Raw genomic sequence first — 72,089 nt, 5'->3', positions numbered from 1 at the left:
ATCTGACTCAATATCATTGGAACATTTCAGGTTTCATTGAAGTAATATTGGTACTAACACAAAGGCCATGCTCTACTGAGAAAGCCAGCTGGATTTCAGTGGTGCTCTGAGATAGCATTCATTTGTTTCAGCAGTATAGTGTTTGTGGGCAATGAATGACACAGGTAATGACAAATCTTAATGACTAGTGGTAATCTAGGCAAGAAGTCTCTACTTGAAGCTCCTGGGAAGAATTATAGGCCTAAGAAGTTCACCTCTCTTGTTTTTAGTGTTGTTGTTGTTGTTGTTGTTGTTGTTACTGTTGTCGTTTTGAGACAGTCTTGCTATGAATTCAGGCTGGCCTTGAATTCACTATGTAGTCCAGGCTGGCCACTAACTTGAGGTGATCTTCTTCCCATAGCCTTTTGAATGCTAGGATTACAGGCATGCCCATCATGCCTGGCCTCTTATTCTTAGTAATACACTAGAACATCATTACTATTTAATATTTTTTTCTGCCATCCATGCAGACCACAATTGACAGTCCATAACATCCTGGAAAGATTATTTATAAATTTCTAAATGCCCTTAGGTCTTAAAAAGCCCAAGAGCAGAGCCTAAGAAATGTGCATGAGTTTGGTACCCATCAATTGATTGCTTCTTGACCAGATTAGGTGTTCAATTGAATGAAGAAAAAGATCTTATATTTAAAAGTAGGGATCTACATCTAGCAGTGCTACGAATCACTTATTTTTGAAGTACACATAGAACCCGAACAACAAATATACTGTAAAAAGTGACTGAATTTATAAGAAAATAAGGAAAATTCCCAAGAGCTAAAAGAAAAATCTGAGCTGAAATCAGGGCCAAAATAAACTTAGAAGCCTGCACTATCCTTGGTCAATTGCTGACACCTAGAATCTGAAGTTTTGAGGTTTGTAACTACTAAAGAAATGAAAAATTACATCTTGTGGTGCATATGCAAGACAGGGAAATAGAGTCTGAGATGCAAATAAGAAGTCAGTAGCCCTGAAATGAGCTATGACCTCAATGAAATAATGTGTAAGAAAAAAATTTGACAAAGTGGCAAAAGGCAGCTGAGAGAAAATCTGTCTAGCTCGTAATACAAGGTGAAAATCAACAGTGATAAAAATGACAATATTTGTCCCCTGTGGAAATTTTTAACTTTATCTACACTCTTGTGATGTTGGAGTTTAAATTGAGTCAGGAAAATTCCAAACCTAGAAAATGAAGTGGTCCTACATTGGTAGCACTTCCTGATGCCTGCCATAAGCAAACAGAAATGCTGGGAAAAGCACCTCTTCCTGAAGGCCTCAGAATTCTCACATAGTAGATTGAAAGATAGACAAATATCCAGAGAAAAATTCCCACAGCCACACCCACACACACACACGCACACAAACCAGGATGACTAGAGGCCAGCAAATGCAACAAACAATAGATTTAAACCATATGAAATTCATATAATGGAATTTTCCAAAACTGAATCATACCACAGTGATATATGTGCGCCCATGTTCATAGCAGCACAGTTTGTGATAGCTAAAACTTGGAAGCAGTCCAAATGCCCATCAACTGGAGACTGGATAAAGAAAATGTGGTTTTTTTATAAAATGGAGTACTACTCAGCCATAAAAAATGAGAAATTAAAGACATTTATAGCTAAGTGGATGCACATTGAGGCGATACTCTTAAGTGAAATAAATAGGACACACATGTATAAATACCAAATAGTTTCTCTGGTGTGAGAAACTGAAAGTGTAAATAAGGACTAAAATGTATAATAGGTAATGTGAAATAGGAAGAAAAGGGGCAAAGGGGAAGGAAGTGGGAGGGTTAGGGGAAAGGATAGAAGGGAATGGGATTAATATGAGAAAATGGAAAAATAGGAACAAAATCTTTGTAAATAGGGAGGACTGCAGAGGTTGAAGGGAGGGCTGGGCAAGGGTGAAAAATAAAAACCAAGAGAGATTATGTAAAGGTGCAAATTTCCAATGATGAATGTCATTATATTGTATACCTAAAATGTACCAATGATTAGAATGAATAATGGATAATGCAAAATAGGAAGAAAAGTTCCAAAGGGGTAGGGGTAGTGGGAGGGGCAGGGGAAAGGAAAGAAGGAAAAGGAAAAATGCTGAGAAATGGAAAAAATGGAAATAAAGTCTTTGTAAATAGGGAAGGGTGGAGCGGTTGAAGGGAGGGCTAGGAATGGAGAAAAATAAGAACCAAGATGCATTATGTAAAGGTACAATTCCCAATGAGAAATGTAAATGTGTTGTATACCTAAAATGTACCAATAAAAGAATTTAACAAAAAAAAATAAGTATTCAAAGAAGTGAAGGTAAAAAAAAGACCTAGACTGCAAAAATAATGTTATTATTAAGATGTTATCATTAAGAAAAGAATAAATCTTAACCAAGTGAGATTTATCCTAAGAATGCAGTTGATTAAATATTAGGAAATTTATTATTCTCATATACCAGTGGTGGAAAGCCTATAGCACACATGCCACCACAGGCTGTTTGTTATCATTGAAAACTCTAAAAGTTTCACCATCACTGTCATTACACCATATTAATAGTTTGAGGTTGGTATATACTTTTTAAATAGTTTTATTGAGATATAACTAACCTAAAAAACACATATAAAATGAGCAACTTGATGAGTTTCGATCCATGTACAACAGTGAAACCAACATCAAAGTCAAAACAATGTATGCATCCTTCACCTTCAGAAGTTTCCTCCTGCTATTTTATAACATTTTCCTGTGCTTTGTTTCCCAGGGCCCCTCCTCAACCTTTTGAAAACACTGCTATTTTCCATCACTATAAATTAGTTTGAATTTTCTCATATTTTATATGGCTGGAATCATGCAGTCAATATACTTCTTTTGCCCTGCTTCTTCATCCATTCAGCATAATTGTTCCGAGATTCATCCATCTTTTTTCGTATCTCAGCAACTTATTCATTTTTATTGCCAAACATTGTATTGGTTGTTGTACTGTTAAAAGTTAGTAGTGGATCTTCTGTACTGGAGTGGATTCTAGAAATTTGTGCTTAGAGGGCAGTGATAGTGAAAAAATCCTCCATTTGCTTCTTGAGATTTGGCTCCACTGCCTTAGGTTGGTTTGTATTCAAAAGCATAGATGATTAGATCTGGGTCATACCCTTGGAATGAATAGGGCTCCTGTTGGAAATAGGGCTGCAGCTTTAGCTTGTCCTGGTTTGTGTCTGCAGTGAGATGAAGAACCTGGCTGCACCCCTACGTGTTCCCCTTGTTGTACATGTTGATTCGTTCTGACAAACCAAGGTTCAAAATCTTGGTCAGTCAACACTGATTAGGCCAGAATCCATCCTAGTTTTATCACAGGACCCCAGAAGTAAATTAAACCAGCCCTTTGCTAAAGGTTGTAGTGTGTATGTATATGTGAGGGGATGTAGGTTGAAATAGGTTACGATGATTTACCCACACTACCCACTAGAATACTCATCAGCCCCTAGATTTCATTTCAAATATGCACACAGGGAGGAAGCTAGAGAACAGGAGGAAAGAAAAGAGTTCAGGAGGACTCGTGAGTTTCCCCAAAGATAGAGAAAGCTGTAAATCCACAGCAAGTTTATTTCATTTCTTAACTGTCCATCATGCCAGCAACACACAGGCCTGCCAGAGAAACAGGACACCAGGATCAAAGAAATAGCCTGCATGAAGCATAGAATCAAGAAATGGGATGAGAACAGGGCCAAGAAACATCCCAGTGGTCAGCCCCATCTGATATCCCAGAGAGCACTGAGAAGGACCACGACTGAACAGTGGCTGAGGGTTAAGAGGACCAATCCAAGTCAGCACAAGGGGTCATAATGGTGGGAAAGAAAGGAGAAACCATTCAGGAAAGGTGAGAAGGACTGATCATGGAAAAAGTAAATAAATGGTTTTCAGACTGTGAAAGTTATCAGCCAAGGTTATTTGCCATCTTAGCTCTGACAGCACACTCCCTTCCAATCCAGGCTGAAACCAATTTCCAGACAGGCAGTCACAGAGTACACTAGAGCAGCTGCTAGGAGGATATGGCTACAGAAGAGAAATTTACTTCCTTATGGGTATCTTTGATGTTCCCAAAGAAGCAATTAAGTGCTTAAAGAATTCTTCTGAATAGTGGCTTTTCTGGCATCTTAGAAATTATTTGCTTGTACACAAAATTCTTGTTCAGTAACCAACATAATGTATGTTTTTAAAAATGATTGTAATTCCAACATAGTGATGCTCTCCACCCTGATGATGGTCTCTGCTGCAGATAAACAGGAATTAAGCCTAAGTAGCAGCAGCAGTCACAGCAGCAGCAGCAGCAATTGCAGCCAAAAGCAATTTGGCTTGCCACATATTGGAGACTGTTCTGAATGTTTTCCAAATGTTAATTCATTTAATTCTCACAATAATCTTATGAAGCAGGCATCATGATTCTCATGTTATAGAATGACCTGTTTTCTTTTCACTGGCTAACGATGTTTGCAAAGAATTAAGTTTTCTAAGTCATGTTAATTAGTTTTCTAATAGTATTTAGAAAAAATTGAAATCAACTCAACTAATGATGTACAATCATTTATCAGATAATAGTTGTAGTTATTCAATGAACTTCATTAATTATTTTGGGGGGTCATGCACTCTCAAGAGAATCCTAAGCAAAATGCATGTGTAATCTCTCCATTTATTGAAAATAAACCATTTTTGCTTGATAGTGAAAAAAAGCATTTTTAATTATTGTAGACACAAAGTACAAGGTTCTGTGGAATTTACTTTAAAAATATAACACAAAAAAATTAACTCAGTGACTTATGGTTTCTCCATTTGGGTGACAATTTATATTGGTCACTTTGCACAGTTTCTAATTAGCACATTTACCTAGAAAGTGACATTGGGACATGGATAGAATAAACAAATTACAGTTAGGGTTAATTCTTACTCAAGGGAGGTAATTTGGTTTCATTAGCATATTTTCATCTTTAGCAGTTGACTTACTGTGAAAATATCTCATTTTACTTAGGAGAAAATAAGTGCAAAATGTATCACTTCTAGATCAGTGATTATCAAGGTGGCTGGTGACTCCCGGGTTTATGTTAAAAAAATAATATAAAATCTATGGAGGCAATGTTTTATTTTCACAATAAATTAAGTTCACAGATAGGCAAATTTTATGCAGGAGATTGACAAATCTCTTTCTGTTCTGGGTGCATTAATATAAGTAAAAAGTAGGACAAAGGACTTCTTCCAGAAAGACTGGAAGAAGAAAGTATAGGTAGAGAAAGAGCTTAGCTATAAAGAGCATGGAAAAGCCCTCCTGGGTAAAATGTATACTGCTTCTCTGACTTGGGACCCAAGAAGGGAAAAGGTAGAGCATTAATCCTTTGTCTTCCATTGATATTTCAGCAACTGTGTTACATTTTAGATGGTAATGAATTTTCCAAACGTCCTGCCATCCTTTTCTTTCCCGTGAAAGATCAGGGAAAAAGGAATGACAGCACAGGCATGAAAGGCTTAGCATTCCTAAGGTAGATCTGAATTAAATGCTGCAATGGAGTTGCTGGGAACTGAACATATGTGATCAGGGCCACTCACAGTATGAACAACAACTAGGTCTCAAGCTGAATCTTAAATGAGGAAAGTAAGTCAATGCTTTGGCCACCTCATTTTGACATTACACAGAACTGCCAGTGAATAACCTCAGCACTTCTGGATCTCATGTGTTTCCACTCTTAGCTTTTCCTGCTTCCCTGGGAAGCTCATCATTGTCCTGGTTTCTGATAATACCTGTAGACAGTTGGAATTCACTTTTTTTTTTTTTCGTACCAGGGATCAAACTCAGGACCTTGCACTTACCAGGCAGGCATAGCGCCGCTGAGCTACATACCCTGACCTCAGGCATTCACATTTTTAATTTGAGCCCACAGCTTTTTTCTGAGCTGCAAATCCATCATCCCACTGCTTATTCAGTTTCCCTACTTGAATATCTCCAGAGGTGTAGGGATTCAGCTGTGAATAGCATAGGCAATATTTTGCCTTTGTAGAAATCACATTTTGGACCCAAACTCAAGATGTCCCACGCTGAAAATGTACACCCTAAATCTGCTCCATCCACTCAGTTGTTCCAGCTAGAAATCACATGAATTATTGGCTTTATTTCTAAGGCACTTTCTTCATTCTTTGGTGCCAACACAATAATTCAACAAATATGTCGCTTATCCCCTGAACTTCTCTGAAGGGCTCCCAATTGGCTTCGCTCCATGTGCTCCTTCAATTTAAGCCAGAATGATGAATTCATTTCATTTTCCAACAGTGATCTTTTAAAAGTACAATTGTGATTATAACAGTACCCTGCTTTAAAATTCTACAAATACAACTTGAATAAAATTTAGAGCCTACTAGACTGGACATGATCTTCCTTCTGCCTACTCCCAGCTCTTCTCCCTCAGCTCTGAGTTCCATCACAGTGACATAGAGTGGGTTCTTATCTGTACCTAAATCCTTCTCACTCTAAGGACACTTCTTCCACCTGATAGCTCCAAAACATTTTGAGATCTCAGCTCAAATACAACTTTTTCTAGCCTGCAGTTCTTCCTAGATTATATTGAGTTCTTTTTTTGGCATATATTCCTAACATGTGTGTGTTGTGTATTCTTATGATTTCTAATGTGATAAGTATTTGTCTTCTTAATATTTGTCTTCACCATTAGGGCAGAAATTATATCCATCTTTCCCCTACAGTTTCTCCAGTATTATCACAGTGAAAATAGTAGACTTTTAATGAATATGTATTCTATTTGTTAAATATTTTAAAAGGCTATAATTCCTTTAACTCCTTCAGTAGTCATTATTACACTAATAAGAAATTAAAATTCATCATTAAGTGTATAATTATGAAAAAGGATCACTCATGAGCTAATTAGAAAAAATAATTTAAATACATTTTATTGCCCATATGACAATAGTGAATTAATACAAATGTAGCAGAGGAATTTGAATATCAATAATACATAAGAGTGATAGGAACAAAGGCACATCTGGAAAACATAATGATGAAAAGGCCAACGAAGATGAAAAACGATCTTTGTGTGTATAAAAAGTACCAGAGGGCCGGGGATTTAGCTCAGTGGTTCCGGCGCCTGCTTTGCTAGCACAAGGTCCTGAGTTCGATCCCTGGTACAAAAAAAAAAAAAAAAAACCCAAAAAAGTATCAGAAAACCTCACAGCTACTTCAAATAGGATTTCTAGAAGCCTATGCAATACCATATGTCTTTGAAGCTATCAATTAGATATTCAGAGGTGGCTGAATATAATTATGTAGAAAGTAGCATAAAATGCTAAACTGGAATGGGCTGTATATTGGCCAAATTTTTGTTACTGTAATGAAATACCCAAGAGAAGAAAACCATAGCAAGAAGAAACCCAGTGAGCTGATGAGAAGAGGAAGAAAATCCTAAACTGTCTTCATGCAAGAGGTCTCCCTCCCATGATGGTTTTAAGATCTGCTTTAGGGTACATTCATGTTTAATGAACTAAGAAGCTTTAAGGGTGAGAGTGGCCTAGTAAAGGCAGGCTATGAATATCTTTTGTACATATTTTCTATTAATTTCACATTTCAAGAGAATTACTAGTCCAAAATTATTTGCTCTCCAATAATAATTTCATGATGGGAATATCATGCCTTGAGGTTTAAAACCTTCTAATTATTCAAACATCTTGTGAAATTTATTATTTTTCAAACTTAAAAGACAGTTTATTTTGGTATGGGAAGAAAAAATATCTCCATATTTATGAGGTCTTGTTCTTCAATAAAAATAAGCCAAATAAATAGTTTTAATATTTGAGGTTATATGAAATATATTTCCTGTATGTTAATCACAAAAATGTTGAATAAATTATATAGTGTCCTCTGAATGCCAAATAATACATTAATTTAGCACAGATGTACTGTTGGTCAACATCTTAGATTAACATTAACATTGTTCAGGAAATTTTAAGTTAATTTTATTCAGTAAATTGCTTTTCTTTCAAAGAAACATTGGTAATAGTGCACTGTCACATTTTCTCATTAATTAAGCTACAATAAAGGAGACTGGATAGACTTCCACTTTCCTATAGAAGTCTGGGAATAAAAATGGATGTTCCTGGACCAGGGATTTAGCTCAGTGGTTCCGGTGCCTGCCTCGCAAGAGCAAGGTCCTGAGTTCGATCCCCAGTACCAAAAAAAAAGATTGTTCCTTTTCTCTTTTCTCTTGTCTGGTCAGTGTTAATAATGAAAAGAATTAATTTTTTAATTGATGAAGTTTATTGGTACATTTTAGGTATATAATATGATGACATTTATCATTGGGAATTTGTACCTTTACATGATATATCTTGGTTCTTATTTTTTCCCTGTTCCCCTGCCCTCCCTTTCACCCCTCCACCCACCCTTATTTTCCAAGATTTGTTTTCATTTTTTCCTTTTCTCATGTTTCTTTCTTTCCCTTTCCCTACTGCTCCCACTTTCCCTCCTGCTTTAGGCCTTATCTTCCTATTCCACATTATCTATTCTACATTTTGTTCCTTATTTACAATTTCAGTTTCTCACACCAGGAAAAAACTATTCAGTATTTACACGTGTCCTATGTATTTCAATTGAGAGTGTGGCCTCAATGTGCATCCATTTAGCTATAAATGTCTCTCATTTCTCATTCTTTATGGCTGAGTAACACTCCATTTTATTTTATTTTTTTTCCCCCATTAAGTTTATTGGTACATTTTAGGTACAAAATACAGTTACATTCATCATTGGGATCTTGTACCATTACATGAATATCTTGGTTCTTATTTTTTTCCCCTTCCTTTGCCCTCCCTTCACCCCCTCCACCCTTCCCCATTTGCAAAGACCTTGTTTCCATTTTTTTTTCCTCTTCTCATATTTTTTCCTTTCCCTTTTTTCCCTTCCCCTACCCCTCCTAATTCCTCTGCTCTTTCAGACCTTTTCTTCCTGTTACACAGTATCAGTTATACATTTTTTAAATTACAATATTAAGATCTAGGAGACATTACCACAGATTTTACAGAATTTAAAAGGATATAGAAAGCATATTGCAAATACCTTTTTTGAAATAAATTTGACAACTTCTAAGAAGTAAGTTGGAAGACAAATTAATTAAACTAACTCTGGAGGAATTATAAAATTTGAATAGCACCTATTAAAGAAAGTATATTCCTAGCTTGAAAACCTATCTATATGACAACAACAGGCTCATACACATTTTAACTGATAAATTATATCAAACATTTAAAGCAGAAAAAAGAAAGAACACTTCTCCCCTCATTTTAGGAACTCAACATTGTGCTAATCCTAAAACTGGATAAAGATAATAGAAGAAAAAAGTATGAACATAGGTAGGAATTTGTTTAACAAAACAAACTATTAGAAGTCAGATCTGGCAGTATGTAGAAAGTGGTTTTGTTATAGGGATGGAAGTGTTGGTTCAGCATTGGAAGATCCACTCCCAAAACCCATCATTTTAACATAGGAAGGGAAAAAGCTATATGAGCCTGTCACTAGTTGGAGAAAAAGTACTGGACTAAATTCTACATCTGTTCATGGTAAAAGCTATCAGGAGACTAGAAGTAGAACAGAAACTTCTCAACAGATTAAAGAAATGTACTCCATACTTCCAGCGAGAACACCTTATATAAATGGGGAAGATACAAGGCTTTCTCCTTAAAGTGGGGAACAAGGGCAGATATGCTTACTCTTTATCTGTCCGTTAAACTTTGAAACCTAGTCCCCGCCAAAATAGTCTGGCAATAAAATGACACAACTAGGATAGGATTGGCACAGCAGAAGCAAAATCTTTATATGTAGATGAAATGATCATCTACAGAGAAAATACTAAAAAATCTCTAGGAGCCCCTAGAACTTGTACTTGAATTTAGCAGGATTAGAAAACACAAGGTATATATAAAAATTCAGGTCTGTGTATACTTGCTGTAAATGAAGAATTGGATATTGAAATTTAAAAGTTGTGTAGGAGTACAAAGGACCTAGAAAAGTTTAAAAACAAAAACAAAAACAGTGCTGGAAGACATTTAGCATCCAATTTTAAGACTTCTTCTAAAGCTACAGTAATCAAGGCAGTGTTGGTGTAAGGAAAGACATATAGATCATTTAAATAAAACAGAGAATCTAGAAATAGAACCACACATATATGGTCCACTGAGTTTTGAAAGATTATTTAACATTAGCATTTTATAGAATATAAACTCAATTCAAGAGCCAAAGAAGAGATAGTGTTTTCAGGAAACGGCACTAGAACACCTGGTATCCATATATAAAAAATTAGCCTCAACCCTTTATTTCCATATATGAAAATAACTTGAAGGGATCTATGAACCTAAATAAGAAAGCCTAAAAGTATAAAACTTTAAGAAGAAATTATAAGGGAAAATATTTATGAATTCAGGGTAGGCAAGAACTACCTAGGATACAAAAAACATGATGTATAAAAGAAAAAAATTGATAAATGAGATTCCATCAAAATTTAGAACTTTAAATGACATCATTAAAATGAAAAGTAGAGCCGGGGATTTAGCTCAGTGGTTCCGCCGCCTGCCTTGAAATCACAAGGACCTGAGTTAGATCCCCAGTACCAAAAAAAAAAAAAAAAGAAAAGTAGTCTTTAAACAGACCATATTTACAATGCATATAACCTATGACCAGAATATATAAAGAATTCTTAGAGCTCATTAATAGACAACCCAAATCAAAATGTAGACATAAGAAGATGATAAATAGCCAGTATAGCACAAGGAATGGTGTGCAACTCTAGAATCAGAAAAATACTAATAAGTACAATAACAAGAGTGAATTATACACTCATTAGGGAGATGAAGTCAAAAGTTTTAAAAGCTTTGTCATGACTTTTTCTTTTTGTTGGATTCTCCCCCTTTGTGTTTAATTTGTGATGCCCAATGGATTCATTCTGCTGGGTTTCCTGGGGTTGTGATCCTCATTGTCTTTTCCTAGGGTATTGTCTAAAATTTTTTTGGAGTGCCGGTTTGGTATTCATGAAGTTCCTGAGGTGCTCTTTATCATGAAAGTATCTTATTTCTCCATCAAGTTTGAAAGATAGCTTTGCAGGGTACATCAATTTGGGTTGGAGGCTGTTTTCCTTTAAGGTTTGAAATACATCACTCCAAGCTCTTCTTGCCTTGAGGGTTTGCATTGAGAAGTCTGCTGTGATTCTGATGGGCTTTCCTTTGTATGTGATTTGTTTCTTTTCTCTCACTGCTTGTAGAATTTTGTTCTTCTCTTGGATTTCTGGAATCCTAGCTATTATATGCCTATGTATAGATTTTTTTGATCAAGGCTAGCTGGAGTCCTATATGCCTCACTTATCTGTATGTCAAGTTCTTTTCCCCTCCTTGGGAAGTTTTCTGCCATCACTTCTGTGAATATTTTTTGTATGTCATCTGCACTCTCTCTTCTTTCTTCATTGACTCCAATCAGTCTTATGTTATTCTTCTTTGTATTGTCTAACAGCTGCCGGATTGATTTCTCATGTTCCCTTACAATTTTAAAGTAATTTTTCTTTTCCTCCTCACTAATTGCAATCTTATCTTCTATATGTGAAATTCTATCCTCACATTGGTTCATTCTGCTGTGCAGACTTTCGATGGAGTTTTTAATCTCCTGGAAATCTGTTTGTATCTGTTTTATGGATTTCATTTGTTTCCTATGTTGGGATTCCATCATGTTCCTCAGATCCTCTATTTTTTTATCTGTGTCCTCTCTAGATTTATTAATCATGTCTTGTACCATGAGCAAAATCTTTGCTGTTATCTGAGTAATTATTTCTGATTTCATTTTTCCCAGATCCTCTTTTGTTGCCAGTTCAGAGTCCAGATTGTTGAGTATCAGATTGTTCCATCTTGTTTCCTTTTGGGGTTGCTGTAGGTGATCTGGAACTCTGTTTTTGAGGCTTGTTTATGTGTTTTCTCATTTCCACGGTGTCGGGGGGTGCTTCTGGTGTCCACGTGGCTCACCTTCTCTGCCCTAGGAGCTCGGGATGGCAGCGGGGGTGCTTACTTCAGGGTTCTGATTTTGTGCAGTGGAACAATGTTGACATCTGTTAAGTCAATTCATCGAAGAATTTGATTGTGTTCTAGTATTTCATTATTTTTGGTCTAGTTGATCTATGTATTTGCAATAGTGGGGTATTGAGGACTCCTGCTATTATTGTATTAGTGCTTATTTGATTTTTCATGTCCATTAGCATTTGTTTTATATAGTTGAATCCACTAGTATTTGGTGCATATACATTTATGATTGTCATCTCTTCCCCTTTGATAGTTCCATTTACAAGGATGTAGTGTCCTTCGTTGTCTCTCTTAATTAGTGTTGGTTTAAAATCCATTTGATCTGCAAATAGGATAGTTACTTCTGCTTTTTGGGGGGTTCTTGTCACATGAAGAATTGATTTCCGCCCTTTAACTTTCAGTTTATGAGTTTATTTTGAATTAAGTGTGTTTCTTGTATGCAGCCTATTGTTGGATCTTACTTCTTGACTCATTCTGCCAGTCTATTTCTTTTGATTGGTGAATTGAGACCATTAACATTGATGGTTATAACTGATGTATATTGACCTATCCTTGTCATGATGTTTTGTTGTTGGATTCTCCCCCTTTGGGTTTAATTTCTTGCCTTGCCTGGTGGATTCATTCTGCTGGACTTTCTGGGGTTGTGATCCTCAATGTCTTTTCCTAGGATATTGTTTAAAATTTTTTGGAGTGCTGGTTTGGTATTCATAAAGCTCCTGGGGTGTTCTTTGTCATGAAAGTATCTTATTTCTCCATTGATTGTGAAAGTTTTGCAGGGTACATCAATCTTGGTTGAAGCTTGTTTTCCTTCAGGGCTTGAAATATTTCACTCCAGGCTCTTCTTGACTTGAGGGTTTGTGTTGACAAGTCTGATGTGATTCTGCGGGACTTTCATTTGTATGTGATTTGTTTCTTTTCTCTAGCTGCTTGTATTATTTTGTTCCATTGTTGGGTTTCTGGAATCTTAACTATTGTATACCTAGATGTAGATTTTTTTTTTATCATGGATAGTTGGAATCCTATATCCCTCACTTACCTGCATGTCAATTTCTTTTCTTCTGCTTGCAAACTTTTCTGCCATTACTTCTGTGAAAACTTTTTTTTTGTCATTTGCACTGTTTCTTCACTGACTCTGATCAGTCTTATGCTATCCTTTGTAACATCCAGCAGTGCTGGATTGATTTCTCATGGCCTCTTGCTATTTTCAAGAAATCTTTCTTTTCCTGGTCACTAATCACAATCCTGTCTTCTTAATCTGATATTCTGTCCTCACCTTGCCTCATTCTGCTGCATAAACTTTCAGTGGAGTTTTTAAGCTCCAGGATATCTGTTTGCATCTGTTTTATGGATTCTATTTGTTTCCTATGCTGGGATTCCGTCATGTTACTCAGATCCTCCATTTTTTTTAATCTGTGTCTGCTCTAGAGTTATTAATCATGTCTCACTATGGACACCATTTTTGTTGTTATCTGACAAATTAGTTCTGATTTTATTTTTTCCAGTTCCTCTTTCATTGCCAGTTTGGGGAGTCCAGGTGGTTGAGTTTTAGATTGTTCCATCTCATTGCCCCTTGGTGTTGCCTTGGGGATCTGGATGTCTGGTTTTTAGTCTTGTTTCAGTGTCTTCACATTTCAACTACTGCAGTCTGGTGTACTTTTATTGAGGGACACTGATCTCCCAGTGGGCTTTAAATCTCAACAAGTCTCAGAGAGGCCTTCTCTCTACTGCTCACTACTGTGCCAATTCCTGAGCTCAGAATCATGGCCTCCTGAATTTCCACGTTGTGCTGTTGTGCAACCTGGCCTCTGGCTGGAGCCTGTGTGCACGCACTATGGTATCTTGGCATGCTTCTGGCTGGGACCTGTGTGCCTGTGCAGCTATGGTCTGGGCAGGCTTCTGCCTTAGGCCTGCATGCATTTACAGATCTAATTTTTAAAATTTAATTTCCAACAGCTTTTAAAAATAGTTTAGCAGTTCTTAAACCAAACATGCAATTGTCTATAGGCCCAATAAATTCATTCTTGGGCATTTATCTAAGAGAAATGATAACTTTTCCTCACATAATGTATATAAATGTGCAGAATAGCTTTACTCATAATAGTTTAAGACTGGAAGCAACCTAAATATTTTTAATGGGTGCATGTTTATATAAACTGCTGTACATCCTGTATATACCACAGAATACTACTCCATGATAAAACATGCAACAATTTGGATATTGTTGGACTATCAATGCATGGAAAAATTTAGATGAAATTCCAGAGAATTATGCTGAGTTTAAAAAAAACTAATCTTGAAAGATTGGATACTATCTGCATGACTCTATTTTATAACATTCCTGCAAGGAAAAAGTGTAATAATGGAGAACAGTAGGGGGATAGGGAGTGGAAGCATAGTGAAAAGGGAAATGGAGTATTGTTTTAAAAAGGCAACACACAGATCTATGTTGTGATGAGCATGTTGTGCATCACTATTTACCTACTCATGAGATGATAGATATTTGGATTGTTTCCAGTTCGGGGGGGGGCACTGGGGGGGAATTGTGCTACTCTGAATAATACTACTGAAAATACTGATATAAAAACTTTATATGGTTACATGTTCTCATTGCATTAGGCAGATCCCTAGGAGTAAAATTACTAGTTAATAGTAAATTAACTGTGGTAATATAATAATTTATCAATAATAAGCTAAGTTTAACTTTGAAGTAACTGTCAAAATGTTTTCCAAAGTTTTTTTATCATATTATATTCCCATTAACAGCATATGAGGATTCATGATTTTTTCACACATTTCTTAATGTTTGGGACTGTCAGTCATTTCCTTCATCTCCACTCTGATGGATATGGATTAGTATCTCACTGTATTTATTAATTTACTTTTTTTTATAGTGCTGGCAATTGAAGCCTGGGTCTCACACTAGCCAAGTAATCTACAACTGAGCTGCATCCTCATTGCTGACTGTCATTTTAATTTGCATTTCTCTTACCAATTATGTTAAGCATCTTTTCATCTGCTAATTAGCTATTCATATGTTTCTTTCTTCTCTTTTACCTTCTTTCCAAATTTTTAGCTAACACATGAAAACATAAAATTGTACATATTTATGGGATTTCATGTGATGTTTCAATATATGTATTCATTGCAAATTTAAATCAGATTAAACACATCTATTTCCTCAAGCATTTATCATTCTTTATGGTAAAAATTTTCAAAAGCCTTTCGTCTAATTTTTTGAAGTGGACAATACTTTACTGTTATCTCTGAAAATAGTCACCCTACTGTGCAACAGAGGTCCAGAACTCCTTGCTTCTAACTGTAACTTAGTTCTCATTAATCACCCTTTCCACATTTCTCCCTCCCCTAACTCTCCCCAGCCTCTGATAGCTATCATTCTACTCTCAACTTCTATGAAATCAATTTTTTTAGTTTTTACATATGAGAGACTACATGCAGTATTTGTCTTTCTGTGCCTGCATTATTTCACTTAACATAATGATTTCCAGTTCCACCTGTGTTGTCACAAATGATAGGATTTCATTCTTTTTGTGGCTGGATAATGTTTTGTCATTTTTTCACCTGTTCATCAGGTGAGAGACACTTGTTTTCATTTCTTGGCTACTATAAATAGTGCTGCAATAAACATGAGAGTCTCTTCAACATATTTATTTCATTTGTTTTGAATAAATACCTAGGAGTAGGATTGCTGGGTCATATGGTAGTTCTATTGTTAATTTTCTTAAGAACTTGCATACCATTTTCCATGATGGCTGTACTAATTTACATGGCCACTAACAGGGTACAAGTGTTCTCTTTTTTTCACATCTTCCACAGCACTTGCTATCCTTTGTCTTTCATAGTAACAATTCTAACTAAAGTGAGGTGATAAATTATTTCAGTTTTGATTTGTACTTCCTTGATGATTAGTGAAACTAAACATTTTTTCATATGTCTATTATCTATTTGTTTTATCTTCCTTTGAAAGTGTCTATTTAGATCTTTTCCTCATTTTAAAATCAATTATTTAATTTTTTGCTGTTGAGTTTCTGGAGTTTTTGCTCTTGAGGTTTTGGAGTTCCTTATATATCCTGGACATCAACCCCGTATGAGATACATAGTCATATATTCTCTTAGTAAATCATCTGTTCAAATATGTTGGTCATTTTTAAATTGGGTTACTTGAATTTTATTTTTCAAGAGACCTTTATGTATTCTGGATATAAAAATATATCTTTACCAGATGATTGCCAAATGTTTTCTTCTAATCTATTTTCTTAATGATACTTTCTAAAGAATAAAATTTTTACTTTAGGAGACCAATTTATAACTTTTTAAAAGCCCATACTTTCAGTGTCATCTTTTCCAACCCAATGACACAGAGGTTTTCTTTTTGATGGTTCATAATTTTAGCTTTTATCTTTAGGTCTATGATCCATTTTTGAGTTGATTTTAAGTTGTTTCTTTTTTATTTTTGCATATGAATGGCCTATTGTCATAATGTTCTCTGTAGAACTGACTTTTGTTTTTTCATTGAAATATATGGCACCTTTTTCAAAAATCAGTTTTCCATAAATGTACAATGGACTTCTCCAACTTCCTTGAGTCTCCACTACACTTTCAGCTTCACTCTCACAGCTTCATGCGCTGCTCTCAGAAATTCTTCTGAAATCTGGATGCACGCATCCATTATCCCATAATTCTTGCATTCTGCATGCCTGTAAAACCAGTACCATATGGATGATGCTAAAGTCTTCCACCAGCTCAAGTAGTAGCCAGGCCCACTTGGATCAAGGTTGTAGAGTGCTCTGAGTACCTGGATGGCTGAACATTGTGAAAGAAATCCCAAGGGATCAATTCCCTAGGCATCCCTTCTTGAGCAGTGGGCGCAGAAATTCTCTTCACAAATGAAATTTTATACTTTTGCACCCTTGAGTCTGCAAAGTGTGAGGGGTCTTCCAGAATCTTAATATGACCCCAAGGCATTATTCCTATTCCCCTGATACAAAGTACTTGACTCCTTTTTAATGCTAACCTGTTCCCCAAGCATTATGTCCTTTGCCCTAGCTTTATAGGCTCTTCCTTTCTTGCAAAACTATAAACTTTTAAAATGGGTATTTTGCTCCCAATTCTCACTGTAAATTTGGCTGAAAGCCTCCAGCAGTATCTATGCCACAGCCTGAACATTGAGCTGCTTTGAAATTTCCTTTGCCAGATTAACTAGTCTGCTGTCCTTAATCTCAGTCTCCCACGAAGTCTCAGAACATGGGCAAAATGTTAACAAATTTTCTACCTGAATATAACACACATAGTATCAAGTCCAATTACCAATGCAGTTCTTATTCCTAACTGAAACCTTTTGAAGCCTGACCTTTACTGTTTGAATTTCTATCAGCATTCTGATCCTCTGAGCTCTGACCAGAATCTCCCATCATGCTCAGCTTAGAGCATTCAAGGGCTTCTCTAGCCAGTATTTCCAAACCTTTCTAAATTCCTCCTGTGAAGTAGTTCCAAAGGCTTCTGAACCAGATAATCAAATATAGTCACAGCAATGACCACACCTCTCTGTTATCAAAATTGGTCATAGTTATTTTCTCATTGCTGGAACAGAATGTTCAACCCTCACAATATAAAGGAGTACCAGTTTATTGTTTCTCATGTTATTTCATTCATGGCGGAAGGGTCTACAAGAGGAAAGCTTCTCACATTATGGCAGCCAGGAAGCAGAGACAGAAGGGAGAAACTGGAGAAGGAGATATACCCTTCCAGATAACATCCCCAGTGATCATCATCTTCTGACCAGGCCCCACCTCCTAACAGCACATTTAGCTGTGGATAAGTGGGTTAATCCACTGTGTAGGATAGCACCGTCATCATCCAATTACATTCTGCAAGCCCCAGCTCTGAACAAATGAGCTTTTGGGGGGGACATTCTAGATCTAAACAATAATGAAATACATATTTAAAGTAAAATCACTGGCTAGAATTCCCTCATATTAAAAGAGAGGAAAAGTATCTATTCTGAAAACCCTTCAGTAATACTATTGAATAATCTATGGTATATTAATAGAACTCATCATCAATTACCTTTTTTCCTTTAAGTGAGGTTTAAAAGTTAACAGTACCTTTGTCAATTAGCTATGAAAAAAATTAAAATTACCACAAGAATGTGATTTGATACATACTGTTATGTGATATTATTTAACATGAAACAAGATATTTTACTCACAGCAAGTATCTTAGTTATGTTCTTGTCACTGTGACACAATATCCAACATCCATAATTTAAAAGAAGGAAGGTTTATTTTGGCTCAGTCCATGATTGGCTGACTCCAAGGCAGAAACAGCACAGTGGAAGGGCCTGGGCAGAGGAAAGTTGCATATGTCAAAAAGAGAAGAAAGGAGAAGGGAAAAGAATATACCCTTCCATGTCCTGTCCCCAGTGACCAACCTCTAACCACTCACACACACACAGCACATTCAGTTACTGAACTCACTAGTTTATGAATCCACTGATGAGTATGTTGCCCTTATGATCTCAACATCTGAACACACAAGGTTTTTGAGGGACATTCTAGATCTAGATCATAACACCAAGGAAAGCTTGTTTTATGCATTTAAGCAGGTCCTCCTCCATGCATTCGAAAGAATTGGTCTAGAAATTTATAAGTATCTTAAAAACTGTGAGGAGGTGGAGAAAGGTAAGTTATGCTCCACTTTTCAAGAATGGGAGTTTTCAATATAACATACTCATATAGCCAGAGAAGGATGAGAGAATATGAGTTCTTTTAAAACATTTTTAGGTGACTTTGATATCCACCCCCAGGTTTAGAATCAATGAAAGAAAAGTAAACATAGAGATAGTGAACTGAAATATCAGGAAAGAGTCACCCTTAAAGATTGTTTTCCATCTCATTATATTTATGATTATTTTATTGTTTGGTGTTACAAGTGAGCCTAAATAATAACCAAAGCACTAACAATCAACAACAACAGCAAAAAAGCACTGATACTTGGGAATTAAAATGGCCAAAAAGACTGGCCACTCAGTGTGACTGGGAATGGTAAATTGCACAAAAACAGTAGAATGGTGATGCTGGCAACATTTAATTAGCATAAGCCTCATAGAAGTTGAAGCAAGGCCAATGGTCATGGATCACTGAGCACTGATGAGGCTATGCTGGTCAAGAGGGGCCCTAGGCTGGGGAACTTTTCTTGGTAGAGAGCTCTGGGTACAAGCTTTTGTTTCTAATTTTTTCAAAATAAAGCTAAGGAGGGAGAGAGGAAAAGTAAAAAGGATTTATATATATATATGTATATCTATATATATATATCAATTCCTCACAGTGTATGTATTCAATACATGCAGAAAATATATACTAATAAAAATTAATTTTAAAAATGAATAAAATATAGCTAAAAAGATGAAGTCTACAAGGTCACCAGCCCAGGTCTTTTTCTATTCTTCTGGGGTTTGTAATTCTATGTCTACCAATTAATGTCTTCTTGATTTAAAAGCAGCATATGAATCAATTCAATTTCCATATTATTTGAACCTCATTACCCTATACATCTCTTATATTAATTTATCTATTTCAGAAAAAAACTCTCATATAGAAAAGACTATCAAAATAACCTTTTGTTGCTATCTGATGTCTCAAACTTTTAAGGAAAAATGTTTTGCAAGCAAATCTATAAAAGCTACATGGAAAAATATTAAATCCTTGGAATTCAGAATTAGCATTTGTGGTATCCCTGCCTTCATTTTACAGAAGTCTGTGTGTTAGTCAGCTTTCTGTCATCATAACAAATACCTGAGATAATTAACTTTAAAGAGAATAAACTTATTTTGGCTATAGTTTTAGAGATTTGAGTCCATGATCACATAGTCCCATGGCTTTTAGGCCTCTGGTGGGAGGACAGGCTAACACATCACAGCAGGAGTGTGTGATGGAGCTAAAGCTATTCACTTTGTAACTGTGAAGGGAAAAAGAGAAACAGGAGGAAATCAAGGTCTCACAATCCCTCCAAGTACACACTTGCAATGACCGAAAGACCTCCACCTAGGCTCCACCTCATAAAGGTTTTGCCACCTCCCAAGCTGGGGATCACATTTTAATACAAAGGTCTCTGGAGGACATTTAAGATCCAAACTACAGCACTATGTCACATGTTAACATAAATGGAGATAATGAAATACACTCTGTAGCATTGCTGTGAGGATTAAATAAGATAACACAGCACACTGAGCAAGAATTTAAATAACTTAAACGTCAGGGGGTGAAAGTCTCCAGGTGTCTTGTGAATGTTCTTGTTAGAGAGGGAAGAACCCAATGAAAGTTCAATAATCCAAATAATGGTCAGCTCAATTTTAAAGATTCTAAGGCTTCCTGCATGTACTAGAATTCCTCAAAACAGTCTTCTGTGCCTTTAATGAAAGAAAATATTTTACACTCAATTAGAGCACTTACCTGAAGAGATAGAACTTAGCATAACAGTTAGACTCAGGCTTCATTGGTAGACCATTCAAGGTTAATTCCTCCCTTGCCTATTGAATGATATTGGGTGAGTTATTTTTGCTTCACTTCACCTCTCTCTTTTTTTATATCTAAAATGGGGATAACAATAGTACCTCCTTCATAGGTTTGTTAGAAGGATTACACGAGTTTAATATATGTCAGGTGCTTACAACAGAGGCTGCTTTAATACGCATGAACTCTCTTTTGTCAGTGAATTTAAAATTATCTTTCACATTACCCCAGCTTCTGACAATTCATTCATTTATTCATTTGTTGTATTGGGATTTAACCCAGGGCCTTGTGCATGCTAACGAAGCACTCTAGCACTCTAGCATTGAACTATTTCCCCAGCCCTTTTTAGTTTCATTTTGAGATAAGGTCCTACTAAATTGTTCAGGCTGATCATTATTCAAATTATTGGATTTTCACTGGGTTCTTCCCTCTCTAATAAGGTTTGCCAGGCACCTGCCTCCGGCTTCTGAGTAGCTGGGATTACAGCTATCTCCAACACTGGCCAATTTATTTTTAAACTTAGTTCCAGTAAGAACAGAGTTAGTTTTACTAGTTTTGTTCCGCTAATTAAAAGCAGACTTATAAAACTCTGTTTAAAAGTTTTCTCTATACAATACTTGGTTTTTTCTTAATGTCTTTTTATTTAAAATGAGTTATTTCATGCAAGTCTACAAATCTCAATGGATTGTTTAACATGTCTACAGAATTATCATTTCTAGAACTCACTTTGAAAACTAATGTGTATGGCTCACTTTAATCTGCTTTGCTTTGACATGCAGCAACTTCCAAATCTGTGTTTCTATCAATAGTAAATATGCTGTGATGCAGATGGCCCATCTGGGTACTGCTAGGAACCTGATCTGAAAGATACCAGGGAAATATAAAAAAGGAAACAATATTATCTTACTTCCAAAAGTATACTTTATAATATGTTGGGAATTTTTAGGTCATTTCAAATAAAATGGCAATTATGACTGCCACATTTGACATTTAATAATTAGTAATTTGCATCACAAAACAGCACTGGCTCATCAGCTTTCTGTTTGTGAATTATTCTCTGAGATGCTTTTAACAGATGATGTAGTGAACATCATGATGAAACTAGTTCATTTTAGAAAGCCCAATTTAAAATGTATATAAAGAATGCTAAGGGCTTATAAATGATGAACATAGGCATTAAAAATCAATTGCTAATAGAATTTGGGCATGAAGTTAATGAGGTGGTTCATGTTTCTGGTAACTTTTCATCTCTTGCATGGGATTTTCCATTAGAAATGTGGTTTAAGAATCAATATCTCATCCATTTGTCTTTTCTAGTGATTTTTCTTTCTCCAACTTGCTTTCTTATGGACTAGGGACCAGCTATAGTCACATCAGCATTATATCATATAATATTAAAATGCAGTTAAAAAATCATTAGGAGTTGGGCAGTAAAAAAGTAAAGGAAATAAAAGTGAATGTACCTGGAAATAAATGGCCAGAAGGAAAAACAACCAAAGTCACCGTTTTATTACAGTTTAGGCAGCAGAGTTCTCATTTTGTAGTAAGTGATAATGCAATCCTCATTTCTGAAAGAGCATAAAAATAGACTGAGCGCTTTCAGAAAGCAATATGGTTAGAAGATAAGCATGCCATGTGAGGAATCATAGCCAACACCAACTTCCTGGGGATTCATTAAATAAAAATTGATTAACAGGTTTGATATTCTTTAGCATAAATTAGATTTTATTTTGCACAAATCTTAGCTGGAAATGAATCTGCAAATTAAAATGTCTTCTAATGTAATTACATTTGTCTTCCATTATAAATCATCTCAGAAAAGAAAACTCTACTTTTAACAAGAAATGAATGCATGTTTTTAACAGAATTAAATGGAGACCTAAGCACCACCTGAAATGCATATGCAGTTTATACTCCACATGAAAAGAATGGGATACAATAGAACCTCCATTAATGCTTGATTTGAATACAAGTAGCTGTGTACATGATATGAGTTGAGTACATTTGATTTTAAGATCTATTTGTGTAACTTGAAAAATCTCAATAATTTTCCTTTTTTAAATAAGGTGGGTTTCGGGCAAAATATTTGTCCTATTTGTTTGGAATAATCAAGGACTTAGAATATAATCTAACAAGGTGACTAAACTAAATGTTACTAAATGCATAATTGTTACACTGGGATGTGTTGTGATGGGAATGAGTGAGACCTGTCTTGAATCTTGTTTTTGTAACTTACTATCTGAGCACTCCAAGGCAATCCTCACCTGCAAACCAGGGACACAAAATTCCCTTGAATGTTCATCATGAAGATCAAGAGACATGATGGATGTAGTGTCATCTAGGTGCTCTATTGTTCCTTAAAGTACCCAAGAAGTAGCAAAAGTTAAACTTCTATTCCTGGGAACTTATTAAAGAGGACTTGTTAGGACAAAATGAGTCAGACAGAAAAAATCAGTAAGAGTTTTTCTATCACATCCCCTATGCTGTGCTCAGAAGTCTTAAAGTTGTAAATAAATATGGGTTTACATTTACCTTCTTACTCTGCTTTCTATTTATCCTGCCTGTTCACTGTTGTGGTTTTCTTTCTTTTCTTGCTTTCTTGTGGAGTAATTAATTAATTGGTTTTCTGTATTCCATTATTTCTCTTCTGTTAGTCTGAAAGCTATGCAATTTTCTATTCTAGAAACAACAAATTAACTAGTATTTTAAACTGACCACAGGAAAATATAATTAACATGCTACTGTATATGTTATTTTAATTCTGTATGTATTTTAAACTCCAAAACCTTATTTTATTCTTGTGTCCCATTTAGATTAACCTACTTATTTATGGCTTTCTTTGGTATTCTTTTCTGACTGCCTAGCTAATTTTCAAGTTGATATCTGCCCAAAGAATATGTTTATTTCCCTCCTGAAGGACTACTAGTATTAAATTCTCTTAGTTTTTGACTGACAGCATTTTTATTTCTGAAGATTAATTTTGCTAGCCATAGGATTCTTTATGGTCATTATTTTGTAATAGTATGTTAATTATTTAATTCTATTGTATCTTGATTTTTCTGTTGCTGTTGATAAGTCAGAGCTGTCAATATACATTTTGTCTCTTTTAAAATGATTATCCCTTTTTAAAAAAATCTAGTTCCTTTAGATTTTTTTCCTCTGTCTTTTCTGTAATTTCACTGTGATATGTTGAGATGAAAACTTAAATTTTTTATTTTGATCAGATTCATTATTCCTTTTCACATTATGGCTTAGGTTATAAACTCGATACTAATTATAAACATGTTCTGTGCAAAAGGAAAAAAAAAAAACATGGTATAACCATACATTTCCCTACAGACTGTATTCAAACAGAACAACAATTTCTAAACTTATAAAATAAAAGCACATTGATTTCTTTATTTTCTACCTCTCTTGTAAATAACTAAATATAAATATGACATTTACTGTCTTTTTTAGCTTTCCATTCCTGTATGTGTAAGATAAAAAATGAAAGGTCAGTGACTGTCCAAGGATGCAAGGGAATCAATTAAATTATTTAAATGAACCCTTTCTTTCACTATCCAAAGCCTATTGGGCCTCAGAAAGGATTTTTCAATCTATTATAGCAAATATGATTAACCAAAAAGTAGCAAGCACTATCCCAGGGTTAAATAGTTGAATATGCCCATTAGATTCCAAAAGATTTCTGTTTAAGAAACGATGCAGCAATTTAGATAGACCAGATTAAAAAAATTGAGTGAGGGGACATTCATAGGCAGTCACAGATTTTGGGGAAGTTCTACAACTTAAAGCCTTTATTCCAGCCAATGTGAAGCTATTATTGTATTCCTAAGCAAAGTAAGAATGTCTAATTTTTAAGTATCAGAATAAATGAAAGGAAGATGTACCTTTGCATGTCCTGCTCCTAGCAACCCACCACAAAATAGGCCCATCTCCTAACAGCACATTTAACTATGAACTCATCAATGAATCAATTCACTGATGAAGTCCCATGAACCCATGATCCATTCACCTTCCCACACTCCACCTCTGGATACATGAGACTTTGGCAAACCATTTTAGATCTAAGCCAGAGGAATGTAAGCTATATCAGGAGGATTTTAGGTGTTGGGGTTGAGGGAGACAATCAGAAACTCTGGGGGAGAGAAGAAAGCATACAAAACATGAAAAATAGTTACAACCTCTTTGACTATGTTATGAATAATATTCTTAAAATCATAATAGTGTAATTCTATAATTATTTGCTCAAAATCAACCATTAAATTTATCAGAAATAAAAATATAGTTATTAGAGACTGACATGACAAGCTGAAGGCGGTAGGGGAAGGAATAGTTGAGGAAATGGCAGAACACCTTTATCAAAAGAGGCTAGGAGGCAAGAGATAGCATCTATAATTAAAAAAATGAGAATTAGAGTTTTAATTATATTTAAAAGGTAGGAAAAGCAAGAAAGGCACCAAAATTTTGTAAAACCATTTGGAAGAATGAAGAAGTAGAGTTGTGCAATGAAATAAACCCTCATCTCTCATAGTAGGTCATTAAGAATACCTAAAATTGATAAATAAAATGCTGAGATTATAAATTATAAAATAGCACATTAGTTTCAGACACATGGTCAATTACTAGAATAAATATTATCAATTTCCTCTTGACAATAGTACTTGGGTAGAAATGTGGAAATAAGGCATGTCACCCACTCAGATCCCATTGGTAAGTGTGTACAGAACCCAGCAACAAACCCCTATGGACCAGAGTGGCAGGCAGGTGTGCAGGTCCCAGCCAGGACCCCAATCAGTCACCAGCAACTTAGGTACACAGGCCCCAGCCAAAGCCCCACCTGGAAAAGAGCTGAGCAGGTGCACAGACAACACCCAGAGGCCTGCCCAGATGACATTGGTAAGTGTATGCAGACCCCAGCCAGAAGTCTAATCAGGGCTCCCAGCCAAAGGCCATCCCAGACAACAGCTGTGCAGAGAGGGACAGGCCCTAGCCAGAGACAAACCCAGATACCATCCCAAGGGTGCTCAGGCCCCAGCCAGAGCCCTGCCAGGACAACTGGGCAGCACAGGGATTCAGAAGCCATCATTCTGAACCTAGCAATTGGTACAGTGGTGAGAAGCAGAAAATGGCCTCTCTGAGGCTTGCTGGGAATTGAAGCCCACTGGGTGAGCAAAAAGTTGCCTCAACAAATGAGAAGACACTTAAACAAATCTCAAAAACAGATTTCCAAATCACCTAAGGCAACCCTAAGGGCCAATTAGATGGAAAAATCTGATAACCACCCGGACTCCCTGGCCTGACAACAAAAAAGAATCTGGAATAAATGAAATAAGAAATAATTTCTCAGATAATAACAGAGATTGTGTCCATAGTGTAAGACATGATGAATAAATCTAGAGCAGACACAGATAAAAAAATAGAGGAGCTGAGGAACATGATGGAATCTCAGTATAGGAAACAAATGGAATCCATAAAACAGATGCAAACAGATATCCAGGAGATTAAAAACTCCAGTGAAAGTTTACACAGCAGAATGAGCCAAAGTGAAGACAGAATATCAGATATGGAAGACAGGATTGTAATTAGTGGCCAGGAAAAGAAAAAATTTTGTAAAACTAGTAAGGGGCCATGAGAAATCAATACAGCAGCTGCTAGATGATGCAAAGAAGAATAACATAAGACTGATAGGAATCAATGAAGAAAGAGGAGAGAGTGCAAATGACATTAAAAAAAGTGTTTGCAGAAGTAATGGCAAAAAACTTCCCAAGCAGAAGAAAAGAATTTGCCATACAGAAAAGTGAGGCATATAGGACTCCAACTATCCACGATAAAAAAAAAAATTCTACATCTAGGTATACAATAGTTAAGATTCCAGAAACCCAACAAAAAAACAAAATAATATAAGAAGTTAGAGAAAAAAAACCAAATCACATGCAAAGAAAAGCCCATCAGAATCACAGCAGATTTCTCAACACAAACCCTCAAGTCAGAAGAGCCTGGAGTGAAGTATTTCAAGCCCTAAAATTAAAAAACCTCCAACACAGATTGATGTACCCTGCAAAACTCTTTCAAAACTGATGGAGAAATAAGATACTTTCAAGACAAAGAACACCCTAGAAGCTTCATGAATACCAAACCAGCACTCCAAAATATTTTAAACAATATCCTCAGAAAAGACACTGAGGATCATAACCCCAGGAAGCCCAGCAGAATGAATCCATCAGGCAAGACAAGAAATTAAATGCAAAGGGGGAGAATCCAACAAAAACAAAAGGTCATGACAAGGATAGGTCAATATACATCAGTTATAACCATTGATGCTAATGGTCTCAATTCACCAATCAAAAGAAATAGACTGGCTGAATGAGTCAAGAAGTAAGATCCAACAATATGCTGCATACAAGAAACACAATTAATTAAAAAAGAAACTCATAGACTGAAAGTTAAAGGATGGAAATCAATACTCCATGTGACAGGAACCCCCAAAAAAGCAAGAGTATCTATCCTATTTGCAGATCGAATGGATTTTAAACCAACGCTAATTAAGAGAGACAACGAAGGACACTACATCCTTGTAAAGGGAACAATCCAAGAGGAAGAGATGACAATCATACATATAATGTACCAAATACTAGTTCACCCAAATAGTAATGCACATGAAAAATCAAATAAGCAGTAATACAATAGTAGTGAGGGACATCAATAATCCACTATCACAAATAGATAGAGCAACTGAACAAAAAATAAACTGTGAACTACTAGAACTCAATCAAAGTCTTGAACAAACGGACTTCACAAATGTTTACAGAGTGTTTCACTCCACAAAATGAGAATACATAATCTTTTCAGTTGTGGTACATTCCAAAATATACCACATACTTGCTCATAGAACAAGTATGTGCAAAGAAAGTAAGTGCAAAGAAATTGAATTTATCCCTTGTATATTATCATAACATAGTGTGAGGAAACTGGAGATCAAAATAAAATGAAATCATAAAAATTTCATAAAACACATGGAAATTGAACAACACACTCCTGAACAACCAGTGGGACACAGAGGAAATTAAAGAATCAGAAAGTTTCTACAATTAAATGACAATGCCAATAAAACATATTGGAGCCTATGGGACAAAATGAAATCAGTCTTATGAGGGAAATTCATAGCAGTGAATACTCTAATTAGGAAAACAGAGCAAGCTTAAATAGATAACCTGATGCTGAACCTCAGGCTTATAGAAAAAAAAAAAATAGGAAAAGCCCAAAGCTCATACAAGGGAGGAAATTATAAAGATCAGAGCAGAAATCAATGCAATGGAGACTAAGACAATGATAAAAAAAAATCAATAAAGCAAAGAGTTCTTTGAAACAATAAACAAAATTGACAAACTTTTACTCAACCTTATCAAAAAAGGAAAGGAAAGACCCAAATACATGCAATTAGGAATGAAAAGGGTTAAATTACAACAGACCCAGCAAAAATCCAGAGGATCATTAATTCCTACTTTGAGAACATATATGACAATAAGACAGAAAGCACAGAAGAAATAGACAGATTTCTAGATACATATGAATTACCAAAGTTGAATGAAGACCTAAAAATTCTAAACAACCCAATACCAATGAACCAAATTTAAAATGTAATGAAAAACTTATAAACAAAGAAAAGCCAAGGTCCTGTCAGTGGTCTCTTTAGAGGGAGGCTGGAGACCTCGGAGAGCACCAACCTTTAAAGAAAGAAAAGGAGACAGCCTGGGGGACAAACAGCAGTTTATTCTCCTGACACTGTTCGACAATCACAAAGGAAAGAGGTAAGACTTTTATACATATAGGAAAACAGCTTAGTCGTTCTGGCTATTGTCTTTTTGGTTTTAACATCTGATGATAACAAGTGACTCTAAGTGACTTATAAAAGCTACAGGTGAATTTACACGTCCCTTATTTCTGTTCACCGATCCATACATCTAAGAGCACACCGCAGCCCTCTTCTTATCAGACGATATCAAGAAAGCAGGGCGACCTCCACAGAAGCCAAGCCCACCGGCCCACTGCAAACATCACAGATGTACATAGTGAACCGTATCTCTCTCACCACCCATAGAGTCATTGGGTCGCAGTCCTCTGACCCCAGACAATGGTTACTAAGAAAGCTAGGAAAACATGTTTTTCTCCTGTAAAACTTTTACAACATCTCTTAAAGTTTCCTGGAATTCTTTTAACAAACAGACTTATGGAAATTCCCAGAAAGGACTTCTTAATTTTCTCAGTTAACAAACTTCTTGTGATCCTATTCTTACAACTAGATAACTACAATTTCCCACAAGGTCCTAATGGCTTCACTGATGAATTCTACAAGACATTTAGAGAAGAACTATTGCCACTACTGTTTAAAGTCTTCAATGAAATAAAAAAGAAAGCAATACTCCCCAATTCATTCCTGCAAGCAAGCATTGCCTTCATCCCAAAAGCAGAGAAAGAGCCAACCGAGAAAGAGTACTATAGCCCAATCTCACTACTGAACACAGATGCAAAAATCCTCAATAAGATAGTAGCAAACAGAATCCAGAAGATCAAGAAGATCATACGCCCTGACTAAGTGGGATTCATACCATGGATGCAGGGATGGTTCCACACACACAAATCAATAAATGTAATGCACTATATTAATAGAGCCAAGCACAAAAACCATATGATCATCTCAATAGATGCAGAAAAAGTGTTTGACAAAATCCAACATGCATTCATGATAAAAATCCTACAGAAAATTGGAATAGATGGTCTCTATCTAAACTTGATAAAAGCCATCTATGAAAAACCAGCAGCCAATATCATACTAAATGTTCAAAAACTGGAATTATTCACACTATAATCAGGAACAAGGCAAGGATGTACACTATCATCACTCCTGTTCAACATAGTTTTAGAAACATTAGCTACAGCAATTAGACAAGAGAAAAAAATAAAAGGAATATAGGAAACAAAGAAGTTCAGTTGTCATTATTTGTAGATGACATGATACTTTATATAGAAGACCCCAAGAACTCCACCAAAAGTCTTCTAGACTTAATAACCAAATTCAGTCAAGTAGCTGGATACAAGGTCAACACACAAAATTCAATAGCCTTCCTGTACACAAACAACAGACTCACCAAGAAAGGAATTTGAGAAACAACTCCTTTTATAATAGTAGCCAAAAAATGAAATACTTAGTAATCAACCTAACAAAAGAAATCAAAGACCTCCAGTCTGAAAACTACATCACTCTTCAAAAAGAGATTGAAGAGGCTATCAGAAAATGCAAAGACATCCCTTGCTCCTGGGTAGGAAGAACCAATATAGTGAAAATGGCCGTGTTTCCAAAACTGCTATATAGATTCAAGGCAATCCCAATTGAAATTCCAACACCATACTTCATAGATCTTGAAGAAAGAATCCAAAAATTCATTTAGAACTAGAAGAGACCTAGCATAGAAAAGCAATTCTAGGCAACAAAGACAAGGTAAAGGGTATCACAATTCCCAACTGGAAACTATACTACAAAGCTACAGTGATAAATACAGCATGGTACTGGCAAAGAAACAGACCTGAGGATCAATAGAACAGAGTAGAAGATGCAGAAACAACTCCAGACACACTCAGCTACCTCATCTTTGACAAAGGAGCCAAGTACCCTCACTGGAGGAAAGATAGCCTCTTTAATAAATGGTGCTGGAAAAATTGGGTTTCATCTTGCCAAAGATTAAAACTGGGCCTATATCTCTCACCATGCACTAAATTAAATTGAAATGGATCAAATATCTAAATATTAAAACAGAAACACTAAACTGACTGAAAGAGAGATTAGAACTCTTGAAAATATTGGCATAGGAAAAGATTTCGTGAACAAAACCTTAGTTGTACATGAACTAGCACAAACAATCAACAAGTAGTATCTCTTCTTATTAAAATGTTTCTGCATGGCAAGAGAAACCACCAATAGCCTGAAGAGATAACCCACAATGTGGCAAAAAGTTTATTACCAGCTGTTCCTCAGACAAAGGTCTACTATCCAGAATATATAAAAAACTTTTAAAAAATCAGACCTCTCAAATTTAAATACCCAATCCAAAAATAGGCATCTAAAATGAACAGACATTTCTCGGACAAAGAAGTCGAAGTGGCAAATAAACATATTTAAAAATGTTCAACATCACTGGTCATTGGAGAGATAAAATTAAAACAATGCTGAGATTTCACCTCACCCCAGAAAGAATGGCTGCTATCAAGAAATCAACCAATAACAAATGCTGGCAGAGTTGTGGGGGAAAAGGAACCTCTCTCCACTGTTGGTGGAAGTGTAGACTGGCGCAACCACTGTGGTAATCAGTGTGAAGATCCCTCAAAAAGTAGGATTAGAGGTCCTATTTGACCCAGATATTCCTCTGCTTGTTATCTTCCCAAAAGAATTAAAAGAATCATACCACTGTGATATATGTGCACCCATGTTCATAGCAGCACAGTTTGTGATAGCTAAAACTTGGAAGCAGCCCAAATGCCCATCAACTGGAGACTGGATAAAGAAAATGTGGCTTTTCTATAAAATGGAGTACCACTGATCCATAAAGAATGTGAAACTAGAAACATTTATAGCCAAATGGATGCACATTGAGGCCCTCCTCTTAAGTGAAATAAATAGGACACATGTGTGTAAATACTGAATAGTTTCTCTGGTGTGAGAAACTGAAAGTGTAAATAAGGATCCAAATATAAAATAGATAATGTGAAATAGGAAGAAAAGGTCCAAAGCAGAAGGGGAAGTGAGAGGGGTGGGGGAAAGAAGGGAAAGTAATAAATATGAGAAAAGGAAAGAATGAAAACAAAATTTTTTAAAATAGGGTGGGGTGGAGGGGTGGAAGGGAGGGCAGGGGAATGGGAAAAAAAAAAGCACCAAGATGTATTGTGTAAAGGTACAAATTCCCAATAATGAATGTCAACATATTGTATACATAAAATGTAGTGATGAATTAATGGGAAAAAAGACTATTACATGTCATTATTAATTTTTCAGTATGATTTGATTCCCTTGATATACTTTAAATTATTTTAAAGGTATAAATATTTAAACACATCTCTAGTCAAAATTAGAAAAATAAGAAAAAAATCAAAATATATTGTTAGGCTATACTTAGTGTTTTATTAAATTTATTTTAGTACTCTGTAAGGAATTGGGATATTTATGATATTTATTTATTGTCCACAAAAATGTTGTCTCTGTATTTAGTTTTCTAACTGTATATTTCAATCCAGTAATACTTTTCTTTTTATATGCCCTCCAAATTTTTAGTTGATGTTATATTTTCTATTTCTGTTATGGTTGGAGAAGAATCTCTTTCCTATTATAGTTGAAGATCATTATTGCTGGTGAAAGGGATATTCAAGCAGAAAGAAGCTCACCAAAAAAGAAAGAAAAAAGATAATTGTGACAGAGTAAGAAGCCAGACACGTAATATGACTTCTGATTCCCTCACTCCATAGTGGATATAAAAGTTCAGTAGAGATTAAACACAGAGAGGAGGGGTACCTGCCTCTCACCTCAAATCCTAGTGAAAAGGACTTTAATTGGCCCCTCAGATGAAGTAGTACATGATTCTGTAGTTGGCAGGTGCAGTGAACTGGTGTTGTCTCTTGCTTGAGTAATTTGAAGAACCAGAGAAAGACTGGCCAGATACTAAGAAATATGTTGAAGTAGCTGCAGATCTGTATGTATGTCCAGGGTAAGATACCATGGACTACAAGAATGCCATGAACAGAGAGCCAGGATATGGCCATGTAGGTGCTGTTCATGAAGCCCCTGACCAGCCTCCACACCCAGAACAGGAAACAGACCTCAATAGACTTTACCTGAAGAAGAAAGAAGAGAGAAAGAAAGAAGCTGCAATTAGTGCTTTTCCTAGAGAGAGGATGTAAGAGTATCTATAATGATGAAGTTGGAATCCTTGACTTTTACATGGAAGTGTTCATTCTAATTACTGAACTGAGATTGCATCTTCAAAATATACCCAGAAAAATAAACAAACAATGAAGTAGCTTCAATTTTTATCCAACCTACAAGAAACAATTAGACTCAAATTCGCATTCTTTTTGTCTGTCAGGTTACTTACTTATCAGACTAGGCTGGAATGCAAACCATTTATCCATGTTTGAAATTGAGATATGCTGCCCACAAGCATTGCTGCTTCCTTGAGGACAGAGGTCTATATGAGGAAGGGCAATTTACGGGTGAAAAGCACAGGTCCAGTGCCCAATTCATAGGCTTATTATGTTCTTATGACTCTTGTTTTTATTGTTTTTTAGTGAGTTTCCTGAAAAGGAAAGTTTATGTCCTGAAGCTGCAGCGTTCTTTCTTTCTAAGTACAATTTTCAAATTATAACTTTTCGTGTCTCTTTTTTATTTATTTTATTGTGCCTCACAAGGAGCCATGTCTTGGCTCATTGCTCCTTTTGTTAACCCAGCAGAATCAGCAGCTAAGTTCCTAGGACAACATATCCCAATACTAGACTCTTTCCACTGTCTAGAACTAGGGCAAAAGTACAATTATCAAACCCTCTAGTTCCTTGAAGTAGTTTTTCTTCCATCCTGAAACTATGACCTAACCACGTGTCCTGATGTGTTTTAGGCTTCCATGGCTGAGCTTTACCTTACATTTGTTACCAATTCCAGATGAGCCAGGGTTCTCACTCTACGGCTATCCTAAGCTCAAGTGTATCCCCAGCTCCAGTAGTTGCTTCTAAAACTAAGATGAATCTCTGAGTGCCCTAGAATGCCAGATTCTCATCCCTTGACTGCTTCTCAGAAACTACACAGTCTCCAAGATTGATGTTGCAGCTATATCTTCCAGAGTTGAAATGTGAACTTTTCTCTGGGACATACAAAATCTCTCACTCTTTCAAAGTTACCACATCTGCCTCTCACCTAGAACCTGGGACCTTACAAAGTATTTCCATTGATAGGTTGTAGGTATTTTTGACTCAAAATTCTTAAAGTGGCAGAATATAAAGCATTTCCCATCTAAAGTCATCTGACAATAGGTGCAGAAAGTTCTCTCAAGGAATCCTTGAGCCTCCTGGCAACACTGAGTTTTAGGTCTAGGGTTGGGAGCTGGCAGATAACCGCATTGGAAATTTATGATAGGACTAGGAAATGAGTCCCATCTCTGTGAAGTTGGGTCATTTCTGGCCTTTCAGGGGAATCCCCCAGGCTAGTGATTCATTTCTTAAAAGGTTCGGGAGGAGTAGGGGATGGTTCCTCCAGTTTAATTCTGGATCATTTTAAACGCACAATGACCTAGTCTTGGGATCCAGTTATTAGACAGCACAGAATGGGAAGAGTCCTGCATGATAACAAGCACAGTCTAGTCTTTGTGAATTGGTAAGCCTCACTTTAAGGACAGAAGGCCATGGGGGAACTGCTTAGAGCCTCACAGATGGTAGCCAGGCTGCTTCTGTTCTGACTCTGCTGACACATCAAAGAAAAGAAAATCATCAAGTAAGATGGTGAATAGCTTGCAAGGAGCTGCTTATTTCACCACTGTACTTCACATTTCCTATCCTATTTTGTACCTCCATCTGGATAATAGATTATTTTATGTTCTAGCAAAGCTCAGATGGCAAATTCCTGCTTCTGGATTAAAGAGTGATTTAGTGATATTGTATCACTTAGCCTAGCCCTAGCCTAGCCCTCTAGACCAAGTTCCTAACTAGATCGACAGCCTTCCCCTCCACCTGCCATGATCCTTTAATCTCCAACATATTGTCTGGGTGACCAATGATGTGAAAAGCTAGTTCAATCAAGTACAGTGGACCCTTGCCTTACAAACTCAATTTGTTTTCGAGGGCTGGTTGTAACTCAAGTTGGTCAAGTGAAGGCTCAGGCTCCTCTACACAGCCTACAAAGTCTCTTCTGTATAATTTTAGGCCACACTTTCTTCCAGGTGGACCTCAGTGTCCTTAGACATTGGCCCAGGATTTCTCAACCCCACAGAGGAAAGGATGTTGTCACGTTCCTTCCAGAATTAAGGGTTAACTCTGTATCTAGACCATCTGGAAGCACAAGCGGCTGGTATTTGGGTTGTAACTCAAGACACTGGTCATTAAGTTAAAACTAAAATTCTTATCATCACTCAAGTTGTTCATATGTCAGGCTGGTTGTAACTCGAGGGTCCACTGTAGATGTTAATCAATGTCCGTGCTTCTCCACTCTGAGGATCTCTCCTGAATCCAAGCCTGATTTATACATAATATGGGGAAAAACCCTTCTCATGGCAGACATATGTCACCAGCACCTACCAAGGTGACCAAGTACTGCTTCAACAATAATTAATATATTTTAAGATTGGCATGTTTTAAAACTAAGTAGAAATATTTCTTAAAATCACATTTTATGCTATTTGCAAATAGTTTTAAACAACAGGAGATACAGGGTGGCTGAGATGATGAATGCCTAGAGGTTGAAAGCTGCCAGATCACAAGGCAGGTCTGATATGCTAACACAAGTATAAAGAGATCATTTTGGCAAAAATTTGAAACTTATACTGGAGCAAACCAGAACTTTCAAGAGGAGGTAAAAAGAACAGATAAGAAATCATGGGAAAATAGGAAAGAATTTTATAAGGCAAAAGCAGTCAAAATGAAATAAGTGGATGGCTATATAAAATACTGGGAGGAACTGGCAGGACTTAGAGACTAATTGGATGTGGATATGAGGAAGAGTAATCAACTAAGAGTGCTACCATTCACATACACATGAACAGAGGAAATAAAGCAATTTGGAGGGTAAGTTAGGACTCTGATTTGGACTTGAGTTTGAGGAGTCTATGAAATTATATGTTTAGTACATGACTGCATACATGTGCCTGGAGAGCCACAGACATTTAGGCTGAGATAGATATTAAGAATAAGTAGAAGAATATAGCTGACATCCCAAATGTAAATAAGGTTACTGAAAGTAGGAAACAGAATGGGTAGTGAAGTACAGAAAGATGGGTTTGCAAAACATACCAACATAGCAAGATGTGAACAGAAAAGAAGCAAGAATACGAAGAATGCTACACAGAAGCTAAAGATGGAGAAAATAAAGGAGTAGTTAATAAATGCTCTAAAGATCAATTAAAAATGTCTATTTCTTGGACAATATGAAGGTCTTTGTTGAGTCATTAAGAACATTGTAGGGAGAGCTGTGGGTAAAACTCACATTGCCATGGATAGAAGATATATTAGAAGCTGGAAAATGGAAGACTAAGATACTTGATCATATATATATATATTACATATATACATACATGTCATATACATCATATATTATATATTACATATATATATATATATGCCTCTCTGTAAGGATTGAAGCATTTCACTACCTGATAGCATTGAAAATGTTCATTCCATATTGTGAGGGAAGTATCAGTAGAGATATTGGAAGATAAAAATTTGATACAATTACAAGAGTTTGAGCCAGAGCTGATGTTGAGACCTGATTTGGGTCTCAAACTGGTTAGACACACAATTTCTTAGACATAGCTGTGCCATTTTGGAAAACGTACCTAAGTTCATTGCATGTTTCCTCATTTATAAAACAAAAGTAGCTGCTATATAATGTGGTTTGGAAGATTTAATGAAATCATGTATGTGAAAGTGTTTAGCACAGTACCTAGAACACAGTAAACACTCAATAGATTATAGTCATGATCATTTTTATTGTTATTATGGATAAAGTTGTTTTATGTGGAAAGGAAGAAAGGAATCTAAAGATTAGGGCTAGAGCAAAAGAGAAATATCTCTTCCAACTAGGCAGGAGAGAAGGGTATATCAATGCACATGGATATGAATTACAAATGAAAATTCCTACCCCATTTTTTTTAACCAATACTTATTTATCAAGGGTTCACTACAAGGATTCTGAAAAACCTAGAAATATCCATTATAAAACTGCATTAAAATGGCATACATCTGAAATTCAATATATATAAAACAAAATGCTTAGTGAAAATGTATTGTGCTGTCTGAATTCCAAGCCAGAAGACAAAAAAGTTAAGAAAAATGTCCTCTATGGAGTATAATTAAATTCAATACTGTGTCTGAAGATTTTTCAGTGTTTTGTGGCACGGAGGATAAAACTAATGATCCACTACAAGATTAAAACTGCTTTGAAGTATTATGGTTTATATTTAAAATTAATGAAAATTTTGCTCAATATATTGGTAACTATTTTAATATAAATTTAATATAGTTACTTAACATGGAGTAAATATTACTGGTCTGAAGAGATGCCATATTCCTCATTTATCCCTGGCACACGGCTAAAAGTCTTTAACTTGGGAAAAATCAGTATTTTTAGGACAGGACTGCTCAATAAAATTTACTAAAATTATCCACCTAAGTTTTTATGTTTTTAAGTACAAAATTCTAAAATACTGTGAGTTGATCACTTAAAAAAATTGGTCAATTTGACTTTTTTAATCAATCAAAATGTTTTATGTATTAGCTATTAATAAAACTCCTCAAAATTCTTGCTGGTTAGCCCACAATTTTCAATTGTGACTCTGCTTTTGTCTAAGTAATAATATTTCCTATTAAACATAATATAGATTACCTTATCAACAGAATGTCCCTCAAACAATTTACTTCTTAGAGTTCTCTGTATTGCAATTAGAGAACAGAAAGGAGATACTCTGAAGATGAGGTAAACAGTTTTCTTGGCTTGGCCTTTACCTGTTACGTTAATGGGCCTACTGTTCAGACTTTACAATTTTTTAATTTATACTTTAATATGTTCCATTTGTGATAAATCTCAAATTTGTCTACATGAAATAATGTAAAATGAATGAGATTAAATCATACTGGAGGCATGATGGACACGGACTCCAACCACAAGAACACCTTTTTTGATGACATTAGCTATGTTTTCATGTAAATCAGTGCAACACAAGTTTTCCTTATCTAGTCTTGACATTTACTAATCTTTTAACTTCAAATATGTTTTCCTCTTACTTGCTTAGTGATAATCTTGAAATAATATCCATTTAAATATTATAAAAATGTAGTAATTTACAATCAAGTCATTCCAATTCCTTAGGATTCTTAATTCACTTGGTCAAAGATATTTATTAAACACCTTTCATGTGCAAGGTATTCTTCTGGATAACCATGTGCAGAAATATCAAAATGTGTAAGCCTCTACTGACAAGAGATGACGACAGTCCAGTAGTTTCCAACAGAGATATTCACAAGTACTGACAGATCAAACTCCTTTAAGCAGTTACTGTCAAATAATCACATGGTTTAACATTTTCTTCTGGCACATGTAATATTAGCTACCACATCACCTGTAGAAAGCTAATGTAGAACATTACTTCAAAAGAGACTAGGCACTCAATGTGAAAAGAATGTACAATATATGAAAAAGTATCCCAAACAGCAAATCTATATAAGCCAAACAAAATAGTTAAATAGATTCTAATGAATCTAGATTTCATTAAATATAAATGTATTTTAATTAAGAATGTAATTTTTAAAGTGCAGAGGTTATGAAAACATTGATTATAAAAAATTCCTAATAAAAGGTCTTTTCCACAGAATTTTCAATTTATTAAGAGCAAGATATAATTGCAGGGAAAGATAAATCCAACATTCCTAAGGAAGAACAGCTTAGACCAGACCAAACTAAAAATTTTTGAAGGAAATGACAACATAACTAAAAAGCTACAGGGAAATAAAGAACTTCATAAATTAATATCATACAGTGATGTACATTTTTTGAAAAGATGTTTTCAGGGGATATTATTTTTGTGATTTTGGCGAAGTTATAAGGAAACAAATATTAAGATGAACTATGTGAAAAATATCTCCATGATGTCTCTTTCTCTTTAGTAGAATGGTAAAGGGTTGCCCTAAAATAATTACTTTTATTTCAAGTAATTCCTTCATGAATACATGTCACACAAAATGACAACCATAGGCAAATTAGTTTTGTTAAGATTTAAAAAAAATTTTCAGGTTAAAGTAACTAATTATTTTATCCCTTTAACTACATTAGTACTGTATTAAAATTGGCATTTTCTCATCCTAGAGTCATTTATAGTTCTTTTTTTGGAAGGAAAATTCATCAAATTGGATATTCAATAGCTTTTAGTAAATAGGTTGGTTTATCTCATTTTCGGCCCAAAGACCTTTCTTGGTTGTTCTTTCACAGAATATGACTATAAATAGTACATATATTAAAAAAGTTAACTTTGGAGGTAAAAAATTGTTATCTTTTAATTAGTTTTTAGTAATAACTTAATACTACATTATAAAGAACATAGGATATACTTTTATATTTATTTGCCTTTCTTACAGAGAAGACATATGCTTTAGTTAAAGCTAATTTGGTGCCTATTGGTTGAGAAATTTAAAAGGAGATTTTATTGAACATTAACTTTTTTGATGCTATAAGTTAATGTTTGTAACACGTGGCTTTTCTATTACATAATTTTTGAAAAGAACAATAATGAAACATTATACTATTTCATTTAATAGTACTAATATAAATACTTCACCAAATATTGGAAATTTTCAAAACAACCTGCCACCAAAAATGAATTTTAAAACATGGTCTTTTTTTATAACTTTCACTTTTAATATATTCAAAAGTTCAGTAACTATTCATTGCATATTAAGTGAAAAATTAATTTTTAACAAAATTTTATTCAAAGTATTTAAGAAAATCATATTTGAAACATAGAAATAATCAGACTATAACAATGCTGCACAGATCGTGGTATACAAGTTCTCAGATACTAAGTGACTTCTTCTTAACTAAACTTCAATTTTTTTTAAGTCACCAGTAGAAAATGGTAGAGGCATTATTTCTTCTTTCTGAATTGGGAAAAATGGCTTCAATAGTGAAAAGTTACTCTATTTTAAAAACAAAGATTATCTCCCAATTTAAATATATTCCCCTCTTTCTCAAAGATGAAAATTTAGAGTGCAAGGATCACTGGAAGGTAATAAGAAATGAATTACCTCTTAGGAGATAGCCTGATCACTGCCTATTTTACTCAGATAAAACAATGAATTAAAGTTGAAAAATTATAACCACATTATTATGCTTAACCGAAACTGCAAACATGAATATGTTTTTACATATTGCATGCATACAAGGAAAAATGACTTGTTTCCTATCCTTTTACCTTCAGTAGAAAAAAATTCATCACAAATGGGAATTTTAAAAATAATTTTCATAGCACAACACCACAGAGATTAAAATGTTTTCTGAATACTTAAATGGACTGAATCGGACAATGAGAAAATGCTAAATTTCTTTTATAAGACTTTTTGAAAGGAAAGAATTTATTGGCAAGAAACTTGTAGCTTGAAACACTGTTCATTAAGAAAACATTGTTACCCTGAGAAAGACTCTTAAAATTACCAGTGTTTTCAGACGCCCTCAGTATGCATGAACAACTGGTTGGCTCTTAGCTTCTTGTGGTTACCTACATGAAGAATGTTTTGATCTAAAAAGGAATTTGAGCTTCTCTACTACACTGGTAACAGTTCACAACCAAAATATCCAAATGTGATGGAGGGCAAGCAAATTTTGCATTCATTTTGGGTAGACCTCTTCTTTTTCTAAGAATGTTTATAGTTCTCCAAGTAGCCTTGGACTCAAACCTAACTGTTCACACACACACACAAAAGTTAGTAAATTGGTAGTTTTAAAATAGTAAACAAATCTGTTCCATCTACAATCTCTAATATATGCCTAGAAAACAAGGCATTAGTAATTCTTCACTGGCCATTGTAGGGCATAGACAACTGTTTTCTTTCTAATTAGAGGCAAATGCAAATATTCCTGAAAGTGCAGTTATTTTTAACATCTCTTATACATTTACACAGTCAGCACTGATGACTTCCTACATACTTTTAATGTAAAATAAAGCTTATTCCCAACACCTCCAAAATCCCGTAATTACTTGAGAAAAGACAAAGTGAGAACAGCTACAGTAGTAGCAAGATATTTTCCACAAATAAAAATACAGCATACAAAAAAATGGCAAGTTAGTGATAACTGGTAATATGAACTCTCAATAATACCCTGCTTTGGGTTCCAAATTAAGATTTGACAAGTTTAAAGCCTTGTCCTGTGTCCAGCACAGTAGGAAGAAACCAACGCATTTTTAATCTTTTCAAGCACCTAAAACAAGTCTTGCAGATCCAAAAAAGGTTCAGACCACATAGCCAATTTGCTAAATGCACAAGTGGATATGTAATACGAGGAAAGTGTAACATCCAGTGCTTGGCTACATCGCTTCCTGTCGGCAAGTGCAGAGTGTAGTCACTCCAGCGTTTTGACACACCATACAATGCTTTCACTGTGCGTCCCTTTTCAGTCCAGCAGATGTTATTGCTGGAATTGCAATTGTATTCAACCCAATCTTTTGTAAAGTCACCCAGCTGTGGTGGGTCGGCTTCTTCAATATCTACTATCTTTGCCATCTCTGCTCCTTGCACTGCAATATACTGGTCATTAACCTTTCTCACTTCTTTGACCCAAGGGGTTGAATTCTCAGTGTCTAATATGATAATGAGCCGGGAACAGAAGGAACCATTCTTTTCTCTCCACCATTCTAAAAGCGTGTCAAGGCGCAGTATATCTCCACCTGTGGACAAGAAAAAGTTCAATAGAGCAATTCCTGAACCCTCTCGTTAAGAATTCTCTCGCAAGTTATTTTCTTTAAAATTCTTAGAATTAAACATGTAAGCAAAAAATATGAAAATATCTCAAAGATACTTTCAAATTGTCTTTGCAGAAGATATTTTTAAAGATAGATTTTCATCTTCAAGTTTATAAAGCCATCCTTACTACTAACATAAAAAAGGAATATGCTATGGTAATTTAAGAAAATTGTTTTACATATTTATGCTTCTTGATTTACAGAGTTTATATTCTAATAAACTCATCATCAGCTGAAAATACTGTTAAGTCGATTATGTATTTAATAGACTTCAACCAACAAGCATTACTGTTGACCAATACAGCACACTGTAGAATGGCAGGTGTTTACCTTCAGGACTGAGAGGTCACTGGGACCTGAAGCTCGCCAACATTGCCTGGTTTCCCTAGAGAGATTATTGTACTGCGTAGTTGCTAGCCCAGGAAAAGAACAAAATTCAGATTCAAAGTATGTTTTCTACTGACAACAAATGGCTTTTGCACTACTTTAAAGCTAAATTAAAATTATACAGAAAGCTAATATTCTATACTGGGGTAGCAAACTACAGCCCACGGGCCAAATCCAACCTGCCACCTGTTTTTATGGAACCTAAGAGCTAAGAATTGACTTTACATTTTTACACAGTTTAAAGAAAATCAGAATATTTTGTGACATGATAATTACAAAAAATTTAAATTTCATGTATTTCTATAAATAACATTCTATTAGAACATAACCACTCTTACTATTTACAGTCTCTGTACGTTGGATTTTGCTCTATAATGCCAAAACTAAGTGGCAACAGGGATTCTACAGTCCAAAATTTAAAGGGCCAAATATATCTGGCCCTGTGAAGAAAGTTTGCTGGCCCCTGTTTTATACCACTCGTGATACAATATTTCCTTATCTTCATAAGTAGGTACCTAAGTGGACAAAAAAAAATACTTCTTCTTTCATATAACAAGAAAGAGTTTAAGAATGGAATTATATAAGTTCTATACCTGAAGATTGACAAAGAATTTAAAACCTATACCCAGAAGTCTAAACACATTTCTAATTTCATGTGTATGTTGGGGTGTGTTAGGGGATGGAACCCACAGCTCTACCACCACATCACATTCCCAGTAAATACATTTCTAACCTGGAAACCTGGGCTCACTGTGAATTGGGTTTTTTTGGCATTGATTTTAAATTTTAGGAATGTTACTTTACTTATTTTGGCCTGGCATGGTGGTGCATGCTTATAATCCCAGCACTCAGGAAGCTGAGGCAGGAGGATTGCTGTGAGTTTGAAGCCAGCCTGTGCTACATAGTGAGTTCAAGGGCATCCTGGCATAGAGAGCAAGACCCTGAGTCATAAACAAAGAAATGAACATTACTGATTTCAACAACAGAGTTTTTCTGCCACTCTGTTCAGTTTTGTGCTCCTGGTAACAGCTACCCTTCCCTCACCCTAGTCCTGCCCCTATCTCAATGATACAGAGACATAATCATTCAATTCTGGGAATTTATATTAAAAAAAGAACAGAAATGAAGACAAAACAATTGCCTACAGAGATCTTCTCACTGCTATCTAAGGCACTATCAAATCTGAAAAGGGGGAGTGGACATAAATTATGGTATAATCTTAGAGATTTTATCATGAAATATTTATTTAAAAATTTATGAGTAAACAGAGTATAGTGTTGCACGCCTGGGACAAGAGGATCACCATGAGTTCTAGGCCAGCCTGGGCTATGTAGTGACTTCAAGACCAGGCTGAATTACATAGCAGAACCCTGTTTCAAAAAGCAAAACAAAAAATTGAAGAGAAAATGTCTATGCTTGTAGAAAAAAATGCAAGAATAGAAATGTGTCTATAAAAATTACAGCAGTATTACAAACTGTGCTGCTATGAACATGGGTGCACACAAATAGCTGTGGTGTGATTCTTTTAATTCTTTTGGGAAGATACCCAGCAGGGGAATAGCTGGGTGAAATGGGACTTTCAGTCCTAGTTATTTGAGGTATCTCCATACTGATTTCCACAGTGGTTGCACCAGTCTACACTCCCACCAGCAGTGGAGCAAGGTTTCTCTTTCACCACAGCCGTGCCAGCATTTGTTATTGCTTGATTTCATGTTAGCAGCCATTCTTTCTGGGGTGAAGTAGAATCTCAGTCTTGTTTTCATTTGCATCTCTTGAATGACCAGTGATATTGAACATTTTTTCATATGTTTATTTTCTATTTCTACTTCTTTGTCTGAGAAATGTCTGTTCATTTCAGATGCCCATTTTTGGATTGGGTCTTTAAATTTCAGAGGTCTGATTTTTTAAAATTCTTTATAGATTCTAGATAGTAGACCTTTGTCTGAGGAACAGCTGGTAAAATTGTTTTGCTACATTGTGGGTTATTTCTTCACGCTGTTGGTGGTTTCTCTTGCTGTGCAGAAACTTTTTAATAAGAAGAGATTCCACTTGTTGTTTGTCGTAGTTAACATGCAACTGAGGTTTTGGTCATGAAATCTTTTCCTATGTCAATGTCTTCAAGAGTTCTACCTAATCTCTCTTCCAACTAGTTTAGTGTTTCTGTTTTAATATTTAGATCTTTAATCCATTCTGATTTTAATTTAGTGCATGGTGAGAGATATAGGTCTAGTTTTAATCTTTGGCAAGTTGAAACACAATTTTTCCAGCACCATTACAGTTTGTAATAGCTAAAACTTGGAAACAGCCCAATTTCCCACCAACTGGAGGCTGGATAAAGAAAATATTGTGGTTTTTTTTTTTTATGAAACATAGTACTACTCAGCCATAAAGAATGAGAACTAGAGACATTTATAGCTAAATGGATGCACATTGAGGCCACACTCTTCAGTGAAATAAATAGGACACACGTGTAAATTCTGAATAGTTTCTCTGGTGTGAGAAACTGAAAGTGAAAATAAGGATCAAAATGTATAATAGATAATGTGAATTAGGAATTAAAGGTCCAAAGCAGGAGGGGAAGTGGGAGAGGTAGGGGAAGAGAAAGAAGGGAATGGAATTAATATGAGAAAATGAAAAAATGGAAACAAAGTCTTTGCAAAAAGGGAGAGATGGAGGGGTTGAAGGGAGGGCAGGGGAAAGGGCAAAAAAAAAAAAAAAAAGAACCAAGATACATTACATTAATGTACAAATTTCCAATGATGAATGTCAGTATTGTATACCTAAAATGTACCAATAAAATTTTTGAAAAATTAAAGCTTTAAAAAATACTCATCTAATTTTCCAAAATTCTCACATCGAACATATATTACCTTTATAATATAATGTTTTAATATGCTATAAGTCACTAGCACAGAATCCAACAACCTAACGTCAGAATACTACATTTCTACCAAGAGCAATCACCCCCATTGTTAAAGTATCAAAACCAGAGAGAGAGAAAATTTTATATCATTTGGACTGTATTAGTGATATGACCTTAGAAGCCAGGCTAAATCACAATCTCTATGTACAATGAGTTAATAATCCTTTAATTATTGGCCCATTATATCAAAGACTGACAATGAAGCCTGTGTTTTACAAGTAGCAGTGATGCCCATGTGAGGCAATGTCTCAGAGACACTGCTCAGCACACAGTCCCCACATGGCACTAACATGTCACTGCACCAGCACCTCCAGAAGATCACACTTCTTCAGAGATGGCCGAGTGTTAACCTACATTACGGCCAGCTCTATGATATTTCTCCAGAGATCAGAGGGTGACACAGATTACAAGAGCTATTACACAAATTCCATCTACCACAAAATAGCAATGCTTAACATGATCCACAACTACTTCAATATTCTTTAGCACATTCTACCCTCATTCTCTAATATAAATGCGCTGCAGACACTGGCACAGCAGATTAAAGCCTTTTAAATGATTTTTCTTCTCTTGTTTTGTTTTGCTTTCCTTTCTTGTATGAACAGATTCTACACTGCGTTTGGCCCTTGGCCCAGATACAAAGTACTTACATTTATCTGAGATAACAGTTATCTGATGCATTTTAAATAATTGAGACTGCTTTTTAAAGGCTTTATCTGTGATAGTTTTATAGATTATGTACATTTTTCATTTAGCTCTGCTTCTCTTATAATTACCTAATTGTCCTTTACCCTAATGCAAAGAGGCAAAAAATCAGGTCACATAGGATAAAACTCCATAAATATAAAAGTATGTATTCTAAGAAAGACTGTAAAATATGGGGTGCTAGGCAAATATAGATTCTCATTTTCCACAGCAATATTCGGTTCTAGACCTAGTATTAAATTGTTAACCCAAGTAAAATCCAGTCATGATGCTTCCTCACTTCAAAAGTTGCTGCAAAGATAACTATTAACAAATTATCAAGCTTAAATTATCACTTGGTTTGGAACAGATTAATGCCAGGTGCTACAGGCCAGGCATGACAGCTGATGTAGTTGCTGAATCATGGGATGTTTTCTTTTATTATCATCTCTTTTACTTTTTATAATAAACTGACAAAGTTACACTGGGGTAAATTTTCTTAGTTAATAGAAGAATTCTGTAAGTCAATTTATTGGTAGTATGCTTCTAAACATATAAAGCTATCATCCCAGAATGTGACTGATATGTATTTACTAAAATTATAACGCTATTTTAGTAGAGGTAGGTCTTTATAAATTATTCCTATTTCATAACAAATGAAAATTTAAGAATACACATACATATGTATTCTAAGACAGGGTCTTACTAAATAGTCTAGGCTTGGCTCAGACTTGCTACTTAGCTCAGGCTGTGGCCTTGAACTGGTTATCCTCTCGTCTTAGCCTCCTAAGTGCTGTGATTACAGGCATGTGCCATCAGCACATGCTTTATATATTATTTATCCTGATGTCTCTTAGTTTTCCTAGGAAAAGAAAAAATGGATATAAACACTAATGAGTAAGCTTGATGCCTAGAATTTATTTCCAAAGCCATATTATTAACCACCAAATTATGCCTTTTTTCCCCCATCTGATTTAAGAAGAGTTTTTATTATAAGTATTGTAGTAAATTTTCAATAAGCAGTCCCTGGATTTAGGGCTGAAATTTTATTTCTGGAAAACTTTTGATTGACTAGAAATTTTTCTTCTGTGTTCAGAGTTAAAGTATACCAGAATGTTATACTTTACCTGGAACTGAAGAAAACATAAAGTTTCAAAAGCTATTTCTACATTGTGATTAAAAATAAATGATTTCATAAACTATGTTCATGTAGTTTTAGTGTTAAGTGCCTTCTTGTACTTTCTACTTTTTAAAAAATGGGTGATCCATGCTAACAAAAGTACTTCACCAGAACTTGCCATTTCTCTATCATCATGGGGTTCTTCCTTGGTGGCAACATGAACAGAAGGGGAAAAATGCACCTCAGGAGCCAGGCCAACCTAGGCTTGAGTCACAGCTCTACTATTCATGGTTCTATCACTTAGGGGTACGGCCACAGATAGATATTCACATAACCACTTTCAGCTCCATTTCGTTCTTTGAAAAGTGAAAATAATAGAAATGATGGCATCTGTCTCAAAGGATTTCATATGAACATGAAATCTAATACTGTTTACAAAGTACTAAGCACAGTATCTGAGGCTTAAAATGAGCCTAGTAAATATTAGATTAGTCCTTCTAATCAGCCCTTGAATTATTCAATATTTATTTTAAAAATAGAAAAATTGCAAATAAAATTTTCTTTATGAGAAAACCCTAGTTACAGAGTTGGCATGAAATCAATGAGGTCATACTGGTTTAAAGTCATCTCTGCTTTAACCTTGAGTTTGTTTCCTTCTGGAGCTCTTATATTGGCAGTTCGGCCTCTGTTCTTTTTATACTTACATTTCTTTGGCCTGAAAAATACATGTTTCTACTTATATTTTGACTATTTTATTATTATATTGTGTGTTCTTGGTTTAAAACACCTAAAATCTTTTATAGAAAAGGTAGGCTATAACTAAATTTAAATGAATTATTTCTACTATAAAATAATCATGTTCCTTTTTTCATGATTTATTCATTGTTTTCATCCACCTATAAATAGCTTAAGGATCCCATCTATGCTCCAGACTATTCTACATAATACTTTATAAAACAAAATCCTTTACTTATGGGATCTCTATTGCAGTTGAGAGGGCGGACAAACAAGTTTATATAGAGTATTATAAAACGACTTCATTTTCTTCTTGGCAGTGCTTTCTTTATTTCCATAATGTATATAAACCGAAGTTATTTTATGTTTTTTTTCAACAGATTAAAAGTATTTTTAAAAAGTCCAAAGTAATGCTATACAATTTTATTCTATTTTATATTTTTGAGGCAGAGTCTTGCTATGTAGTTCAAACTGGCCTCAAACTCACAGTAATCCTTCCTGCCTCAACCTCCTGAGTGCTGGGATTACAGGCGTATGCCACCACACCCGGCCTTTATAATTTTATACTTTACAATGAAATTCAATGATCATTCCATATTGTCCACTCATTTTACAGATGAGAAAACTGAAAAGGGGTACCTTGCCTAGAATAACATTGTTGTAGCAATGAGGGGACAAGTGAAGGTCTCATAATCTTGCATCACTCCCACTATATAACAATGCCTACAGTTTAAAATTCTGGTGATCATCTGAGCATAGTGGCATTTCCCGTAATCCCAGCACTCAGGAGTCTGAGGCAGGAGGAAAGTGAGTTGGAGGCCAGCCTGGACTACATAGTAAGACCCTGTCCTATCTCAAAAAATTTGTTTAGTGAGCTTTCTAACCTAAATAAAACTATATATGTGAAGGCCTATTGAAATATACATCTTATAGTATTTAAAGACTTAGTACTAGTTAAAGAAGTTTGGCAGCTTCTAAAAAAATTGTATTCAATAGCTCTGAAAATATTTTAAAAGGAAACTGAAATCAAACATCTCAAATCAAGCAGATTTTTTCCAATTACTATGAAACATAATCCCCAAAACCTTACTGAGGTATGGTAGAGCAAAAAATAGTCACACATATTCTTGGGCACCATGAAGTGACAAACTAGGAAATTTAATATCTCTATATGGAGAAGATTTCCATGAGTATGTGTATCTTCACAATAGTGAAATTGCCACAGGTGATTTACCTGCTAGAGCCCACTCTCCTGAGCCATGGGTGTGCCCACTATAATAGAGAACATATGTATCATGTCTAGGTCCATCCACAGTCCGAAGTTCGAGGAAAGCTTTCAGTTTGGAATGTAGAGTATCAAAAGACAGTCCACTTGTGGAATAGTCACATCCATAGGTTTCAATCATATGATATGCAAAAAATCTTTGGATAGCGTTGAGCATGCCAGTAGACCTCAAATTTAATTCCTGTACATGTTCTGGTGGAAGCAGTGTTGGCTGACCATCAGGACTAAAGAAGAAGAAAAAAACTATTATTTTGGTGTTTAAAAATTATTATTCAATGTAATATTCTCATGTGTCATTAATAATTAAGAATCATAACACACAGTTTCTATCTAAATGGAAGGATTTTTAAGAATCATCTTTTCTAAAATATCTATAGTGCTAAGAGTTAAGCTTGGAAAATCAAAACTTAATTTTTAAAAATTATATTTATCAATAAAACAATAAACTGAAAGCTAGGAGAATATCTCCAAAATGTAGATAGCACTACCTGCTGTTTCTAACTCTTATTTTCTTATTAATTGACAGATATTGAACAAGACTTTTAAAAAGCAAGATCATACTAAGTATTTTAAGAACTGTAACTTATTCTTGAGAAAAAATTTTACCACATAAAATATGGAAGCAACATTTTAATTATATATTTAATTTCTGTGTTGAAAAATCTTTATAAAGTTGGTTCAAGGTTTATTAACTTAAGGCACATAAAAGATGGAAAAAATTATCTATTAAAAATGTCATTTTAAAACAATTATTAATACCTACATCTTTTGCCTTATACTACTGAGCACTAACTGAAGACTTAGATATGATCCTGGAACAAATTACAATGGTATTCTAATACAGATGCTGCATCATGTTTTATATGAGCAGAAACAAAATACTATTGATGCTGAGGGGAAAAAGGCCATCACACCTATTCAGAAAAGAAATTTCTATCAGGAATTTTGAAAACTTTAATTTTGGTTCATGTACTACGAACTATTCTAAGAACACTTAGTTTTCATTAAAATATTCTGTTCCATATTTGTAACATTTAACAGTCAAGAAAAATAAAAGAATACACAATAAACAAATTATAGTGGAACAAAAATCTAATTGTGCATAAATTCTTTCATGTATTCTTTCTGTAGAATTGTCATGTCTCACTTTGAGACTTTTCCCAAGTCTCTTTTTTTTACTTCTCATAAGAATCTTCAACTTTTACCAAGTCTTTAACATGGAGGAAAATATTTATTACAAATTTATTTAGAGAATTTATGTCAAATATTTGAAATTAGATAATTTTAAGATTCTTCCCCTAGAAAGTATGTTGAAAAGTTGGTTATCAGAATTCACTAGCAGCAAGAACTATTTTTTCTATTTTACAGGTACTTAGCTATAAAAAAAAAAAATGTAGCAATATGTACAGTTTCATACAGATTTCTCACACTTCTGAAGGGGCCAATGAAGTTTTCTAAAAGTCTGGAATAACAAAATGCAATCAAACATTAAACTTTGGAAAAAATCATAATTCTAAAAATGCTATATTTTATACTCATATAAATATTATAAATATTATGTAAATAATAAAATGTTACTGATTCAAGTAGCTATCACTTAACTATACTACACCACAGTACCTGCAAAAGTTGGTGGGAATCACAATAGCATATCCAACAGATGTTCCTCCTAAACAGTTACCCAATTCATGGAAGAGTCCATGAGCCATAGATTCCAATGGCAAAACAATGAGAAACATGCTCAAGAAGATTCCATTTGTTGGCTAAAAGAAATCCAGAACAATATTTTTATATAGCATGTGAATGTATGTGTATATTTACATATACATGCATGTTGATTCACATTTTTTACTCCTACTTCCAAGGATAAAAAGAACAATAATCTAAAAACAATTATAAGTTAAAGCATATACATATACATAAGTGAGCTAACTAGTACAATGAACTTAAAATGCATCTCTTAGATGTGGTGGCAAAACACGGAATATCATATTTTAGAAATCTGTGCAACAACACCCCCTACAAACTAAAAACAAAACATACAGGGCCAGCGATTTGGCTCAGTGGTGCTGTGCCTGCCTCACAAGTGCAAGGTCCTGAGTTTGATCCTTGGTACTGGAAAAACAAAACAAAACAAAACATACAACAAAGCCCCAAAAACATATCTCCTTGTTAAAACCCACGTGCCTTATGTCATTTTGCAAGTTAACATGTTCATTAATTTAGAGAAGGTTCATTTTTAATGAAAAATTTCAGAAATTGTAAGAATAAATCTTAAGGAAATTTAAGATCCTAAAGATAAAAAAATTATTATAGTCTACTTTAAAAATTTTATAGTGTACCTCTGAAAAGCTCTAAACTCTCTCTCTAAATTCAAAACTGTAACAAAAACAGGAAAGGAAGAAAACATTAAGGACATTTAAATATCCTAAAAGCATTACAGAAAATAAGAAAAAAGGAATCTTAAAAAGAGAAAGCAACTGAAAGAAAAAAAAAAGGACCAATTTAAGTGAAAAAAAAAATGGAAAGATAATGGTCATTCAGTCCTGAACTACTTCTTTAGACTACTGATACTTATCCACATTTTTTTTTTATTGCTGTATACCTATATGTATAAGCACATGTTTAACACTAAGGAGTGATTCACCTGATGAAAATTTTAATAAAAAATAGAAATGCAACTCCTGTAATGAAGAAATGGATACACTGCCATATTTTGATAATTTTCTTTTATTATATAATATACATTACATATAATTATGTATTTAGTAAAAAATATACATGCTTATTTTAGAAACATTGGAAAACATAAAAAAGTTTAAAAAGATACATGATTAAATTTAAGTATCATCAACCATATAAAGTTACTTTCTCAATTAGTATTTATAGACTTTATTCTGTGTATATTATCATAAACACAGACTCATACAGGTATATGTAGCTTTAACAAAAAGGGATATTCTGCAAACTTTTTAGATATTATAAACTTATTAACATAATTCTAAATTAAGACGAAATGGCGTTCTATTACTGGCATTTAGACTGAATATAATTTGTCATTTTATAAACAAAACTAATAAATATCAAGTTCTCTATTAATGAGGTTAAATACTTTTAATATTTGAGTTCCATCTTTGCTAAAGCGTTAAAACATTCTGTCCACTTTATTACGGGAATGGCCTTTTTCTCACTGATTTACAGCTTTGTTTTGGTCTCAATATATTTTAGATAAAAGTTGTCTGTTGGATATACTGCAAATATTTTTCCCCTTGTATAACTCTTTAATGCTGGTTTTTGCTTACCATAGTTCTCAACTGTAGTAATTTTGTGTCTTAAAGAAATTTCCCTCTATCCAAACATCAAGATGTTTTACATTATCTTCTAAATGTTTTGCCCTTCATATTTAGATCTACATGTAATTGATTTTTGTTTATCATCACCCCAATTTTTTTGCTACCTGAACACTCAATTGTCCAAGCACCAATTATTGAAAATATTTACCATTTCACATAATAAACAATGTCATCTTTGTTATAAATTAAGTATTCATGGACCTGTTTTGGGACTTTCTTCTCTTCTACTGGTCTATTTGTCCATCCTTCATGTATGGGAGTCTAGTCAAAGACAGACGAGCTCTCCTCACTGTATTCTCTCTTACCCTTTTTTCTGTTCATTATTTTCCATATTTTTCCTCTTCCATGTTCCATTTTGCACATCTTCTGATGCACTAATGTTCGTTTCAGCTTTGTCCAATATGAGTTTGTATACTATATTAACTTCAGATATTTTACTTTGCAATTATAAACTCCTACTTAGTTCTTTTTCAAATCTGCAATGTCACTATAGTTTCCAGTTTCCTACTATTATGTGTTGATCTTTGCTTTTTATTTTTTCAACTTAAGAAAAGCCTGGTGGCTTTCTTGCTATTTGATAATTTCTGCATCTCAAGATTTTCTGCTGCTTCTTGAATTTAGTGCTATGTGTATATGTATACATCTGAATATGACCTGAACATTGTATATTTTAAAAACCCACATTATTATATGATTCACTTTAGGTATAGGACAATGATGCCTATTTTCTAGAGGAGTTTGTTTTGTCCAGAAAGCTGGGGCTATATCTACATATCTGGGGACAGTCTACATATCTTTTGTTTAGTTAGTGTATGTTTGTGATACAGTGATTATATTCAGCTTGGGGGTTTGATACATACACATATCACATTTTGATAATTTTTACTCCACAATTGCCCCCACTTTCCTCTCTCCCTTCCTAGATCCCTTTCCCATTTCTACTGAGCCACCTCCCTATTTCTTAACATGGCTCATTATTTTGCTCTTTAACATGTTCCTACCAGCTTTAACCACTAGTGGTGCAAGCCATGAATACGGGACAATCATGCATATATAACCTCGTTGTGAACATGTTAAACTGTACCATGGGATATTTAGCTTTTTGGGACTGACATACTATTTAGGATCATGATCTCATGCTCCATCCAATTTCCTACAAATGAGTCATAATGTCCTTGTTTGTGGCTCAGTAGCACTCCATTGTATGTAAATACCACATTTTCTTCATCCATTTACCTGTTGATGGGCATATAGGCCATTTCCCTGATTCAGCTATTGTGAGTAAACATAGCCATGCATATTTTGTAACTGGTATCATGGTTCACAAACTTAATTTGTTCCACGACTCTGGAAAAGATGGGCATGTTCATGTGGGAAAGATGGCCGCGGTCGTGTTTGTCCTCTGATGCAGAGTTCACAAAGAAAAACAAAATTCTGCCAATTGCTTCTGTTTGTGAACCAAATTGTCTGCAAACAAAAGCATCTGTGAACCAAGTTACCACTGTATTGATGTGGTAGGATGACTTTAGTTCTTCTGGGAAGATAGCCAGGAGAAGCACAGCTAGGTGAAATAGAATTTCTATTTTCAGGTTATTGAGAAATCTCCACACTGATTTCCAAAATGGCTGTACTAAATTACTTGATCCATGTCTCTCACTCTGTACCAAAAGACCAGTCTACATATGTTAATCAATGTTCAGTCACTTAATCTAGGTTAGCCCATTAACAGGCATAAGGTCAGAATGCAAATTCAAGAGTTTTGTGTTACCTGTTTCTTTTTTTTAAGAATCTTTTTGGTTTAAGTCTTGTACTCAGAGTAACTACTTTTAAGATAACAATACACAGTGAAATAACTATTGTTCCATTATTTATGAAATTTTAATTTTTTCATAAAATAAAAAAAAATTTTAAAGAGGACTGTATTATACATGGTTCCACACTTTTGTTTCAACATGTCAGTTTAAAACAAGAAGTAATTTACCAAAGATCCCACTTGCAGAGGACCTGGGCTTTACTTTTTACTCCTCTTGAAACCAGGTATAGCTCAGGGTTAAAAACTACTTCCTAGGGGCTGAGGATTTAGCTCAGTGGTTCTGGCGCCTGCCGCATAAATGCAAGAGGTCCCGAGTTTGATCCCCGGTACCAAAAAAACCAAAAAAAAAAAAACTATTTCCTCTCTAACAAATATCTACAGGGTATAGCACTGAGTTTTCCTATCCCAGTAGGTATAGGATGTTTTTCTATTTATTCAAGTCTCTTATAACCTTCAGTGGAGTTTTATAGTATTTCTTTGTAAAAGTTTCATTAAGTTTCTTTTAAAACTCATTTTAAAGAGCATTTATTTTTCTGTTGTTGTTATGAATGAAACCACTTCCATTATATTTTCTAACTAATTTCCAGGCTACTAATGTGAATATATTTACATGATTTCATTTGTCAGGTTAATAGTATTAAAATATATTTCTAGTATAAACACTATATCTTCTTATATACCATATATGTTGAATATACATATATTTATTTAATTCATAAATTCCAGAGAATATATATAGCTTTTATATTGGTTGAATTAAAATTTAACTATATAAGGGCCGAGGATTTAGCTCAGTGTTCCGCTGCCTGCCCTGCAAGCACAAGGACACGAGTTCGATCTCAGGTACCAAAAAAAATTTAACTACATAAACAAAATCAACTTTCTTTTTTTTTTTTTTGGTACCAAGGATTGAACTCAGGACCTTGCACTTGCGAGGCAGGCACCAGAACCACTGAGCTAGATCCCCGGCCCTCAAAAATCAACTTTTTATGACAGAGTTTAAAACTTTAAAATTACATAATTCTCCAACTATTATTACAAAATTCTAAGTTAATCAGTTACTTTGTAGGTCTGAAAGGTAGAGCTCTACATTTCATACTTTCTTTTCAATTTCCATTTTTTGCTCCATTATAATTGAAAATGCCTTGACCAATTAACTTCATTCACAAAAAAGTACTACTTTCTAATAGACATTCATACAAAAGAATAACACGAACAATATTATGACTTTATTATTTCTACTTTTAACTTTACATAACTAGTACCTTTAAAATCCAAACAATGTAAGAAATTATAATGTCTTTTTTTTTCGGTACTAGGGACCGAACTCAGGACCTTGAGCTTGTGAGGCAGGAGCCAGAACCACTGAGCTAAATCCCTGGCCCAACAATATAAGAAATTAAATTACTATCTTATAATTTAAAGGAAGGTAAAATGCCTTCAGGGGCCAGATAAGCAGATGTGTGCAGCAGCTATGAATATAATGAATAACAGCAAGGACTCTAAAGGAAGGTGCACTGCTATCTAAAGGGATACACTTAAACATTCCTGCCAAATAAAACTAGTATACTCAAAAATAGCACAAGCAAGTTTATTTGCTTATTCATTATTTTGCTATACAGATAGGGGATTTTTAAAAAATACAATTACAAGAAAATAGCATCCTCATTAAAAAAAAATCCTGCACATTGTCTATAAAATCAGGATAGCTGTTAAGAATTAGAAGTAAAAATTAGAAGTTCAAGTGTATAAAATAATCTTTCCCAAGAGTTACTAGGAAATTTCACAACAAAAATACATATATTAAAGAGAATTCACAAACACTGACCTCTTAGAATAGAGAACAAAATTTTGTGTGAATGGTAGAAAGAGTAGAACATTGTATTGTAGGAGAACAGAATTTGCCATCCTAAAACATGCTGCTTTGGCAGAAGTATTTTGAACTGAACACAACTATGTAAGAAGAAACAGGGAACAAAGAAAGCGCTCTAGCCTCCCCTTATTTCCCTAAAAACAAGAACAATTTTATAAAAGTAAATATGTCCCTCTTCCCCTCTACCAGGAAGGTAAGGTTGATCAATGAAGATGAGTTTGGATTCTTATAAACCTAGAGATGGCACCAAAGGTACACGTTAACTTATTTGCCTTCCACAGTTTGTTGAGTCTGGAGCCTCAGAGCTCTTTTCCTTTGTTTTGTCACTTCTCCAAGTTATTGTTCTTTGTTGAAGAATTTTATGTAAGCCTGACTTCAAAGTCATCTCTGAGGTTTACTCATGCCTTGGTATCTTCCATGTGGGCATGAGGTGTACATGTTAATATAAGTTTTTCTCTTGTTAAATCTGTTCTTTCCAATGTGGGACAATTCTAGGTAAGAACTATGACGGGTAGAAAGATATAATACCATTAAAAAAAAAAAAGTTCAGTTTTAGCCTAACATGGTAGCACATGCCTTTAATTCCAGCTACTTAGGAGGCTGAGACAGGAGGACCACAAATTGGAAGCCAGCCAGAGCGATTTAGCAAGATACTATCTCAAAATAAAGTGGAGTGCTTGCCTAGTATGTGTTCAATTGCCAGTACCACCCCCCTCAATTCATTTTTTAAAAGTCACATCATTTTTGTTTAGTTAAAACTTTATTACTATGGTACCTATCAAATTTTCCACATTTCCTACTGCAAAGAAAATGAACGTTTCCATTCCTGAAACCAGGCCTAGAAATATTTAGTTTAAACTTATCCCTACATTTATCCAAATATATTAGTGTAGAGCCTGTCCTACTTAGCTATTCATATATACAGACTACAATTGTTATTACTGACTTCTGTATTAAAGTATTTTCAAAGCTACTGTAACTAATATTTTATTGTGAAATTAAAATCTTGAAGGTTTTACTATTAGAAAAAGTATTGAGCAGTTTTAGCAGTGAACTAAGTAAAAAATAAAGTTCATTTGCTAGTCAATTTATAGATGATTCAAACGAGAAGCCTCATGTCTTAGTCACATTCCTCACCCCTGGGACAAATACCAGACACCCACAACTTTAAGGAGGAGAGGTTTATTTTGGCTTATATTTCAATTCATATCAGCAGGTTTCAAGGCAAGACAGCATGGGAATGGGGTACAGTGGAGGAGAGGCTGCTTATGTCATGGTGGCAAGGAGGAAGTGAAAAAGTAATAGGTGCAGCCAGGAGAGAGATGAAGCCTTCCAGGTCAAATCTGCAGTGACCCACATCTTCCAGTCAGACCCATCTCCTAACAGCAAGCCAGCTATGGCCTTCATAAGCCAATTACCTTCCAAAAGCCCCACCTACATGTGCATGAGGCTCTTGGGGGACATCTAGATATAGACCGTAAAACCTAGTTAAAGAATTTTAAATTCCAATTAAAATTTTCCTGGATATTGATGTTATTCAATAACCACCTGTTGGTTAAGACAACACTGATGGTAACATGCTATTCAATACAATTCGAAAAAACTATTCAGGGCCCTATTGATTATGATTCATAGAAAACAGATGATTTGTTATTATTTGCTTTTTAAATTAAAACTTAGAAAACAAAATTTTACGCTTCATAAATTTTAAAACAGAAATACAAAGAAAAAATCATAAGTACTTCTAACAGTTATTCTGAGCTCAGAAAAACAGTATTAAATATTCTATTAAGATAGCAAATGAAAGCGAACAGTTTGGCAATACAAAAAACAAACAAAAATAAATCACAATCCTAACAAATAAATGGCAAATATGTCCAGGGAAAACCAAAATAAATTTAGGATGTTTTAGCCACTTGTCACTTTCAGCAGGTTTCAATTTTACTGGTCTGTAAACCATATATTCAACCCAGAAGTAATTTATGATTTTGGAGTACTCAATATATTTTAAACAATTCCTTCTAACAAGTAAGATCAACTTATTTGATTAAAACCCGCAAGTGTAGGTATTTCTCTCCCTTTGCGTCGTTAAACTACTATCAACTTTTAAGACATGGCTCAAAGGTCAGAGGAGACAGAATTGAACATAATGTCTTTGAATCAAAGTAGTTACTAGATATTAGTTCTCTATTTAGCTGGGCTTTCAAGTCATGATCAAGACATTCACCATTCCAGATAGTAAAAGTATTCAGGAAACCAATTTCCCTAAGCAACATACAGACATCAATGTCAAAATTTCATTTATAAAATCTAGCATTTACATAAGAAACATAATTCTTGTTGTATGTTTAGAATTATTTTTCTATCAGTCATCTTACATAAGCCAGAGTTAGGAAACATATGCAGAAATCTAAAGCGAAGTCCATTTAGGAAACAGAATATGTAAATGTTACAAAGCAATATATAAATGTTCTTCAATGTGAGAAACTATATTTAAGAAACCACAGAAAATGTCCAAAACTTTAGTTCAGCAAATTCAAGTTCATTTTGCAAGTAACCTTACATTTTTAAAGTTGAGTGACTTCATAGTGTTACGCAAATGACTTAAACTTTGGAGTTAAGCTGATTTGATTCTAGTTTAGCCACTTACCATCTGTGTACATATGAACAAGTTAATTAACCATTAGAGTCTTGATTTCCTGAATCTATAAAAGGGGCAAAATTCATTTTGTGAGATTATTCTATGGACTGGAAATGCATAAAATGGGGATGGGGTATACAGCTCAATGGTACACTGCTTGCCTAGCATGCGTGATGCTCTGTTTCTATTCCCAGCGCTTGTGCACACACACAGAAAGACAAAGAGAGAAAGACAGGGACAACGACACATGGCGGGGGATATATCCTCCAATAAACAGGAGCTTTAATATGGAAAGAAGCATTTTGAAATTAAAATGAGATCATTAAGAGAAAAATAACAGAAATTTAAACAGCAAATTGCTGTTTAGCAGATGTTTGTGGTATAGTTGTCAAGGTCCTAGTAAAAGCATCTATCCTTAGGTTGAGTAACCTCAAGAGATATAAAAATAAAAATTTTTTTTAGACCTCAACCACACTGATATGAGAATTCAACTCAAGCAGTCTACTAACTCTTTATTTACAAAATAAACATTAGATTAAATAATCTATATGCTCATTTCTAACTCTGAAAGTACTCGAAAATAAGTGATTATGAGTGAAGGCTATGAAGGTTGATTGCCTGGAGTTGCACTATGATGAGCATGTTTCACATTTTTCATCTATAAATGAGAACAGTAATGGTAGCTGTCTCAAAGTACAATGAGAATTCAATAAACTGATACATATATATATATATAAACACTGAATGGTGACTATCATATAAAAACAGTTAATAAATGGTACAGCTTTTTTTTTTTGGTACCAGGGATCAAACTCGGGTCCTTGCACTTGTGAGGCAGGCAGCGGAACCACTGAGCTAAATCCCCCGCCCTGGTATATCTTATTAAAATGGAAAAAACCCTAATAATCTGTAGTCATTAAAAATGTTTCAAGGGCCAGGGATTTAGCTCAGTGGTTCCGCTGCCTGCCTGGCAAGCAAGCATAAGGTCCCGAGTTCAATCCCCGGTACCAAAAAAAAAGTTTCAATTCATTTTTAAATGCTGGAAAGCCAACAGAAGAGGAAATATACTCAGACAAGATTTGACAATGTTTCAGTCAACGATGGACCACATATGCATATGTGAACAAGTTCCCACTTAGGTGATCCCTTAAGATTATAACGGAGCTGAAAAATTCCTATTATCTAGTAATCCTATAGCACACTGCACTGTGGTGATGCTAGTACAAACAGATCTACTGTGTTGCCAATCATAAAAGTATTCTGCATAGCAAAGAAAACAACCAACAGAGCTAAGAGACAACCTACAGAATTCCTCGGACAGAGGACTATTAACTAGAATACATAAAGAACTCAAAAAAATTGGACTTTCCAAAATAAAAGACTGGGGGCCGGGGATTTAGCTCAGTGGTTTCGCCGCCTACTGCGAAAGCTCAAGGACCGGAGTTGGATCACAGTACCAAAAACAAACAAACAAACAAAAGACCGAATCAAAAATTGGGCCATTGAAATGAATAGACACTTCTCTAAAGAAATACAGATGGCTAATAGGTACATGAAAAAATGTTCAGCATTTTTGGCCATTAAAGAAATGCAAATCAAAACAACACTGAGATTTCATCTTATTCCAGTGAAAATAGCTATCATCAAGGACTCAAAAAACAACAAATGCTGGCAAGGTGGTGAGGAAAAAGGAACCCTTCTAACATTGTTGGTAGGAATGCAAACTAGTACAACTACTATAGAAATCAGTATGGAGAGTCCTCAGAATACTAAATACACGAATTCCATTTGACTCAACTATACCTCCTCTGGATAACTTCCCAAAAGAGTAAAAAATCATATTTCAGTGATATATACATACCCATGTTTATAGCAGCACAACTTACAATAGCTAAATTATAGAAGTAGCCTATATGCCCTTCAATAGATGAACTCATAAAGAAAATGTGGTATATATACACAATGGGGTACTTGGCCATAAAGAAGGTTAAATTAGGAAAATGGATAGATCTTGAGCCATAATGTTAAGTGAAATAAATAAGAACAGGTTAAATATTGCATAGTTTCTCTTATAAGAGAAATCCAAAATATAAAGAGAAAAATACAAGATGTGAGAAACAGGGAAGTAGTTTGTAGAGATGGGAAGGGGATTTGGCAAAGGTAGAGATGAGAGAATAAGAGGTACAAGGAGGAACAAAAATGATTAAGGTGTGATACATGGCCAGGCATACTGGTGTACACTTGTAATCCCAGCACCTGGGAGGCTGAGGCAGGAAGATTGCTGTGAGTTTGAGGTCATCCCAAATTATGTAGTAAATTCAAGGCCAGCCTGAACTACATAGTGAGACCCTGTCTCAAAAAACCCAACAAAAGCAAAAAAACAAAAAATACGATATGTAGAGTACTAATTCCCTAAGATGAATGTAATTATTAGGCATTTCAAACATACACTAATATTAAAAATTAAAGTACAGCAATACAATTATGAACAGTATATAGTAATTGATAAATGTTATTGGCTTATGTACTTGCTATACTATGCTTTTTTGCTTTTTATCATTATTTTAGTATATTCTTTCTACTTATTAAACTTTACTGTGAAACAACAGTACACCATGTTAAGCCAGTAGCAGTTTTACACACCTCATTTTTATTGTATTTCTCGACTGCATCAAGAGGCCCCATCCAGTTACTGACCTATACAATCTTGGTTTGTGTAAGTGTATTTCTTCTTGCTTGCTCAGCAAGAAAACTCCTAACAACCAATTTCTCAAAATGTATCCTTTAAGAACTGTTATCACATACATTCTTTATGAAGAAAACAATATCCAGACCATCGTTCATGGTGTTTTAGGAGGGGAAATGGCATTTACTTTTGTACTTTTGAGTGGATGTGTCCACTCAAAAGCATGCGTAGGAACTCTACTTCAGTGAAATAATATTAAGAGGTAGGACCTAATAGGAGGTGTTGGTTCATGAGGGGTCTCCCTCATGACTGGATTAATGATGATTATAAAAGGGATTGAGGTTATGAGGTGGATCTCTTATATCCCTACCCCCTTCTCTTACCCTCTCTCCCTCTCACCTTCTGCCATAGGATTTTGTAGCAAAAGGGACATCAAATGTCAGAACCTTGACATTAGACTTCCCAGCCTCCAAACTGTGATTAATAAATTTCATTTCTTTATAAATTACCCAATCTGTAATGTTGTTGTAGCAACACTGAATGTACTAAGACATCCTATTTCATAATGTCTAGCATACATAAAACAAAATTGTAGCTTCAAGCTAAAAGAGCTTCTCATCTAGATAAAAATGGCTCAAGACTTTAAGAAGAAACATGAAACAAAAGAAAAATTTTAAAAATGAGCTTCCAGTTTAGTAGGACATTTTAAAACTTCCTGCTCTCTATGCTAAGTGAAGTAAAAGGCTGATCCTGCCATCTTGCAAGAAATAAAACTGTGCCACATCTGTGGATTTCATCCCTTTCTCGGATGTGAGGCTTATATTAATACATCTGTCATACCAGTGATTGCCACTCCTTCCCCTATAAAGATAGCAACTGTGATTATGGTTTTTCTCCTTTGGGTAAAAAGGGTTCCCACTTAAAGCTGCATCAAATTCCAATGAATCTGCAAATGACAACGACTGGCAAGAAGGCATATAAAAATCTCACATAAAAGATTTTGGAAACATTTTCTAAATATAAGAAAACACCACGGGGCAGATTACCTTAGGTATCTGGATACTTTCCCCTTTTTATCCTTCTGTGAATTACCAGTCATCATAAAAGTCTATAGCTAATCAGCAAAACTAGCAGCAAATGCTATGTACTCTATCTTTCTCATTGACTTATCTAAGAAAAAAATGTTTAAAAAAGGAAAGCAAATAGCACATTCAATGAACAATAAAAACTGTAGGAAACAACAGCTGTAATGTTACATTTTAAAGTTGGAATGAGATTAATTATGAACAAAACACAACAGAAGTTAATAGCAAAATGCCAGTTTTTTTAATGTAAATGACTTGGAAGGACACATTGAGTCATTCTGACAATATTAGACTCGGTAAAACTAACAGAAAACAAAGCTATTCATATGGTGTTAGGAAAAGATTTCTTAGCTATGACATCAAAAGAGTCATAAAAGAAAAATAACTGATGAACTGGACTAACATTTCATCAATTCTGCCTATGGCTGACAAACTGATCTACTCCAAAGGTTTCTTTGATTCATTTTTCTTGCCACATCTGGTCTGCTCACCTTAAGGATTAGTGGAACATTTTCTCCCTTGGAATTCCACTGAAGTATATGTTAATGAGAAAGTGAGGAAAAGAAATGTACTCTTACAGAAATGTACCAAATGAGCTTAAATATATTCTTTAAAAGTTAATTAGTATCAACATTACTTAAAAATATTATGTAAAAACAGTTCAATTTAGAAATCAATTAAAATCCAACTTAAAGAATTTGACACCGCTCTTAGAATTTAGATTAATGGCCGGGGATTTAGCTCAGTGGTTTTGCACCTGCTGTGCAAGAGCAAGGACCCAAGTTCGATCCCTGGTACCAAAAAAAAAAAAAAAAAAAAAAAAATTTAGATTTACCATGTTGTTTCCTTAAAATGGTCTTATCCTCACACAGCTCTTAATAACTTGTGTTTCAGTATATAATTTTCTGACTCCATCATTCAAAAGGATTAGAATTTGTGGAAATGCAACAGATGTTTTCTGAATTATGTTTCATATAAAGATGACACTAGATCTTTGCCAGAAGTCTGAGATCACACATACAGATTAAATTGTGTGGGTGGGGAGATGGGTAATGGGAATAATGAAGGGTAGAGGCAAAGATTTCATGGTCAAGTAAATGTAGAAATGTTTCTCTGTGTATCTCTGAATACTTTTTGTCTCTGAATATGTTCATTAACATCTCACAGAACACCGAGAACAGCAGAGTTTGGGAAATCTTTCTACAATAAATTAGTTAAATTTAAATTAAGTTAAAAAAATCAAAATGCTTGCAAGGCACAATGCCAACACTGCAGACAGCAGTTACCACCTAGAAACTAACTGGGGAATGCAGACACAACGCAGATTTACATTAGTCTTGAACAGCTAGATTAATAAGTCACTCAACAAATGCACTGCTGACCAGGCTTTCTGCACTACCTTGACGATCTTTAGAAATGAAGTCTCAAGCTCTTTCTCAAAATTATTGAATTCCAATATTCAAAATTTTATTAAGTTTCTCCACATCACTAATATACCCATGAGAAGCACTGGTTAAGAACAAAGACTGTCAAACTTTTTCTGTAAAGGACTAGATAGTTAATATTTTAAGCTTTGCAGGCAATATGGCCCCAGTATGACTACTGAACTCTACTACTTAATAAATCAGTTAGTAAGGAGATAGAATGGAGACCTGTTCTTATCTGTAGTAACAGGACTTCAAATACACAAGGCAAAAAAAAAAACGATGAGTGAAAGAGGAAACAGACAATTCAGCAATTATAAGGGAGATTTTAATATTGCCTCTCAGTATTGATAGAACTAGAAAGATACAGATACATGAACAACACTATCAACCGACTTGACCTAACTGAATTTATAGTATACTCTGCTCAAGAACATTCTTGTCAAATGAAAATGGAATAAAACACACGCCAGTCCATAAAACAAGTCTTAATTTAGAAAACTAAAATTATGCATATTATGCACTCCAATCATATGGAATTAAATTAGAAATGTGGGAAATTCCCAAATACTGCATTAGGATATCATATGACAAAATTATAAATAAACCATAGGTCAAAGAAATTTTGAAGGAAATTAGAAAATACCTTATGAGACTGCATGGTACTGGTTTAAAGATATACATATAAATATAACAAAAGCACTCAAGAATAAAGTTTTACATTTATATTTGATTTTGGGCAAAGATATTAAAGCAATTCAATAAATGGTGCTGAAATAATTAGATATATACACAAAAAAAATTTAGCATCCTTACCTCATATCATAAACAAAAAAGCTCAAAATGGATCACATGCCTAATTGTAAAAACTAATATGATAACGCTTCTGGAGAAAAATATTTGACTTAGGGCTGAGCAAAGATTTCTTGGATAGGATATCAAAAACACAGTCTGTAAGAACTGATAAATTTGACTTTAAAAAGTTAAAAAGGTTTAGTGTTCAAAAAGCATTCCCAGAAAATAAAAAGTAAGCCAGGCTGGGAGAAAATATTTTTTACATCATTTATCTGATAAAGAACTTGTATTCAGAATACATAAAGAACCCTTAAAACTCAAGACAAATGCCTCAATTTTAAAGTAATTTAAATGACATTTTAACAAGATACATAAAGGACTAATATATACATTAAAAGATGTTCAATATTAGTCATTAGTGACATGGAAATTAAAACCACAATGAGATACCACTCCATATCTAAATTGAGGGACATTCTCAAGTACTTTAACTTTAGCAAAGAGTAGAATAGAAGGTGAGAATCTGGAAATTGATTCTCTTAAAATTATCTTTGCTGATTTACTCCTTGGAAAGCTTCTGCTTACTTCCAATGGAACAAATACTCTACTTATAGATCACTGGTATATGAAAAAAGGAATCTGGTGACCAAGAAAGTATTTAGTTAACAGGATTTGTATCACCTGGAAAGACAACATCCATGAGGGAGTCTGACTTGAAAAAGAAAAAGTAGTTAAGGCTGAGAGAGGAGGTAACACAGAGAGAAACAGAGACAGGAAAACTCTTGCTGGAGTTTCTGACATCATCATAATTCTGATAGTCCCTAGCACTGGCAACTAGAGCTAAGTGAAAAAGATAAAACTCAGGCAACAGTCAAGATGTTTTCATTATTGGTTGTCTCTCACATGGGTTCCCTTCCCCAACCCACAATGACTAGAAAGCACTATGCCAAGGCAAGTCTGCATACCTCCCTTTAACATCATGTCTATAAATCACACCACAAAAAACTGGTACAAAGCAGAAAACTGCACCAAGCAGAGTGGATACTCTATTATGACCCACACCCCAGCCTCAAGTTACAGCATTTGTCACACTGTAATCACAGCTGTTTGTTTACCTGCCAGTCTCTTCCCCCTCCCTTTATAGATGTGAATTGGCCTTGTTTCAGGATAGAAACATCTTGAGATCTTCAGCACCCAGTATATTGTCTGGCTGTTAGTGCACAGTTAATAATGCTCCAAGAAAAGAAGACTGAGTTGTTTATTACTATAGATATAAACTCCAAGTGGACAGTTTGAATATCTGTCCACAGGGACATATTCAGAAAACACTTTAGGACAGCCAGTGTACCTGTATCATATTTTCTTTCATAAAAGAGTCTCTCTCTAAAAATCTGGTAGAGTATTAAATATCTAATCCTCTTTTATATAAAATCCTCAGAGGAATGGCTACATAACAGAAATGTGCTATAGTGAGACCAGGGACTATGGAGAAGATAGGTTAACTGGTTCTGTCTAGTACCAGTGACTGGATAAGTATTTTCTCTGGCTTTTAGTTTCCTCCTGGGTAAAATAAAAGGCTTAAAATATAATCTTCAGAATTCAAATGCTAGTATTCTAAGGATCTTTAATCTATTAGTTTCACTACTGAACAACCAAGAAGTGGGAAGCAGGTCATATACTGAGTATTCCTAACATTTTGGTAACTCTTTGCGAGAGATCAAACTAAATAACCCTGTCAAAACAAATTCACTGGTTCAACTCCATGAACAAATTAAATAGGCACTGAAAAAGAACCTCCTTTTGAAACTAGGAACTTGACCTTACTATCCTAATTTCAACTCCAGAAGCTAGCATTTCATCACATATCATAAACATTGACATAATTGAAAAGATAGGCTTACCTGCCAGGAAACTGCTCCGAAAATCGCTGTTGCAAGAAGGCTAAAAAAAACTAATTGCTCTGAAATTAAGCAAAAATGACGCATCCCTTTGGATGCCATGATTCTATCAAGGCTATTGTTATCTGCCCTGTGTGCAAAATATACTTTATGGCAGTCATTTAATTTGGTATGGAATCCCCAAAGAGTTAAAAGAAAAATAACATGGCAAATCATCCAGAAAATTCCGAAAATGGAAAAGCCTGGTATTACAAAATACCAGAGATGAGTGTCTCTAAGTTTAAATGCTGACAAAATAAAAAATGTAAGCTCAATCAGCCCACTGAAAACAACAGAAAGTCTTCTGCAAATTCTTCCACGGTACAAAAAGGGTTTCCATCTTTCAGTTACTGAAAGTCCACTAAAATAAATGTCAAGGAAAGGATCAGTTATTAGGCAAATAAAAAAACATGCAAAAGCAATTGGATTTTTGGGAGTTTCCAATGAGGAAAAAAATAACAATACTGCAAAAATAACCAAATTTGGAATAGCAAGGAAAGACTTCATTCTCAGGTCAATAATCAGCATGGCCAAGGCTACAACAAGTAAAATGACACTCAGAGACTTCTCTACCAACATAGTTGTGCTGGCAATGGCAAATCCAACAAGTTCCAGAAACTCTACCGTGGTTAGTAAAGTGGGTCGATGACGGACATAACCAGAAATTCTCTCCACTAATGCACATAATAGCCTTAATACTATGGAAGTTAGAAGCAAGTATTTAGTTGATTCTTCTTTCACATCATTTTTAAAGGATGAATTATCAAGAAAACATAGAAGGCCAAGCAAGAATCCAAACCAAAGATTGGAGAGACTTAAACTTGCTGCTTCCATTGAAAAATAATAGTAGAGTATACTGGCAATTCCAAGGACAAAAAGGCCAAGAATAAAAATTACCAAAATTAAGGAATTTGCTGTTTTTTCCCATCTTACATAAAGACCTAAACAAATAGCCACGAGTAAGTTTATTCTGGCTAAATAGCCAAGGTACCGCACTGAAGAATGCATGTTTACTTCTCTATTTACTTCTTCCAGTCTTGTCATTGCTAGATAGAGACAATGACTAAAGCAATAACGCAGTGATTTACACATGTAATCTAGCAATTCAGGTTTTCTCCTCACGTTACAAAAATTAACTTCTTGTATTTCATCCAACAAATCCAATGTATTGGTAACTCCTATTCCAACATTTTCTCAGGTAGAAATTTTGTTTACAGTGATCTAAAAAGAAGAAAAAAATTATCAGTGTTAACTTTACTTAACATTTCATGCTGTTCTTCTGAAATCCAGTTTAAAATATGATTTGTATATGTCTAATGTAACTGTTTCTGGCATGAAAACTCTGTAGTTTATTCAAAGGAAAATGGCTGTATTTTTTACTCATCTTACTAAAACTGCATGACTAAATCACCATCAATGGGATATTCCTTCCAGAGATGAAGAATCTGATTAATCCATTCTTATTCCAGTGTTCAGTTGAGTTTAGATTATAGCCATGGCTTCAGCACACAGGAAAGCCACTAAGCTCTTAAACAGAATGAACTACTTCATCATTACTTGTAGCAACCACTACAACCCACCTAAATCTTCTACATCTTTTTATAAGGCAGCTCTAAAAATGCTATTAAATCTTAGATTTTATACTCTTTAACTAATAAACTTACTTAGAAGTGAAATTTAAGTTACTCAATCCCTAAAAATAGCTATAATTGTTCTTTAACTTTTACCTCTACTAAATATTCTGATAATGAAAACTTGACTTCCAATCTAAATATAACTGCAGCAAGTCAAAATTTTAAAAACTGGAATGATGATCAACAGTCACTGTCAAGTAAATGAAGATCTTTTTCTATTCTATTTTTTATAAAGGTACTACAAAGATTATTTGTTAGAAGACCCAAAAATTATTCCAAATATAAATGCCCCCACAAATTGCACCTAAAATATGACAGTAGTTTAAAAAATGCTTCAACCATTTGATAATTACTCAAAATATTCTAATATACTTCTTCCAAAGAACTTATCTCTTGTAATGACTTATGCTCATACAATATTGAAACTGAATTCAAATATTCAAAGAGTAGTTTGCGGGCTGGGGATATAGTTCAATGAATGGTAGAGTGCTTGTCTAACAGGCGCTGGGTTCATTTTCCAGCACAGCACTAACAACAAAATAAACAAATAATACTAGTTTGTCATCAGTTTATAGTTTCTCAATGGCAGTACAAAGACTCAACAGAAACACGAGATAACCTGGAATTAACTTATTAAGTACTACTTTGGTTGAGGAAGAATATTACTGAAACAACCTCAGTGTCTCTGGGAGGTTCCTAGCATTATTAGTAATTTTACTTATTAATAAGTTAACTGATTTTCTTCAACTACATTTTCAATCATTTTTTAAGGTAACACAATACTAATGAGAATGTCTTTAGTACTTTTGGTTTATCTTTTTATTTAAGTATGAGAAACTGAAAACATCTGGAAGGCACTGAATTGTGTTTTTTTAATATATTAAAATCTGTGTGTTACAGAATCATTCACCAAATATGTTAAGATATACATTCTCAAAAGGCTGAGATGGTATGGTTTGGGCTCAGACTACTGAACACCACTAGAGAAAGAAATCATTACACTCTGCTAAATCATTACACTAAATTCATGACACATCCTTTTGTGTTTTCCTGATCAACATCTTTCTCTGTATTCAAGTCTCTCTTCCTTCTAAAGTTTCTGATACCTACTTCCCATAACATTTTCATCACAACTCTGCCGCCTTCACAGTTATCAGAAGGAAGCTCACCTGCATTCCCAATACTACAAAACCACTTCTAACTACATTTCTGTATAATTGGAAACAAGGCTGTTCCCTTCTTAAGGCTAAATCATTCATTCATACTATGTACCTCTCCCCCTTTTTCTCTTTCAGAACATTACTCCTTTCACTTAAATACCTGTAAGCCAGATTTTTTTTAAGTAACACAAGAAAAAAAAAAGTCTCAAAAACCCAAAATCAAAAACAATCCTTGTTCATCCCATCTCTTCTTCCAAGTTCAATCACCTTTCCCCTTCTTGACTGCCAATATCACTTCTCATACATTCACTTTTCAAGACATTAAAGAATAGTTCCTACCACACAACTGTTCTACCAAATTCTGAAATGACCTGTAAATTCCTAAATACAGAGTAATTTTTTAACTCAGTGTCCTGTGAATACTTTCAACAGCCTTTATGACTGATGAGTCCTCTCATCTGAAACTCTCTCTTCCTTTGACTTCCATAGACCAAGTCTCTAGATTTTCTTTCTAACTCATGGGTCCCTCCTTAAAAGCTCTCCATTATTAACTCAACCTTTGGCTACTCAACCCCAAATGAAGGCTCTTCTCTTACTACACACTTTCTTTGAGTAATCTCAATTATTTCCAAATCTTCAATTACATAACATAATACATCCATATCACAGAATATATGCAGCCACCTTCATATGGACCAAAACAACACAATTAATTATTTTTAAATGGCTAAGTTACAAAATTCTTCTTCAAAAAGACAAATAGCCTGAATTAGAGAGTAAAAAAAAAGGCTCACCATACTTTCTCCTTGGTCTTCCAGCACTAACAATTTAAAAGAAAATTACACCAAGGCAGATAAAAACAAAGCACAGAAAGCCAATAAGTACATGGGAAAGTTCACTAATCACTACTAGAATCTAATTATTTTATAAAATTTCCTTGGACATGTGGTACCCCTGGATTTGATCCCTTACATCACAAAGACAAACAAACCCATTTATTACTCTTTTCTCCTTCATCATCTACCATTTAACCCTCAACAGTTCCCATCTATTCTTCCTAAACATCTTAGATATTTCTTCTTTTCATTCCCAAAGTCACCATTCCAGTTTTGCCCACCATCATCTCATCCTTGAATGCCCCTCTTTATCCACTCCAGCTCTTCTATAGGAAGCGTTCATTTTAAAGCCAAAATGTATCAAGTCACTTTGCTATTCCAAACTCTCCAAAGGCTTCCCACTGTCTTTAGCAACAAAGTCTAAACTCTTTGTAAAGCCTTATAAAGCACTCTACATTGGGCCAGAACAACTGTCCTGCATAGTCAGTCATAACTCTTCCTCTGAAACTTTGTATTCTAGACATACTGATATTTCAATTCTGCACTGCAAAAATATTATTCCCTCTCTAGGAACATTCCTTTCTCTCCTCCTGCACATACTTGTCCTTACACCTGGCTTTCCCTTACTTTTCAGGTCTCTTCTTAAATCATTTTCTTAGGCCCATCACCCATGACCCCCCTATATGATTCTTGTACTTTTCCTATAATAGAAAAAAGTATTCATCATCGGTTTGACTTCAATAATTGTATGCCCTGTGTCTAGCAGAAGGTCTGGCTGTCAGCAAGCTGGTATTCAACAACTTGTTTAAATAATAGTCTAAGATGAAATAACTATAACAATAATGCTAATCAGTTATTGAACACTTAATAAAACACAAAGAAAATAACGTCTAATATCCCACCGCTGTTAAGTAATACAGCTAAAGGACATTCCATGAATTTTTGGATTCTTTCGCTTCCAGCCTCACTCCAGCTTTTCACTTAATTCACCCAACTTTCTCCAAACTAGTAAGTTCTCTCTTCCTGTCGTATTTCTGGGGAACCGCTTCAATCACTTGCATCACCTTTCACTTGGAAACTTTTTCTGTTCCTTCTACAAGTATCAAAAGCATAAAGAACCAGACTGAGAAGCCAGGGTGGAGGAATGTCAGTCTCTCGGCTCTCTAAGTTCAGGATAACTCTTGACCCATCTCATCAGAGAATGGCACTTCGAATATTAAATTCTTTGGTGATGGCAAGCAGTTCCTATTCAGCCTCCTAGCGAGAGGTGGGAAGATCGGATCAGGAGCCAGGATCTGCTCCCCACCACTTAACTACCGGAGAAGGCGACCGGCACCGGCACCGGCACGTCGCGCCCAGTTGAAGCGGTAGACATGAGGAGAAGCATCCCACACCCGCCGCCCGCCACCCTCACCAACTCCAAGGGTAGGTATCCTTACCCCCGCCCCGGGATGCCGGCGGGCGGGGCTTGCGGCCTGGACCTCGCGGGGCCCTGGGCGGTTTCTGTGCTCAGGTCTCGCGGCCCGCCGTTCACGCCACGGTCCCCCTACCTGATTCGGCCGTGGGCACCTCTCAACTTGCTCTGAGGCCAACAAAGTAAGAAGGTGACAGAAGGCCTGGAGGACTGAGCCTGCGACTGGCACAGAGAGGTGTCAAGCCAGGGGGTAAGAGGGCCCGAGGCTGCGCTCACTAATACAAACCAGTCTCCGTAGAAACTTTCTCAGTGACGGGACCGAACCCGGCCGCCATGTTTCTGCCGCAGCATTCTCCGCGGTACGGAACGCCGCCGGGGTCAAGCCGCGCCGCGCACTTCCTTAAGAAGCCTGCCTTCTGCCTGACCTTTCTTCACAACCCGCGCTAGGGCAGACCCTGGTGCACCTGGAGTGGCGAGAATGCCAGTTGTCCCACATACTGCGTAGTCTTCGTCCTGAGGACCTGGAATTAACGATGGAGCGCTGGAAACGGGAAGCCCACCAAGGATCAGACACATCAAGCATCTAGGCCTCTATTCAGTCAGGATCGGAAACTGGGGCAAGTGGGCGTGACGGCTACACGTGGTTCGTAAATATTGCAGGAGTCGTTGCCGCTCTTTAATATATATATGGCACAATTTTGGCCCTCTCCTGACTTGGGCTACGGGCCCATGTTTTGTTTTTGTTGTTGGTTGGTTGGTTTGGTTTGGTACCTGGGATCGAACTCAGGACCTTGCACTTGCGAAGCAGGCGGGGTGCCATTGAAATAAATCCCCGGCCCACGTTTTAACCCCCTATCGTTTGGCTTTTAATGAAGCATACCTTTAATTCACCGGTTTTTACTCTGCCAGCA

General features: G+C 35.1%; 1 protein-coding gene across 3 annotated transcripts; it reads right to left on the bottom strand.

Moving 5' to 3' along the window:
* Positions 1 to 36,354: 36,354 nt before the first annotated feature.
* Positions 36,355 to 71,568, bottom strand: Tmem168 (transmembrane protein 168). Of its 3 annotated transcripts, none has more exons than XM_004865285.3 (5): positions 71,465 to 71,568; positions 66,099 to 67,355; positions 50,148 to 50,290; positions 48,477 to 48,751; positions 36,355 to 41,318 (listed from the first exon to the last, which is right to left on the bottom strand). In XM_004865285.3, the coding sequence occupies exons 2-5, from the start codon at positions 67,224 to 67,226 to the stop codon at positions 40,771 to 40,773; spliced, it is 2,094 nt and encodes a 697-aa protein (XP_004865342.1). In that variant the 5' UTR covers positions 67,227 to 67,355; positions 71,465 to 71,568; the 3' UTR covers positions 36,355 to 40,770. The 3 variants fall into 3 exon arrangements, with proteins under 3 accessions (XP_004865342.1, XP_004865340.1, XP_004865341.1); XM_004865283.4 differs by having other exon boundaries at positions 71,204 to 71,536; XM_004865284.4 differs by having other exon boundaries at positions 71,315 to 71,534.
* Between the last annotated feature and the right edge of the window lie 521 nt (positions 71,569 to 72,089).

The sequence above is a fragment of the Heterocephalus glaber genome, unplaced genomic scaffold (genome assembly GCF_053883595.1).
Source record: "Heterocephalus glaber isolate CG9 unplaced genomic scaffold, H.glaber_assembly_v1.0 deba00000546, whole genome shotgun sequence".
Taxonomy (NCBI): Eukaryota; Metazoa; Chordata; class Mammalia; order Rodentia; family Bathyergidae; genus Heterocephalus; species Heterocephalus glaber.
Note: the sequence above shows the minus strand (reverse complement) of the source record. Positions and strands in the feature narration are given on the sequence as shown.

Coding starts and splice junctions, on each gene's coding strand:
- Tmem168 (XM_004865285.3), bottom strand. CDS start 67,226: ATGTGTAAATCACTGCGTTATTGCTTTAGTCATTGTCTCTATCTAGCA. Junction 50,291..66,098: donor TCGGAGCAGTTTCCTGGCAG/GTAAGCCTATCT, acceptor GATTTCTTTTAG/CCAACAAATGGAATCTTCTT. Junction 48,752..50,147: donor ATTCCCACCAACTTTTGCAG/GTACTGTGGTGT, acceptor CTTCTTCTTTAG/TCCTGATGGTCAGCCAACAC.